The following is a 58,154-nucleotide window of genomic DNA, read 5'->3' on the forward strand; positions in this document are numbered from 1 at the left end:
CCCTCTCTCACCAGTGTGTATTATGAAAATGGGTTTGAATTTGTAAGGAATTGGATTGATATAAAAGTCAATCCAATTCCACCGCCTAACCACTTTATTTATTTTTCTTTTTTTTTCCTTTTATTTTTTTCCTTTTTATTTTTAATTTTTTACGCACGAATTGCCATGTATTGGTCCGAACGCAATGGACTTTTAGAATCTTGAGCAACTTTGAGACAAAGGCATTAGAGCTTATCTCCAACTCCAAGCCTCTTCACTGCTTGAAGGAGTAAAAGGTACCACAGATGATTAGAAAGGAGAAGGTGGCTGATTCATTTGGGGTGAAGGTATTATTTATTTATATTTGCTGGTTCAAATTCCATTTAGAGATAGATTATAATTGATTTAGATGAGATACCATTATGCCATTATACTTAGTATTGAATTGATTAAGCACGATTATCTAGATATTGCCATGGATTTTCCTTGTAAAGTGGTCTTGATTCGTATAATTAAATTGAACTGGATGTCTATCATGGTGAGATTTTAAGAAATGCTTGAGCTCTCATCTAAATTATGTAAAATTACGTTATACTTTTGCACATTGTTTGTTTCGAGGAAATGTACAAATGTGGAATTGGGGTTGACATTATTTCATCAAATTGAAAATGACTCAACTTCTCATTGTGACGCACTAATCATCAAAATAAGATATTTTTTCTAGCAAAGTGCAAACCCCTCGTTCCATTGTGGTAGCCAACGACACTCATAAGTGCTAAAAACTATACTATATTGTTTTTCCATAACAAAAATGAATTAATTAATTCAAGTTCACATAAATGAATATTATACAGCTAAACGCAGAATCTATATACATGTACATAGCAGAAAGGCAAAATTAATCTAATTATTACACTACTCCACTTGTCCCATTAAAGAATAAGATGGGGGCTGCATTAGGATGTACTTCCCTGAAAATATAATTGAGAAGCAACCACTGCCAAAAGTACTTTTCCCTTAATTATAAGCAAAAAACTTTCTCCTCTGATCCTTTATTTTCTATTCCCTTTCTCTTCTCCTTGTGGTGCTTTTTCATCACAAAAACTTTGATCAAGAAACACAAAAAACCTGTAAAAAAATTAATCTGATAATGATTTAGAAATTCGGACTAGAATTAAATGGATGAGTATGAGTTGATTGGTTGGGGTTGCGGTGGATATAGTGTGTGTGAACTTGGGTGGCAAGAAATGCAGGCCACAGTTTCTTGGAGTCTCCGTGGCCAAAATATAAATAATTTAACAAGTTAAAATGGGGAACAGAAAATGGGTTTTTTTTCAAGAAATCTTGTTTATCGACTTGAAGATGAATTCTAATATTTAACAGCAACCTAAAAAATTAGTTAAATGTGCATATTTTCTTGGACGTTCAATTGTTCATTCTCAGTTATAGCGTTAATTTGTTATAGGGGTTCCAACGAAAAACTGTAATTAATCATACACGAGCATGTAATTCTGGACAAAATGGAATATAGTAATTTTTTTGTTAGAGCAAGTTTTGTTTTGTCATATTTCACGTTTCTTCAAGAAGTTTTCTCTTTTCTCATTTTCCATTGCTGGTTTCTCTTTTTCGGAGAGTTTTTAGTTCTGATTTTTCTGCATTTTCATAAAAAACTTTTCACTTGGCTATAAATAGCTATGGATACTATCAAAGACCTTGACTATTATCAAACATGAGTTACACTGCAAGATCCAAGTTCAGATTTATTACTAGAATGTCAAAATTAACTTTTGAACTTGCTGAAATCTTTAATTATATAAGAGCATCTCCAATGCAATCTATGAATTGTAAAGTACTTGGCATTCAAAACATTGAATTTGTAGTTTACGGGACATTGATGTCTAATTAATAAATGGTTATATTTAAAATTTATCTTCAATGAGTTCTATCTACAACCAAATATTTCCACTTACGTTTTATTTATCAATAGTAAAATAAAAGGAAGTGGGAGAAAATTTAATATTTTAAACACTAGTTTCCTTTGATTGCTTCACTAATTAATGAGCGAGCATATCTAATAGAGTAACTATTTTAGATGAGCTCTAAATAATATCTATTTTTTGCCACGATATCTTGACATTGTCTCCGTCACATTGCATTGGAGATAATATTTTCTGGACATTTTGTATTTATATTTATGTGACAATATATTTAAGCAACTCACATTAGCATTTGAGATGCTCTAAAGTATTTAATCATATCGATCAAGACCTGAATATGATGCAACTGATAATAAAATCCATGCAAAGAGGCTGCAGCTTTCAGAATTGTTGGGGTTAAAAAAAAAAAAAAAAAAAAAAAAAAAAAGGAAAAGCAAAATCCAAAAAGGAAACCAGACATGATACTGCGATAGCGCATATGAAATAGCATTACTTGGGAAAGAAGCAATGGCAAGAAAATACTTTCTGATATTCTCATATTAGCCTGTATGATGAGACAAATACATAGGTGAAGATTGGAGTTGAAGCAACTTAATAGTGTCTTTCGTATATAGATCGTTACATATTCTGAATACAGAAAAATTATGTGTACGATGAACTTGGCAGTCAGTGGTTCAATCGCCAATCGTAAAGCTGGCATATCACTTTTAATTGAGTATCTGAAAGCAAATCAAGCAAAGCTTGAGACTGTACCGCCTCTATGTAGTTTACTGTTGAAAAAAATGAGAAAATGACTCACTTTTGGCACAATTTTTTATGGGACCCATTGGTCAAATTTGAAAGATTAAAGTTGATCTGTGTTCTCTTTCGTGAGAGCATTAAAATCATATATTTACTTGCCAAAAATGAAACTGGATGAATGAGAAATTGGAATTCAAAGTTGACCATTGAAAGATGTTTATGTGTGAAAATAGGATTTGTCCCATATAGGAAAATGAAGAACGCATGAACCACTTTATATATGGCTACACCTTGGAAGGGTGTAATCATATGTAGCATAGATGCTCTCTCCATGTGCGTGCGCTGAGGTGCCAATCATCGACCGAAATAGCCTTTAGACCTTAAACTTGTGTGTGAACGCGACTTGCGTACACGAATGTCGAACTGAACGGAGCAAAAATTGACATGTTTGGAGTGTCCACGTTTTGCAATTTTTCTTTTGCTTTTTCCAATTGACTTTTGAGTTTCTGAAACTGGTAAAACTCCAACAGAAACTAAAGTGACTCCAATATTTATTATCAGAGTTAATGACAGATTTATCTTATATTAAGTCTCATTTTTCTAGCAATGCACACACACCAAAAAACGCATGAAAATATAGTCTGCATACACGAAAATATACTGCATATTTTTGTTCTGTCTGCATTCGTCTTGATGGTGATATTGTTCGAATACTAACTTAGTTCACCGGAGTAGTTTCTACAGTGCTCAAATTCTACTAGTTTACTGTTGTATTTTGGGAAATAGACGTTTGGATTAAATTTTAAGCACTAACGTTGAGGGGACGAATCTGTTTTAAGGAAACTGTGCTCGTACAAGCCTCGAGTTGAAAGTTCATCCGTTATTTTATATTTCTGAAATTTATTTGTGTACTTCATATGATTTGCAGTTTATTGTGTTGTCGTTCTATTTATGTTTATTAAAAATTAATCTGCATTATTTGGTCAACTAGATTAATTTGATCAAATTAATTTGTTAATTCTATTGCAATTTAAATCTGTTATATTTTATCTTGTTCTCTGCATACACCGTGTATGCAAATACGATATGTTGTTGCATATACGATAAACTGTTGCATATACGGTATGCTGTGCAAATACGATATGTTGTTGCATATATGGTAAATTGTTGCAAATACGGTATGCCGTTACAAATACGATAGATGCATATATGGTAAGCTGTAAATACGATAATATGCATATATGATAATTTGTATATACGGTGTACGTAAATATGTTATGCATAAATTCAATATGTAAATTGCATATACGGTATGAATGAATCCAGTTTCATCCACTACACTAAATTTCTAACATGCCTCGGTAGATTAAACTCATTCTTGCCAAAATCTACGTTGTACCTAAAACTTTATACGTAACAGAAAGATAAACTCAAGTATTAGAGAAAACAAACTGCACTTCAGTATCAGTAAAATGATTAATTATAAGAAGTCCTCCGAGTAGTTTATGCGCTAAAACCCTCACTGACAATACTGTGAACTCCATTAAAACAAAGATGAATTGCTCCTTAAAACTGAGGTCAAACTGCAAACTGCTTTATCGCAAGAAGGGCATTTAGGTAAGTCGTAGATCATGCAGGCTAAGAGTAGCATCATGGGCAAGAGGGAATACATTTAACTGAGAAAGTTCTCATAAAACCTTTATCCCTTTAATCTAAATCACTTCTATACATTATGCCCCCATTTGGTAGGGATTACAATTAAATATTTAGTAGATTTTAATAAAAGTTGATGAAATATATCCTTGAAAAATTAATAAGTCACATGAAATATATAGTTAAAATCAATTATTGATTTTGACTTAAATTAAAATCTATATTTTAATGTATAAGTTGCTCGAGGAGAGGATATACTATGGCTGTATTTTAATACATATCTTGAAATTTAGAAGTTGCTTTCTGTGAAGTTTAGTTAGCCAAGGATGTCGTATATGTGGAATCACGAGTTTACGTCATTGCAAGTAATATTAGACAAGATTGGATGATGTTCAAGCATTTTATTTCCACAAAGAAAATATATTACACCGAAAACTTGATAAGAATATACAAATAGAGTACAGTTTCAAAAGAAACTGGTTTAACCAAAATCAAATAGTTACCATGCATATATATTCTGAGCTATCTTATTTTTTTAGTATGCTGCAGGGTGAATTCTATAGAAACCCCCGAGGAAGCTGCAGCCACCGGAACATGAACCCAAGCCAGAACCGAAAGAGGGTGAAGTAGTCCCATAAACTTCCTTCTTAGCCTCTTTAATTCCCAGGCTTTTCAGCATTTCTGTCTCCTTGTTCAACTTTTTCCACACATACACTTCAGCAATGCCAATATTGGCTGTTGACATTATTGGAAAATGGAACTGACGAGTATAAAATGATGAAATTCAGATGAATAATGAAGTAGGATTTATTTCATGTATAAATAGATACAAGAACAGGCAGTGAGCGGCCAGGGGCCAGGTTTTTAACAGTGATTTGAAGGAAGTCAGAAGTGGAATGTGCTATTTGGGAGACTAAGTTATTTTCAGTTTTTCATGGAATTCCTTGTCATTTACCACTTACAAGTTACGAAGTACATGTATTTTCATGTATTCGTTTGGTTATTTGAGGTCATTGTCCACGTCATCATGAATTTAATGGAAGACGGTAATCATTTTTCGTTTGTCCCGATATTGTCCGTTGTTAAGATAGATAAACTCTGTCGTACCATAAAACATTTAGAGAAAGTTCAAAATATTATCTTTGAGTCCTCTGTGAACTATACAAGCTCTAACATGTTAACTTGAAGTCGCTCGCAAACCTTTCCAGCATGACAAACGAAGAGTCAAATAGTTGCTCTGGTTAACAAGAACTAATACTAAGAGAAAATACATAGCAAATATAGCCTATGTACTCCTAATGTGACACAACATTTTAGATTAATCAATATATGACATTGTCCTTTCGTTAATCTATAACCAAAGACATTGGCCCTTTAATTGCTTCACTTCAATAATTGAACCAAGTTTATGAATTGGTTATAAGTTTGATTTAAAGAATTGTAATTTGTGAAATAATAAGTCGATTCTACTTTTAAATTAGATCGAGAGATAAGAGTCAATGAGATAGGGATGGCGTGGTGGGTGACCGCCCCCACAACATTTTAAAATATTTTTAAAATTATATAAAAAAAATCGATTTTTTAATATGTATTTTGCCTCAACATTTTTCATGCACCCCAACATTAAAAATCCTAACTTCGTCACTAATGGAGCCAACTGTGAATTTCCACCTACCCAGTGCTTTTGACTTCAATGAATGTCCTTTTAGAAAACAAGAGCAACTTTGAGATGAAGGCATTGGACTTTATCCCAAGCCTCTTCAATGACTGGAGGAGTAAAAGGTATACCACATATTATTTTAGAGGAGATAGTGAGTGCTTCCTATAGGTCAAGGGGAATTATTTATTTGTATTTGTTGGTTCAAATCCCATTTAAAGATAGAATATAATTGATTCATTCCCATTAGATTAAAATTTATTTAGATGAGATACAGTTATCCCATTATATTTGATCTTTAATTGATTTGAGCATAATTCAATTAGAAACTGTCGTGGATTTTTCTTGTAATGCGGTCTTGATTGGTTTTAATTAAATTGAATTGAATGTCCACAGTCATGATGAGATTTGAAGGAAATATTGAACACCCCTCGGAATTATTTAAAATTACATTAGAATAGTGTATTTTTTGTGTTTTGAGAAATCAAATACAAGAAATCTTTGTTGAGGAATTATCTAAATCTACCAAGACCTGAATAAGATGCAATTGATACCAAAATTCATCCAAAGAGCCTATAAAAAAAGGATTTTCTGATATTAGCATGTATGATGAGGCAAATTCATAGGTGAAGATTGGAGTTGTAGCAACTTAGTCCGTGTTTGGTTCCTATTTTCTAAAATTCATTTTTCCTTCAACTTATTTCCAATCACACATTTCATAGGACCTACAACTTGTAAGGTGGATCACTTCATCCATATGTCACAAGTTAATAAGTCTAGAGAGATTGAAGGAGATTGTGCTAGTTTAAGAGCATTTTGAACCGTAGATTAAATCCAACCATCAATTTAGTCTTATGGTCAATTCTCCTTTTCTAATCATGTTACATTCACTCTTAATTATATTACAATATTTGAATTTGAATTCAAATGGTTTTTGCTCTATAATTACAAGACTTCTTCACTTAATTTCATTAGGACTTGGCATAACAAGAGAGAGAAAGTATAGAAAGGTAACCAAGTGAGAGAAATTCATATATCCGGCAAAATTCTTGGTGACTTCCGACATACCCTTTTTCTCTTTATATCTATTGTCATTCCTGTGGACAACGGTGTATGATCTAGTATGACTTAAATCTGAGCTCAACATTGTAGAACACTCCATTGGTGATGTTGAAGAAGCTTTGGATCGATTAGTTCGATTTTTTTACACTTCAAGAGTTTATGTTTCCTCATTGTAATTGTAATAATCATTTGTACACTACATTTAAACTCTACACAACTTTTATTAACTTTTCTACCACATCACGTATTTTATCAACTTTTATCATAATCTACTGAAAATCTGATTTTTAGCTAATCCAAACAGGGGCTTAATGCATAGTGACATTGGTATATAGATCGTCCAAACATGGAAAAATTATGTGTATAATTAACTCGGAAGCTCAAACGTACAGTTAGTGGTTCAATCCCCAATCATAGGGCTGGTATATCACTTTCAGATGAGTATTTGGAAGCAAATCAAGCAAAGGTTGAGACTATACCGGCTCCAGGTAGTTTGCACCATGCCTTGTACCTCAACCTCATTCCAAAATCTAAACTATACCTGAAAATTTATGTGTAACAGAAAGATAAAGTTGGGTATCAGAGGAAACAAACTGCACACCTTTATCACTAAAATAATTTTCCATTAATCCATTTAGAACAAGAGTTTCATCGTCCCTTCGAAGATCTTTAGCAGATAGATCTTTAGCAGATACTATCAAAATACTGCTTCAAGAGTATATCAACAAAGTACATTGCGGGAAAGAATTATAACGAAAAAAAACTTCATATTGTAATTTGACAAAAAAAAAATAATGAATTTCATGTAGTAAAGTTAAAAATAATAGCATATTCCCAGACTAGGACACAGTGAATGCCACTAAAATATAAGGGGTGGGGACAGAGATGAATTGAAAACTTACAATCTCAGTATTTTACTAACGTAAGTGACGTTTGCAGTCAACATATAGTTCACCAGTTCTAAGGAAATTACGAGCAACATCAATCAATTCTTCATCAATGTTTTGGGGTGAGTAGTATCGAAGAGATGGCCTAGATCAGGCACCACAGACCAGTGCAAAATGTACAAGAGGATCTGGACAAGGAAGAGCTACCTGAAGTGATTTTTGAAGGGAAGAATAGAAAGAAGAAGCAAGAAAGAGAGGAGAACCGGAGAGAATAGGGGGGGGAAACCGGAGAAGAAGCAGAAATTCATGGGGGAGAGGAGGAGGGAGAGGAAGGAGAAGCCATAGGCAACAAACCATCAAAATATTCTTCAATTTATCAAAAACTAAAGAAAATTACAAAGCAAATTAGGTTTAAATAGTAAAAATAGAACCCTAACTAGAATGGGCTTGGACCGATACAAGCCAAATTACATAAATAAGAATCTAAAACAAAAATAAAGTCTAACTAGAAATAAATAAAATAGATAATGTCCTCCTCAACTCTCTCGGGGTGGGAGAAAAACTCGACCCTGTCGAGTTGATAAATCACTGTAGGCTGCAATAAATCTGAAACTTCAAATGCTTCAAGTCAAACCACGGGGGACGATATTTCCGACAAATTGAGTACCGAAATTCCATGAATTATAGTACTAAAAACTGTAGCTTATTCCCAAGAACATGATCTGGCCAAGAGGGCGGTCTTTCCTTCTAACCAAACACTGATACAAGACTCCAAATAACCAATACTCGTGCACCTCATCGTCAAAATTTTCACATAATTGTACATAATGAGGAGCATGAGAAGCACGTCGATCTACCCAACAAACAAAGAAACTCTGAATATTGTCATCATTGGTCAATACAACACGTTCATCTAAAATAATATCAATTTTATCTTTGTGTGCTGTGACAGATGGTATTGAAGTAGACATATCAAAAGATTCAGTGTAGAAATTCCCATGTGGAGGTAGAAAATGATTATCGGAGGGGTTAAAATAGCCTTTGTAAGCAACGAAGTCCTTAACAATTAAAATAGAATGATTACCAAAATGTGATAAAAGATCAATGACACAATTATTTGAACCAACATACTTTAAAATTTCACAAGGACCAGCACCATGGACTTGCAATATAACATAATTTCCAATATTAAATTCAAAATGTCGTTCATGCAAATCAGCTTGAAATTTATATAATGCATTACTTGTGTTAAGTTGTTTATTGATCTCAATATGCAAGTCATGAAAGTGACGTGCAAATGCTCCAGCTAACATCAACACACTAGTATGTGGGGACATGGAAATAAGGTTGAACGGTCTCCTAGACTTATAACCGGGAATAATTTCAAAAGGACTCAGACCTATAGACCCATTCACAAAATTGTTATATGCAATTTGAACAGTTGGGAAAATCAAATTCCAATTTCCTAGATTTTCCTTGCAAATGGCATGATTACGCAAATCCTTGGCATATTTGGGTTGGATAAGAGTACGACATACAACACTTAACTGAGAGGTATCGATAACAAGGGGGACAATACCTAGATTCATAGAAAAAGTCCGAATACTATCTAACGAGGTGTCCTTATTATCATCCAAGTCATTAAAATCTTCAAATTTAGGTGCATAGACTAGATCTTTTAACGGCTCACCTATTACATTCTTTCGTTTTTTCCATGGTTAAGGCTTGGTTAGAACATTTGGAAGAGATGTAACCAAAGTCCTTACAACTGACGCACAGCAAATGAGAAGAAGTCCTTGGAATTTCAGAAATTTTTCCCTTATTTTTCGACAGAGGACGAGCATTAAATGGGGAAGGTCCGAGAAGGGACTTGACTGGAGGAGGTAGCGTCGATAAGACGAAAGGATGATTGTCACTACGCCTTCGATACGATGAAGAAGGTCTTGGAATATCATGACCTTTATACTTAGTTTCCCAAATAGAAGGAACATTAGATGAGGAAGGCTCATTGATAGACTTATGACGAGATAATAAGATGGGTGAACGATGGTGACCACGCTTTCCATATGGAGTACTAATAAGTAACTCGTAGTCCCGAGCTAACAAATAAGCGTGATCAAGAGTAGTGACGCCTCGAAAGAAAATTCACGCCTAAGTTCATCTCTTAGACCTTGTATAAACATACTCAAAGTCAGGGCCTCATCGTCAACGATATGACATTTCATTCGAAATTCCTCAAATTGAGCAATGTACTCAGTTACTAGCCAATTTCCTTGTGTAAGGGTGTTCCATTGAGTAAAAATTTCATGGTCTAAGCAACCATCGAACGTAGGAGTATCTAATTTAATGTCTCTAAAGAAACGCTCTTTATGACGAGGAAGAGAATGAGTATCATGATGCTCATAGCCTCATTCTTGTTCAACGACCCTGATCCCTATCCCTATGATCGTGTTGAAAATATTTTTGATCACCTTGTCGAGACGATATTGTCTATTGTGGGACACTTTAGAATTATTAACATTAGTCGAATAAGGAATGTGATTAAAAATGTTCAAATTAGCAAAGAGGGTCTTACTCTCTTCAAGAGTAGCAGTCATCTGAGTTTGAATAGCCGCTATTTGTCGGATGAGTGCATCAAATTGTGAAGGGTCCATGTTTAGGTACTAAACTAGAAGTGACAAGACGACCAGTCGACTACTATGCATGCATGTAGTAACACCTAAATGAAATGTATGAGGAGATCAATGAACAACAATTGCACATAAAGACAATATAGACTTGAGCAGTTATGAATTTCTTTTTGTTTTTTGTTTTTTTTTTGTGGGATTATGTAGTTACTAATAAGACAAGCTAATACTGCTGATCTATGTAAAATAACAAAACACGGGTCAAATACTAGACAACAACATAATGGCGTAAAAGGTTAAAAGTGAAAAGTAAACAAGACAAGAATTTGAATAGGACTAGAGGTCAGTTATGTGAATTTTATGTAAAAGTGAGGAATACCGCAGCAGAAAGAGATTAAACAATGCAATTTTAAAATGAACAGTAATATAAACCAAAGATAAATAAAATAGTAACTTTCCTCGTTCGTGGAGGCGCTGTGTTGATTCGTTGAGATGCCAAGATAGAAAATTCCCGTATTCGTTGAGACACGGTGTTGATCAGTCAAGCTAAAATATACTTGCAAAACAATGTTAGGAAATTCTAGAATTTTTTTTTCTTTTTTTCCTTTTTTTCACCCTTTTTTTATACTTTTCTTTTTTTACTCTAATGTCTTCCTTTTTTCTTTTTTTTTTATTTTTAACTTTTCAACTATTTTTCTGTCTTTTTTTTTTTTTGGGTAATAAAACAAATCAAAACACACCTTTAAACAACACAGGCATAATTGAGGTCCAAATAAACCTGGGGCAGAGACTACTAACTCAGGCCTAAACAAAAAAAAACTTGACTACCGACATCTGTTCTCACGCAAACCCGTTCACGCATCTGACTGCTTTGCGTTGTGGGCCACCGATTATGGGTCCTAATGATGATGACGATGGTGGAGTTATGGGAGTCGGGGCTATGAGGAGTGACCGACAGCGATGGTAGTGTGCGTGTTCAGAGATGGACGGTGGTTACTTGAGCTTCCGACTATTTGTTTGATGTGTCGATTGTGGCAAAACGAAGGGATTGCAGCAGCAGCCAGCAGGTAAACAGGTGGAGTTTCTGGGCTAGGGTAGAGATATTATTGTTTTGGTTATTGTTTGTGAAAATGGGTTGTTATAGTAGTTTTAGATTGTGGGTTACTTGGATGAAGATGTGGGGGTGCAGCTAAGTCGAGTTTTGAGGAAATCTGGTTACTGGAAGCGCTTTTGGTGGTGTGTTGTGGGCTGATTTTTTTATTGTGGCCTGAACCGTGAGTGAAGTTGTAATTGTTAATTTTGTTTGTGGTAGGATTTGTTGGCATTAACGAGTATGATGCTGGGAGAAGAATTGGTCGCTATCTGTAAATTTTCAGTGCGTGAGTTAGGAAGGTGAAGGTCACTGGTGTACTGCATGTCTGTTGAAGAGGTGGAGGCGGTGGTGACTAGGGATGTTGACTGTTGATGCGGTGATGAATTGTCATCCAAGTTTAGCTCTAATACCAAATTTGATGCAGGATGAATTAAAGAATAGAAAGAAGAAGCAAGAAAGAGGGGAGAACCAGAGAAAAAGTAGAAATTCATGGGGGAGAAGAGGAGGGAGAGGAAGGAGAAGTCATGGGCAACAAACCACCTAAGTATTTTTCAATTCATCAAAAACTAAAAAATTACAAGGAAATTAGGTTTAAATAGTAAAAATAAAACTCTAACTAGAATGAGTTTGGGCCGATATAAGCCCAATTACATAAATAAGAATCCAAAACAAAAATAAAGTCCAACTAAAAATAAATAAAATAGATGATGTCCTCATCACAAAACATACCTGACGATGAGAAAATTCAATTGAAATTATACTACTATATAGTGCATTGTCCAGTATATTTCTTGGATTACACCAAAAGCATAAAAATAAATACAAACATGTAAATTCGACACCAACCAAAAAGTTAAAAATATTTATCAAGAGCAGTAGTTAAGAAAAGTAGAAAACAAAAGTTATCAGCACAACGTTTCTATATATATAAATGATTTCCTCACTTCATTTGATGTCTTGTTATTTGCTGCCAGGCCATATTGATTATATGCGTGATAATATAAAGCGCATAATGTCCTCAACTCAAATGATAATGATACGAGTAAAAAATATATAGCTAATCCATAAGAAAAGAGAGAAAACCTGGTAGGGTCGTAGGATCGGTCGTTGAGTGCCCAGCCAATATGAAGGCACAACGACCTTTAAAACCTGGGATGATGAAGGCACTATCTGGGAAGAAACCAGAGGGTACGTCAGATGCCGATTGGGAAGAGCTTGAGGCGCGAGCAGTTGGTACAATTCGGCTTTGTTTGGCGGACGAAATCATGTATCACGTCATGGATGTTGAGTCTCCGGCAGAGGTTTGGGAGAAATTGGAGAGTCGTTATATGTCAAAGTCTCTCACGAACAAGCTGCATCTAAAGCAGCGGCTGTATGGGCTGAAGATGTTGGAGGGTACGGATCTGATTCAACACACCAATGTGTTCAATCAGATCATCAGCGATCTGTTGCGACTTGAAATCAAGTTTGATGATGAAGACAAGGCAATGATTTTTTTGTGCTCACTGCCTCCTTCGTATAACCATCTGGTGACCACGTTGATGTGGGGTAAAAAAAACTCTCGAATTGGAGAAAGTCACATCAGCCCTGTTAGCCTACAACCAACGGAAACTGCGTACTGGTGAAATTTCACAGGGTGAAGGGTTGATCGTAAAGAGCTACCAGGATTGTGGGAGAAGGAAGGACAGGGGTGTTTCTTTTAGAAGGAACACAAGATCAAAATCTAGAAATCAAAATAAGAAAAACGTGAAGTGCTACAAATGCCATCAGATGGGCCACTTTAAGAGAGACTGTCCGAATAAGAAGCATAGTGATGAAAGGAAAGGTGATGGGTCCTCAAACTCAGCAAGTGTTGCAGAAGGAGACTCGGATTCTGGAGATAGAGACATGTTATCAGTCTCTGCAGGTAATTCTGTAAAATTAAATGAATGTTGGGTACTTGATTTAGCCTGTTCATATCACATGTGTCCTCACCGAAATTAGTTTCATTCATATCGTTATGGTAATTTTGGATCTGTTCTGATGGGTAATCATGCATCATGTAACGTCATTGGAATGGGGTCCATAAAATTTAAAATGTTCGATGGTGTGATAAAGACTTTGGAAAATGTTAAGCATGTACCTGAGTTGAAAAAGAATCTAATTTCTTTAGACACTTTAGACACAAATGGTTACTCTTATAAGTCAAAGTGTGGGGCTCTAACAGTGAAGAAAGGGGCTATGATTGTGATGAAGGGTCAGAAATTGGTAGGGAATATCTACAAACTACTCGAGGATACAGTTGTAGGTGGAGTTGCTACAGCAGAATCTGAGTCAGATGACACTCTTCTATGGCATATGCGACTGGGGCATATAGGAGAACGTAGCATGATTGAGCTTCACAAGAGGAATTTGTTGAAGGGGGTAAAATCATGCAAGTTGAATTTCTGCAAGTTCTGTGTACTTGGAAAACAGTCTAGAGTACACTTCAAGATGGGAAAGCACAAGACAGAGGGCATTCTTGATTACGTGCACTCAGACGTTTGGGGACCAGTGAGGGAGTTGTCCAAAGGTGGATCTCAGTATTTTATTACTTTCATTGATGACTTTTCTAGAAAAGTTTAGGTATATTTCATGAAGCACAAGTCTAAAGCCTTTGCCAAGTTCAAATTATGGAAAGCAGAAGTAGAGAACCAGATGGGCAGAAAAATTAAGTATCTGAGGACAGACAACGGTACAGAGTATACAAATTCACAGTTTCTGAGATTTTGTGAGGAGCATGGTATTCAGCGGCACTATACAGTTCGCAAGACACCGCAATAGAATGGTGTTGTGAAAAGGATGAATAGAACAATTGCAGAACGGGCAAGATGTTTGAAACTGAACGCAGGGCTCTCGAAGAGTTTTTGGGTAGAAGCAATGAACATGGCATGTTATGTCATAAATAGATCACCACGAGCAGCACTAGATGGGAAAGTTGTAGAGGAAGTTTGGACAGGTAATGAAGTTGATTATTCTGAATTGAGAGTATTTGGTTGTCGGTGTATGTGCATGTATCTAGTAATCAGCGATCCAAACTTGATCCGAAATCAAGAAAATGCATTTTTCTGGGCTATGTTAAAGGTGTAAAGGGATACAAGTTTTGGGATCCAGAGGCAAGGAAGATGGTGATAAGTAGGGATGCAGTATTTGATGAAGCATTCATGCTTAAAACTTCTACAGATAAAGAGAAGCTCAATTCAGACGAGGGCACAGGTAAGAGCCAAGTGGTGCAAGTAGAGCTAAACAATGTTAACACAGAAATTAATGCTCAGGGAGCAGATAGTTTTCGGTCAGAGGTGGAATAGTATCATAGTGTTGCCTTAGATAGACCACGTCGCACTACCAAACCACCAGCAAAGTATGGATTTGAGAATTCGATTTCTTATGCACTCATTACCAGCAATAGCGATCCTATAACTTTTCAGGATGCCATTGGTAGTCAGGAAAAAGGTAAATGGATAGAGGCTATGACGGAGGAAATTGAGTCACTGCATAAAAATGATACTTGGGATTTGGTGGAGCTTCCAGAGGGGAAGAAACAGATAGGGTGTAAGTGGGTGTATAGAAAGAAAGAAGCAATGTCAGAAAAGGAAGGAGAAACATATAAGGCTTGATTAGTAACAAAGGGATACTCACAGAGGAAGGGAGTAGATTATGATGAAATTTTCTCTCCAATCGTCAGACACACTTCCATCGGGATTGTTTTGGCAATGGTGGCTAATTTTGATTTGGAGTTAGAGCAGCTAGATGTGAAGACTGCTTTCCTTCATGGTGATTTGGAGGAACAGATTTTCATGGAGCAGCCAGAAGGGTTTTTGGAACCAGGAACAGAGAATCTTATGTGTAAACTGAAGAAGTCTTTATACGGGCTTAAGCAGTCTCCACGACAATGGTACAAGAAGTTCGACTCTCATATGATTCAGATTGGCTACAGTCATTGTGAGTATGATTGTTGCGTATACTACAGAGTTCTTGAAGATAACTCATATATTTTCTTGATATTATATGTGGATGACATGTTAATTGCTGCCAAGAATATAGATGAGGTAGACAAATTGAAATCTTTGTTGAGCAGTAAGTTTTATATGAAAGACTTGGGACCGACTAAGAAAATTCTTGACATGGAGATCAACAGAGATAGGAAAGCCAAAAAATTATGGGTGTATCAGAAAAATTATTTGAAGAAAGTGTTAGAGAGGTTTAGCATGTCAGATGCAAAATCAGTTGCCACACCACTTGCAAATCACTTCAGATTGTCTAATAATCAGTGCCCAAAGAGTGAAGAAGATGTTGCAGAGATGTCAAAGGTACCTTATGCCAGTGCGGTTGGATGTTTGATGTATGCAATGGTGTGTACCAGATTTAGCACATGCAGTCAGTGTGGTTAGTAAGTATATGGCTAATCCTGGTAGAGAGCATTGGAGAGCTGTAAAGTGGATTTTCAAGTACTTGAAAGGCACAATGGAGTGCGGGATCATGTTTGAGAGACAACATGGTGATATTTCAATTCAAGGATATGTAGATGCAAATTATGCAGGGGACTTAGATGACAGAAGGTCCCATACAGGTTATGTTTTCACACTCGCAGGTGGGCCCATATGTTGGAGGTCAATGGTGCAATCACTTGTGGCATTATCTACAATTGAAGCAGAGCATATGGCGGCAACTGAGGCAGTCAAGGAATTATTGTGGTTGAAAGGGCTTGTCAGGGAACTTGGAATCAAGCAAGATGGAATGAAGTTGTACTGTGATAGTCAGAGTGCCATCTTCCTAGCTAAGAATCAGATTTATCATGCAAGAACCAAGCACATTGATGTGAGATTTCATAAGATAAGAGAGTTGGTTACTTCAGGAGAGCTGCTGTTAGAGAAGGTGCATACCTGAGAAAATGCAGCAGACATGATGACAAAGCCAATCACAATGGATAAGTTCAAGCATTGTTTGAACTTGATCAATATCTCTAGGTGTTAGAGAAGATGTGTCCCAACCCATTGGTCCTAGATGGTGTGATTTTTTTCAGGTTATGTTTTTTCTCCTAAGGGGTGAATATTCGACAAGGTGGAGATTGTTGTGCATGTGGCTCGTATAAAGTGGAACACAAGCTCTGAATCAAATGGGCCGATGCCGGCGCAGAGCGGAGTGGAGTGAGAGGAGCGCATCGAACGGAACGGAGTGACGGCATCGGCCTTATGCGGGTTCAATTCACTGTCTGGTTGTTAGGGACGCTGAATGGGTTGGGGGTGCCGGGGCAAGGCCCCCGCGGTACGATACAGGGGTATTTTCTATACGGACCTTAAAGTTTTATATGGGCCCAAGCAAGGGTTAGTATAAATAATATGTTGTAACCCTATTTTTCACAATTGAATAAAGAAATCTCCGCTTCGCTCTCGTGGACGTAGGCACATCGCCGAACCACGTAAAATTCTTGTGTTGATTTCCGTTTTCATCTCTTTAATATTGCGCATAAAATCCAACAAAATTCAAACAGCAATGCCGCATCATGTTCATCTCAAAAAACAAATGCAGAAATATCACATCATGAAGAAGAACACGGGCTGCAAATACTTAAAATATCAAAAGAAATAAAGAAAAAAATTAGGGAACTTACTCGAGAACATGTTGGAGAACAGTTTGCTTGCAAGCTTTTGACCAAATTCAACCTATTTCACAAGATATTAAGACACAGAGAGAATTTAGCTACCTAATGCAACTACTGCCAAGAAATGGTGAACAACCAATAATATATGCTTCCTTTTGTTCTCAGCCATGCTAAATATCCTCTTACACTTAGTGGCCTTCATCATTTTACTATATTCTCAGAACAAGAAAATACCTCCAGAAACACTTTATAGTCTAAACCCATGTAAATGAAAATATTAAGAGAAAATGTGCATAACTGAACCTTAACCCCCAAATTTTGATATTTAAAACAACATATTCTCCATCATTTCAATTATCTATAACATAAGACAAGTTTCCAGAGGATTTTATGACATTGTAAGAACTAAAATAGAGAAAAAAATTTATTTTTCTTCAGTTTTCATGTCAAAACCATGTATAGGACTAAGATCAAGACTAATCAGTCAATCATCTAAATGAAACATTCCTAGAGAAAAATAATAAAGTGCGGATTGCAAAAGAGCTAATGTAGAAGCAGACTCTCCCCACCTATATGCTCATAGACATAGTCCACCCATCATGCGACAGGTTAATGTGTCCGGACTCTACTTGGTAGACATCGAAAAGAATGATTTTGATCTAGAGCCTACGTTACACTTAAAATCCAAAACTTCCTTTGCTTCAGGAAGTGTTTACACATTTATGCTACAAATAACTTTCAATTGGTTCTATATGTCTAGTTTTATAGTTCTTAAAATTATTGAAATTGCCTTAAACATTAGAAACGAGGTCCTAACCTAAAAATGGAAACCAAGATCTCCAACAAGATTTAGTTTTGTTAGAATGAGAAGGCCAGGCCTTATGCCCGAGTTGTTCCGCCTAGTTTATTGAGAGAGAGAGAGAGAGAGAAGGCCAGGCCTTCAAGACCACCTAATCGCTGAAACTCGTGAGTGAACTGATATGTTGTACTCATAAGGAAGCATGTTGTGCATGTGCATGTGCATGTGCATGTGGCTCATATAGAGTGGAACATAGGTCTTAAATCAAATGGGCCGATGTCGAAGTGGAGTGGAGTGACGACATCGGCCTTGTGCGGGTTTAATTCACTGTCTGGTTGTTAAAGACGTTGAATGGGTTGGGGCGGTACGATACAGGGTATTTCTTATACGAGCCTTAAAGTCTTATATGAGCCCAAACTAGAGTTAGTATAAATAATATGTTGTAACCCTATTTTTGAGTACTAAATAAAATTATCTCCGCTTTACTCTCGTGGATGTAGGCACACCGCCGAACCACGTAAAATTCGTGTGCTGATTTATCTTTTTCATCTCTTTATTATTGTGCATAAAATCCAACAACCGGTACAGAGCAAGGTTCAGATGGCGAGTTCTTCGATTGCAAAATTCGATGTGTTGAAATTTGACGGATCTAGGAATTTCGGATTATGGCAATGACGAGTGAAGGATTTGTTGGCGCAGCAAGGTATGGTGAAGGCACTATTTGGGAAGAAGCCGGAGGGTACGTCAGATGCCAATTGGGAAGAACTCGAGGTGCGAGCAGTTGGTACAATTCGGCTTTGTTTATCGGATGAGATCATTATCACGTCATGGACATTGAGTTTCCGGCAAAGGTTTGGGAGAAATTGGAGAGTCGTTATATGTCAAAGTCTCTCACGAACAAGTTGCATCTGAAGCAGCAGCTGTACGAGTTGAAGATGTTAGAGGGTACGGATTTGATTCAACACACCAATGTGTTCAATCAAATTATCTGCGATCTATTGCGACTTGAAATCGAGTTTGATGATGAAGGCAAGGCAATGATTTTGTTGTGCTAGCTTCCTCTTTCTTACGACCATCTAGTGACCACGTTGACATGGGATAAAGATACTCTCAAATTGGAGGAAGTCACATCAGTCCTGTTAGCCTACGACCAGCAGAAACTGTGTACTGGTGAAACTTCACAGGGTGAAGGGTTGATCATAAAGGACTACTAGGATCGTGGGAGAAGGAAAGACAGGGGTGGTTCTTATAGAGGGAACACAAGATCAAAATTTAGGAATCAAAATAAGAAAAACATCAAGTGCTACAAATGTCATCGGCTGGATCACTTTAAGAGAGACTGTCCCAATAAGAAGCAGAGTAACAAAAGAAAAGGTGATGGGTCCTCAAACTCAGCTAGTGTTGCAAAAGGAGACTCGAATTCTGGAGATGGAGACATGCTATCAGTCTTTGCAGGTAATTTTGAAAAATTAAATGACTGTTGGGTACTTGATTCAGCCTGTTCATATCACATGTCCTCACCGGGATTGATTTCATTCATATCGTTCTGTTAATTTTGGATTTGTTGTGATGGGTAATGATGCATCATGTAAGGTCATTGGAATGGGGTCTATAAAATTTAAAATGTTCAATGGTGTGGTAAGGACATTAGAAAATGTTAGGCATGTACCTGAGTTGAGAAAGAATCAAATTTCTTTAGACACTTTAGACATAAATGGTTACTCTTATAAGTCAGAGTGTGGGACTCTAACAGTGAAGAGATGAGCTATGATTGTGATGAATGGTCAGAAATTAGCAGGGAATATTTACAAACTACTCGGGGATACAGTTGTAGGTGGAGTTGCTACAGCAAAATTTGAGTCAGATGACACTCTTTTATGGCATATGCGACTGGGGCATATAGGAGAACGTGACATGGTTGAGTTTCATAAGAGGAATTTGTTGAACGGGGTAAAATCATGCAAGCTGGATTTCTGCAAGTTCTGTGTACTTGGAAAACAGTCCAGAGTATAGTTCAAGATGGGAAAGCACAAGACAGAGGGCATTCTTGATTACGTGCACTCAAATGTTTGGAGACCAGTGAGGGAGTTGTCCAAAGGTGGATCTCAGTATTTCATTACTTTCATTGATGACTTCTCTATAAAAGTTTGGGTATACTTCATAAAACACAAGTCTGAAGCCTTTGCCAAGTTCAAATTGTGGAAAGCAGAAGTAGAGAACCAGACAAACAGAAAAATTAAGTATCTGAGGATAGACAACGGTACAGAGTACACAGATTCACAGTTTCTAAAATTTTATGAGGAGCATGGTATTTAACGGCACTATACAGTTCGCAAGACATCGCAGCAGAATGGTTTAGCGAAAAGGATGAACAGAACAATTGCAGAATGGGCAAGATGTTTGATGCTCAATGCAAGGCTCTCGAAGAGTTTTTAGGCTGAGGCAGTGAACATGGCATGTTATGTCATAAACAGATCACCACGAGCAGCAGTAGATGGGAAAGTTGCAGAGGAAGTTTGGACAGGTAATGAAGTTGACTATTCTGAATTGAGAGTATTTGAGTGTCCGGCTTATGTGCATGTATCTAGTGATCAGCGATCCAAACTTGATCCGAAATCAAGAAAATGTATTTTTCTGGGCTACATGAAAGGTGTAAAGGGTTACAAGTTTTAGGATCCAGAAACAAGGAAGATGGTGATAAGTAGGGATGCAGTCTTTGATGAAACACTCATGCTTAAAGCTTCTCCAGATAAAGAGAAGCTCAATTCAGACGAGGGCAACAACAAGAGCCAAGTGGTGCAAGTAGAGCTAGACAATGTTAACATAGAAATTAATGTTCAGGGAGCGGATAGTTCTGGGCCAAAGGTGGAACAATATCATAGTGTTGCCTTAGATAGACCACGTCGCACTATCATGCCACCAACAAAGTATGGATTCGAGGATTCGATTTCTTATACACTCATTACTAGTAATAGCAATCCTCTAACTTTTTAAGATGCCATTGATAGTCAAGAGAAAGGTAAATAGATAGAGGCTATAACGGAGGAAATTAAATCACTGCATAAAAATGATACTTAGGATTTGGTGGAGCTTCCAGAGGGGAAGAAACAGATAGGGTGTAGGTGGTTGTACAGAATGAAAGAAGCAATGTCAGAAAAGAAAGGAGAAAGATACAAGGCTCGATTAGTAGTAAAGGGATACTTACAGAGGAAGGGAGTAGATTATGATGAAATTTTCTCCCCGATCGTAAGACACACCTCCATCAGGATTATTTTGGCAATGGTGACTAATTTTGATTTGGAGTTATAGCAGCTGGATGTGAAGACTGCTTTCCTTCATGGTGATTTGGAGGAACAAATTTTCATGAAGCAGCCAGAAGGGTTTTTGAAACCAGGAACAAAGAATCTTGTGTGTAAACTGAAGAAGTCTTTATACGGGCTTCTCCACGGCAATGGTACAAGAAGTTCGACTTTCATATGATTCATATTGGCTACAATCGTTGTGAGTATGATTGTTGTGTTTACTACAAAGTTCTTGAGGATAACCCATATATTTTCTTGATTTTATATGTGGACGACATGCTATTGCTGCTAAGAACATGGACGAGGTAGACAGATTGGAATCTTTGTTGAGAAGTAAGTTTGATATGAAAGACTTGGGACCGGCTAATAAAATTCTTGGCATGGAGATCAACAGAGATAGGAAAGTCAGAAAATTATAGGCGTCTCAAAAAATTTATTTGAAGAACGTGTTAGAGAAGTTTAGCATGTCAGATGAAAAATCAGTTGCTACACCATTGGCAAATCATTTCAGATTGTCTAATAATCAATGCCCAAAGAATGAAGAAGAAGTTGCGGAGATGTCGAAGGTACCTTATTCCAGTGCAATTGGATGTTTGATGTATATAATGATGTGTACCAGACCAAATCTAGCACATGCAGTTAGTGTGGTTAGTAAGTATATGGCTAATCTTGGTAGAGAGCTGTAAAGTGGATATTCGGGTACTTGAAAGGTACAATGGAGTGCGGGATCATGTTTGAGAGACAACATGGAGACATTTCAGTACAAGGATACGTAGATGCAGATTATCCGGGGGACTTGGATGACAAAAGGTCCCATACAGGTTATGTTTTCACACTCACAGGTGGGCCCATATGTTGGAGGTCAATGGTGCAATCACTTGTGGCATTATCTACAACTGAAGCAGAGTACATGACGGCAACTGAGACAGTCAAGGAATTATTGTGGTTGAAAGGGCTTGTCAGGGAACTTAGGATCAAGCAAGATGGAATAAAGTTGTACCACGATAGTCAGAGCGTCATCTTCCTAGCGAAAAATCAGATTGATCATGCAAGAACCGAGCACATTGATGTGAGATTTCATAAGATAAGAGAGTTGGTTACTTCAGGAGAGCTATTATTAGAGAAGGTGCATACCTCAAAGAATGCAGCAGACATGATGACAAAGCCAATCACAATGGGTAGGTTCAAACATTGTTTGAACTTGATTAATATCTCTAGGTTTTAGAGAGGATATGTCACAACCCATTAGTCTTGGATGGTGTGATTTTCTAGGCAGGGGCGGAGCCAGGAATTCTTGGTACGGGGGGCAAAAATTTTTAAAAATTTAATGTACGAACTACAAATAAAATTTATATATAATAAGAAAAATTCATAATATAAGTTACCTATCGTAGTTGTACCCGACGATATTTTAAAGCATAAAATTCATCTACAATAGAATCTAGATCTAAATTCATACTAAATTCTCGCTCAATATTTAGTGTTAAACAATCAGCAAGAAAGCCATCATCCATTTTGTTATGAATTTCCGTCTTCACATGTTTCATTGCTGAAAATGCTCGCTCCACAGTCGCCGTTGAAACAGGTAGTGTGAGTACTAAACAAATCAATTTAGTCAAAACGACGTAACTCTCCGACCTTCTACTTGCAACCAATTTCGACATAAATCAAAAAGTGTAGGTACTTGAAATCGAGGTTCGGAAATCACATCATTCTGATAATGTTGCAACTCAACTTTCAAACAATAAATATCTTGCTGTAAAAAATCTTCAAGATAAAACTTCTTTGCAAGCTTGCAAATATTATCAATGTTAAATGATTCAAAAGAATCTTTTGGATCCAAAGTTGCACTGAGAAAAAGGAATTCTAATGATATCTCATTAAATCTTGTATCTAACTCCATCATCAGAAAATCAATGGCTGCATTGAAAATATCAAAGTGATAGTGATGTTCAACGGTAGGATACTCACGACCACGAGAACGACCAACCATATACGAAGCATCAAAGTCAGGTACATGTATATCATTTTTTGAGCAAAAACATTTCACCTCTTCAAGAAATTCTTCCCAGCCATCTTCTCTCAATGTTTGAAGGATAGTTTTTGTAGTACGGACAAATCTCATAGCAGTCAAGATGTCTTGAGTTTTCTTTTGAAGGGTCTGACAAAGCACATTCGCAATTGCTAATATTTTACGCATTAAATGTAAAATAAATACAAATTCAAATGTTGTCATGGTTTTACACCACCAACTTCAGACCGAGATCTTACATTTGGAGAATGATCACTAAGATACTCAAGCACCTTGCAAGTTGCAGCATACATATCAATCAAACTCTTTACAGAGCTGTAATGAGAAGACCAACGAGTACCTCCGGCTCGTTGCAAATTACCAATCTGATTAGCACCACTTCCGGACTCTCGTTCTCCAATTTCCAACAAATGCTCAATTTCTTTTCTTTGGGCACTTTTCAACTCATTGATGCGCTTAGGAGATGATGTAATCATATTAATAACACTATCCAAATGAGAAAAAAATGAATTAATATCTGAGACATCCCTAGTTGCAGAAATCAATGTGAGTTGTAAACGGTGGGCAAAACAATGGACATAGTATGCATATGGACAATCTTTAAGAAATAATTCATGTAGTCCATTCCAAGAACCACGCATATTATTAGCACCATCGTACCCTTGGCCTCTCATATTTTGCACTTGAAGGTCGAAACGGACAAGAACATCAGAAATTTGATTCTTAAGATTTAATGAGGTAGTGCCACTAACACTTTTAATTGCAAAAAAATGCTCTGTCAAAATTCCATTACTTCTGACGAACCTCAGGATAATGGCCATTTGTTCTTGTGAAAATTCATCTCGTGCTTCATCAACAAGAATACTAAATATTGCATTCCCAATTTCGCCACGAATTCTTTGTCGGACTTTGTTGGCCATAATGTTCAAAATTTCTTTTTGAATGTCTGGAGATGTGTATGTAGCATTTTTGGGAGCATTACCCAATACAACTTTTCCTACTTCAACATTCATTTTTCCAAATGCATCCACCAGTTCAATGAAATTCCCACGATTTAGTGAAGATGGAGATTCATCATGGTCTCTAAAGGAACAACTTTGAAGTGCTAACCACTTAACACTCATAATGGTGGTCTTTAGACGCAAACGGTTTTTCTGAATTTCCTCATTTGATAAAGAATGCATTACCTTGTCAATATGTTGAGTTTGTTTCATTAGATCTTCAACACTTCTCTTACAGCCATTATGAAACGACGAAGATGTTGTACCAACATGAATAAGAAATGCACATTTACTTCCTTGGTTAACCCTCTTCCAACTATCAAACCCAATAGTAACCAACGATGAAATATTATGTGGAGTACTCTCATTGAGAAAGAGGAAACAATAAAAATAATATGCCTTATGTGTTGAAGGCGAATATTCCAACCAAGGAAACTGATTGTACCAACGTTCCTGAAATCGACGTTTCTGCTTTCCACATTCTTTGCTCTGATACTCCCAAAGTTTTGGTTGATAAGGTCCAACATTTAGATAAGCTCGCCTAATCTGATCGCGTTCGTTACGTGGATGTTCACATATTTGTTTTCTTTTTCCAGGGTCCCGTTCAATAGAATCAGATGGTTCTACATTAAGATTGGAAGATGAAGGCCGTACAACTTCTGGGGATGAAATTGGAGGAATGGGCGCCGTAGGAATTGGAGAATCTTGAGATTTATTACTTTTTAAAAAAAAAAAAGATAACAAGGTTCTTCCTTTCTTGTTAGAAGGTCGATCTTCTTCCATATTAAATCTAAAAGCATAAAAAACAAGATACTTCAATATCACATAAAGGCATAAACTTAAATTGATAAAACCATAACCATATAAAACCAATTTACTATTTGCTATAACCTATGAAATGAGATTTTTCATTCGAAGTCAGAGATTGAGAAATGAGAACCAACCTTGAAAAGTTGAACCTCCTTAACCCTTTTAGCCTTTGGACCCTTTTCTTAGCAAATAGCACAATACTTCAAAAAATCAAAAGCATCACCTACAATTAAACAAAAAATCCAAAAAAAAACTATGAAAATAGTATCATAATGCCTATGAAAATGCTCCAGTGCTTCACCCAGTATTATACAAAAATTAACAATAGTTTTACTTTTAAGAATGTCATATAAATCAAAAATAAGTAATTTTTCTTAAAGCAAGCATCAGCAATCAGCATGAAAATTGGCTAAATATTAGAGACTAAACAAACGTATTCGGTAATTTCCAATTTCATCCAATCTGGACCAATCAGTTTCCACTTTCCACAGAAATCCAAGATTCCGATTTCCGTTCCAAATGTCAATTTTAATCACCACAAGACTCCACACCAGATCACCCTATGCATCAGTGAAAATTTGAGGGAAATTTATCGAACACATTAAAGGCATCCTATTTCACCCAAATTTTGAAAGAATTGGGTTCTAATTCAAAACCAAAATTCTCTCATTTCAAACTCACTGTTCACAATCAAAATCCATCAAGTAACAAAACCCATTTTCATCAATTGTTCAAATTTTTCCAATTACAACAAAATGACAAATTATCTCTTTCATAGAAAGGAGGTCATAGAGAAATAGATTATCTATTTCATTAGTGTGAACTGCGAAATGCAAATAAATAAATAATTAATGGTTAACTAACTGTAATGAAGATTAAAAATGAAGATTCAATTTCAGAATGGAACCTCCAAACCCCGACTTAGTCGGCTGAAGCAAGAATGTGGGAATTGCCGAACTGGGAAGATAGGATGCGGTTGTGGCCTGCGGGGTCAAGCCAGCGAGTCGGCGGCACAGTGGCACTCGATGAGGGGCCGACGGGCGACGGCGGTCCAGGTCGGCGGGACGGCGGCTACGGGCAGGGCCGGGAAAGGGGAAGAGATGTAGGGTTTTTTATTTTTGGGAATGATTTCATTTTCAATTGATTTTGCAAAACTTATAGTTCACGTGGTAAGGAATGGAAAGAAATGAGATAAATGGATTTTATCAATTGATACATTTAAGTGGGTTTGGGTTAAATTAGTGGGCTAAAGATTAAAACAAAAAAAAAATTTTAGGTGGACTAGCCCACTGAATTAAATTGTTGGTGGGCTAATGTGGTTACATATGGGCTATTGGACTACAATTCACACAATTTTTTTTTTTTTTTAACTATCTAGGCCTGGTCAACAGTGGGCTGCAGCCAAGTGCAGCCCACCTCTAAATCCGCCCATGTTTCCAGGTTATGTTTTTTTCTTAAGGGGTGAATATTCGCCAAGGTGGAGATTGTTATGCATCTAGGTCATATAGAGTGGAACACATGTCCTAAATCAAATGGGCCAATGTCGGAGCGGAGTGGAGTGGAGTGGAGTGAGGAGCGCCGCTCTCGTGGACGTAGGCACACCGCCGAACCACATAAAATTCATGTGTTGATTTATCTTTTTTATCCCTTTATTATTGCGCATAAAATCCAACAAAGCCCCAAATGCATTAGGTATTTAGCCGTTGCTTGACTTTTAACCACATATTCATACAATAAAATATTTTACACGTAAATCCAAAACTTTTCCATGCTTTTCAACCACATTCTCTTAAAAAACACTATTCAAACATTTTTTCACCAAAAAATGGCTATCAAACAAGTGGCTTAGGAAGCTAAGAAGTTAGCAACACCATGAAAGGAAATGAAGCTTCACAATAACTGAAACAAAGGCAAAACTACCTCTTCTCTCTCTTAGTATTGATTGTCTGACTGAAAATCCAAAGCTTCTGAACCCAGAAAACAGTTGGTGAACCTGCACATTCTGTGAAACCTATCCTTTAACAGAAACAGTTTCTTTCATTTTTCAAAAAATAAGAGCTAGCTCATCAATAGCTCTGCTACTTGACAGGTCAGCTTCACCAGATAGTGGTGGGAGAGGAGCTTCAAATGATGGTGCTTCCGCGACAACATGCTCAATCTTCTGTCCAAGCTTACCAGACTCCTCCAAGCTTTTCAGCTCAGCCAACCCATCTACAAGTACTTCATTAAAAAAAACTCTAGGAACAGCATGAGATCCAGCAATCTCCTCTAGCTCTAGCTTCCTGCTAGGATACACATCAATATTGATCTCAACATACCGGAGTCTTTTCCTATGCAGAAATCTTCGTATCTCTTTGCAATCCTGTCACTACACAAGATAATATGAGTATCTGACCATTCATGGCAATCAGTTGTATTAACTCCTTTATAGAATGATTCTGTACTGACTTGTTTTCACCCAAGCATAACGAGAAATCCTAATACGGCTAAGAGGGTTCCATCCAGAGATCTCTGCAGATTTCTTGGAGACTTCTTGTGCTTCACTTTCTGATGAGAAATCTTCGTTCCCATTACTATCATTGTCCTTGTTGTGATTTTTATCTTCATCATGAACATTCTGTTCACTATCACTTATTCCAGAAAGGCAGGGCTTAAAAGTAGAGACTGCTGCCACTGCACTCTTTGCCCGTATTAGATTTGTATGACCAACTGCTTTTTCGGGCCAAGCAGGTCTCTGCCCCTCCACTTCATGATCAATGGACCTCACAGACAAACTTCAATTAGCTTCCATTTCAGGAATTTCAGTTCCATAGAAGACAGGTTCCTCTTCTCCTCCATAAAGAATTTCCTCAAGATTACCCCTTGAATCTGCTTCATCAATCATCATTCTCTCGCTTCTTGGAGTCATATGATCTCTTCTCACTCTCTGTTTCACCAATTTTCTCTCCAATTTCCAAAGATTTCATTTCAATTGGTGACTCAAACTTGTTTTTCTTTCTGAATTTGACTCTTTCCCTCCAGCTTTTCAGCAGGTAGAATATGGCTTTTGTTGTCATGCTTTTCTTTCAAATATCCCGCATACCTACTTCATTTTCGGAGAGTTCAACACTAGTTTCTCAAATGTACTTGTGTTTTCCAGGTCCTCTGTTTGTTTACCAGGTACAAATTTCCTCCCTTACTGTAGTAGCTGAGTTACTGACTGTTTCATTTCCTCATTTTCCTGTTCAAACTTAGATGTATCACAGTTCTTTTGAGATACTGAAGGGTCACAACATTGCTCTTATCATAGCTATCAACCTATGAAATCTAGCAAAAACAATTACATTCATTGGTGAATACACTTCCAAGGTGACAACTGATTTCATAACATCACTGCCTATACAAGAATCACCCAAAGCTCAAATCATACCTCTGCAAACCAAAATACCATTTTCTCATCTAACTTTTTTCATTTTCCCAAGATTAACGGGACTGACATTTCTTTTCTTCCTGAATTTCCTTCTATGACATGTACTTGATGCAAGGGAAGAGACATCATTGAAACAGTGCATTTGGAAAGAATTTTTAAATTTTCTAGTATCAGAGGTAAACGTTTGAACATGCAACAAATTGTGATGATTTTTATGCTTCAAACTCATCATATCAATTTATTTCCATTCTGATTATTTGTGTATCAAACTCATTGCGTCAACTAATGCTCCAAATAATTAAATTATTTTGTTCGCTCCATTGTGGAAGAAAGTAAACAGGACAGGACAAAGTGCTCTCTTGACCATATCTATGTGGAATTCCAGATCTAATGGCTAACTAGTAGTAATTTCTTACACATACAAAAAACCATAAATAAGTGTCTTCAATAAATGATATGGTTATCTCAATTCGAGGGCCTTTATATGATTTATTGATTAAGCTACTAGTTAAAAATGCAGAATTCTGCCAAAACTCTTTCCCCCACCCCCACCCCCGAGAGAGAGAGAGAGAAACTCTTTTGCACTTGTACCATTGCACAGAATGAACTCTACATCCAACCTACAGGACTGCTTCATTGAATTGTAATTACTATTGATGAAAAACATCTATAGAACAAACAATTGACAGAATGAATAACAAAAGTCCAATATGTTAACCCCTTCAGACTCAATCAACTTAGATTATAAGACATAATAAAGCAGCCATATTAAATTGGTGAAAAGGCTTCCAAAAATAATATAAAATAGAAATTACCCATCAATGCAACTGCTAAACATTTTATAATAAGAATTGAACACAGTAAAGGATACACTAAAGAAAAAAATCTAGACTTGCCTTACAAACCAGTTCTTAATATCAATTTAGTGATAAAAAAATAATTAATTAAAAATGGGTTTTATCTAAAAGTATATAATTGGTAATTACTGATAATTATCTAAATGTGACGTGAAATGATAAAAGAAAAAAGGACTTACTGACCTGAGGGAGCTTGATTTAGGAGAAATGAATACATTGTTTTATAATGTAAATGAAGAAATCTTCTGAAAGGGAAACGGATTGTTATTTATTGAATAAATGCATTTAGAGAAAAATGAAGACTTTGAATTGAAACCGTCGTTTCAGATTTTAGGTCTCTACTCTTGACAAAGAGAGGCATTTTTGAGAAAAATCGCACCACCTAGGATGGAGGGGGAAAGTTCTATCAAGGCATTCTTTTTTGCAAATTAGTCCTTAATATTTTTATTTTTTCAATTGATCCATTATTGAGAGAAAATACAGTTACTGGCCCTATTTGGTTTAGCGAAATTTGTTAATTTAGGCTAAATATATTCACGCCACAATTTTTAATAATTACACTACATTTTAATTGTATGAAAGATTCATAACATTTACATATTATTACATTTATGTTTCAAACTCTTTTCATCATATTCTTATTCTCAAATTAACATAAGTTATTTCTAATTATGATTTCTCTCCAAAATTTTCTTTAAAATAGAGTAAAAAGACTCTTTGCTCACCATGTATTTTTAAATAAGCAAAATAAATAATAATGCTAAAATGAGATTAATATTTGACCCTCATTTTAAATCACATTAACAATATGTTTGGATGAAATTATGATTAAGGTCAAGATTTTCTTATAAATGAAATGTTAAAAATAAGAATGTGATGAAGATAAAAGTTATGGAAATAATAAGTGTAATAATAAATAAAGGTTAATGACCTTTAATGTAAGTAAAATGTGATGTATTTCAAAAAAAAAAAAATGTGATATGAACATAATCGTTCTTTTTTGAATTGATTGTAGAGAGAGTGACCGTTGAAATTAAGTCGACCTTCAAAAGTATTTGATTATAGAAGTATGTTATAGCAATTAGCTATTGGATAATTTTGTGTTTGAATTAGATTTCGAGTTAAAATGATTCTTAACAAGTTGGTCATAAATGTGTGATATGGTATTTCAAAAAAAAGGAAATATATACTATAAGAAAAATAATGACAAAATCACAATTATAAGTGAAATTCTTAAATTGTTCTTATGAAATTTCGGCCCTTGGGAGGGGCTTCCAACCCCCTTCCAATACCACAACAACCTCATCATGGAGATCGATCTGCATACTGATCTTGAAAAACGACAAGAATTAAATTTTCCAACTTAACAATCTAACATCCCAGTCAAAAATGATTGAATAAATCACATTAGTTCAGGAAGCTGATTATCTCAGAAGAACTAAAATCAAAAGCTAAAGATTAAAACTCTAATTTATACTTACTTTTATGTGATTGTTATTTAGTATTTGGCTGCAAAAACTTTTGGATTAATCGATAAGAAGGATTAAAATGTTCACGAAATTTATAGATTAACTCCATCCGGTTGCTGTTTTAAATGTTTAACAAATGATTTTGACTTGTTGGTATGGATTATTAATATATACAAATCTCATAATCAAGTGGGTTGGTGGGCTCATAATTAATTCATATAAATCAAGCCTAACCCTATTAGAATCTAGAAGCTTAAACCAAACAACAACAACAACACAACCAAAAAAAAAAAAGGGAAAATATGAAATTACAATGTTGTTTTCGAGAATCAGAAGTTTAATTTAGTACACACCTCTATATATAGAGCTATATACCTGAACTTATTCTAGCAATTATTTTTTTGTAGTAAGCTCCTCAAAGCAAAAACAATGGTTCTCACACTGAATAAAATGGTTGCTTCTTTTCATCTCACGGTGCTCCCTGAAATAATCCGGTTCATCGTGTTAGCTATTTTCGTTTCATGGAAGTTTTACAGGCTCGTAAGGTCGAATTACAAGTACATGGCGATGATCAACAAGAGCAGCTCGAAATTTATTTACAGAAGGAACCCGAATTCGGAGTTACAAGAATGTGCCATTTGCAGGTCTGAATTTGTGGCAGGTGAAAAGATTAGAGAGCTGAAATGCAAACATATGTTCCATAGACATTGTGTGGAGAAATGGCTACAAGAATACAAGGCTACGTGCCCGCTTTGTAGAAGTTCGATCGTGTCTGAGGAGATTTTAGCTGAATATCGTCGCGTAAAAAATGAGCGAAATGATAGTATCATTGAGAAGGAGCTAGCTCTTATACTGTTATCTGTTTTGCATGGGGGGAGCTGCCATGGGTTTTGAAAGAAAGGATTGCACTGACTCGACTGTGTGGAGGAGGGAAGAGCCAAATTATACCGTACACTTCCCCGCTCGACTGCAGTTCAGGAGTACAATTTAAATTGATTCACCAGCAAGTTTGTACAGATTGTTTAGGCCTTTCAAGAAAATTAGAATAGAATTCTATAGTTGTTGCAGAAAATGCCAATGAATTTTCAGATTTGAGCTTAATCTTTTCAATTTTGGTAAACAGTATTTCATTTTTTTTTTTTTCTGTTTCTATTTTTTCTTAAAGATGGTCAAAAAGTAGTTGGATTCAGAGAAAATATACACTTAAGTTAGTGAAAAACAACGTAGTTAAAGAATTATACTTGTTGTTTTGTAGTTGGTTCTTGATTGTTCAACGGCTCACGCTACTTTTTTTTCAAACTTTTAGGTACATTGAAGATATTATAACATTTTGGTTGAGAAAGCAAAAACATGATCTAATGGCGTATTTGTTCTTGGGGTATTGAAAGTATCAAAGTATTGGTTGAAATCACTAGTTTCTAACAATTAATCTTTTGAATATATTTGGAATAATATATAGAAGGTGATAAAATAAGGGAATTTATACTTCAATTGGACAGAAATAACTCAAATAAGCAATATAGAGATAATAAAACTTTAGGTTGCAAAATAAAAGAGCGAATATGAAGATTATAACAATTTCAGATTGAAAAGATAGATTTTTGTTTGATTTTTTTTTTCTTTTTTTTTGCGGGGGGGGGGGGGTAAATTTTTTTTTTGTGGTTTGTGGGGGGGGGGGGGGGGGGGGGGGGGGGTGTGTGTGTGGAATGAAATGGGAGTTTATATAGAAAAATTTGACCATTTTGAAAAAGTAAAAATAAAAAGTAATCGTCTTTAAAAGATTATAATTATGACCATTGGTGGCTTAGGAGCCAAGAGCCCAAGATGAGCTGAGCTTGCTCGGTTCGTGAAAATGCAAAACGGTGCTCAATTCCACCCATTGCTCATATCAAAATGAGTCCAAATTGTTCACGGACTAAACTCACGAGCAACTTGACCCGATTATCAACCCTGGTAAAACCACAACACGAAATTTCATATGCACAGAAGGAAATAGAATTCCAACGAGAATGCCCTTCAGTTCTTTTTACTTTGGGATTTCCTAACAAGAATTAAGGATTTTTTTGGATCCTTGTGCTCTCAAGTCAAAAGATAAAATTTATTTTCATGTCCAAGACAAATGTGACTTTACACCGTCTATATATTCATGTATCGATAAAACAATTTTTTGGCAAGGTTGGCTTTTGCACTGAGTGAAATATTTAATTTTAGCTTTCTTTTTTATATTTCTATTCGACTTGAAGCATGCATTTCAGTATTAGCATTTGTTTTCTGGTTTTTATTTGCAGGTTGCCACTGACGTAATAATCTTTTCACTAAAAGCTAAATAAATTTGACACGAAGTATAAAAGAAAAATTTAAACAAAAGTAAAATTAATAATGAAAGTCGTGAAGTGCTCCAAGAGATCTTGCTTAGTCAAATATCCTCAAACTTAGAAATGATAATAAAACATGCAAATGAAAGCAATGAAACATCTAAATAGTTCTCCCTTATGAGCTAGATAGGGTTACAAGGTCAATGACCTAATCGAAGAAGACATTTTACATCATCTACTTCTTCCTCTTCTTAGGAGGCTGGAGCTCCTCTTCTTCTTCATCCTCCTCGTCATCTTCTGGCTCTTCCTCTTCCACAACTTCCTCCTCGTCATCTTCCTCATCGTTATCATTATCTTCATCATCATCATTGTCATTGTCATCATCGTTGTCATCATCCTCGTCATCATCATTGTGGCCGTTAGCGGCATCATCATCATCTTCTGCATCTTCGTTGTTTCCATTCCCTTCTGTGGCTTTGGCACCGCCATTGTTGTTGGGAGTCTTATTTGCATGCCCTCCTCCCTCTTGGGAAAAATCTTCCACCCCATCTCCAAGACCACCATCTTCATCATCGTTGTCATCTTCGTCTTTATCCCCCGCATCAACTACTTCAAACTCATTATCATTGCTATGATCCCCTTTGAACTGAATTGCATTCATCATCATCGGTGTCAAAATTTCCTGAAACTATTTGATTAAGATCCCAATTTCAGAATGGCAAATATCCACACATTTATGAAACAACAATGATCAATACTTGTGAACAATATATTTTTTCACTTTTTACTCATAAAGAAAAAAAAAGAAACAAGAAATACAGTAAAATAAGTGAAAAATGTGACCCAACCCAATATTTACCATTGGACTGGACCATACCTCCATTGGGCTATGTGGACTAGGGGATTTGTTTCATACGTAGGCCGAACCTGAGGAGAGGCCCAAGAGGCCTATGCCTCAGGCCCAGCATATTGATGGGCCCAAGAAAATGGTGTATCCCTATTTTTAAAAACTCAACTTCAACACAATAATTCATTTTCCTCCACAGTCCACGGCAATCGTTAGTGACGGCACTGAGACTCGAAGTGCAACTCCTCAAAACTAACATGTGCACACAGCACACACGACAATTTGCACAAATTTGGTTTAGTTGTATTGTCTATCGCAAAACGTTTGCCTAAATGCAGTTAGGTTATTAAACTTCAATTAACTAGCAACCAGGTCAATTTACTTCAATTTTGTAGAAATTAAGCCACTCTATATGACTATATGTGAAGAAGATTAAGTAAAAAATGTGACATAGGTTGCTTCAATTTGGCCCTATCCTATATATGAATTTGTTATGCATATTTTTGTCTCAAAAACTGCAAGATGACTTGGATTTAAGTGATCTTTTAGAATATTTTCGCATTGGCATTTGATTATAATATATATATTTTAAATATTTCATGTTCTTTGTTTTATTTTTTGATTTTAAGTTAACAGATTTAGTTCCTTAAATCTCTTATAAATGAAACAAATTTATTGCTAGTTATGATTTATGAGCCCAAAATCTGAAGTTTGCCTTGGGCCCCGCAAAACACAGGTCCAGCCTTGCTCATAGGCCATCCTTTATAGACTAGATGATTTGGGCCGTGGTGCATGGGCCGTGCCTCTTGGCTTATGCATCAGCCCATTATGACGCCTCAGCCCAAGGGTACCCATACTGCATACTATTTCTAGGTCTGAAATTCTTTTAAAAATATCCCAAGGGAATATTCGAATATCTTATAGTACCAAAACTAAGAATATATTGGTCTCTAGCTTTTTATAACAATTAACAACTAAACTTGCACTAAAATAATCAAAAAAAACTTTGACTCCAATGAGAAAGACCACATATTTTTACGAAGAACAAGAAAATGTACATCATTTTTGGATATTTAAGAGAAATAAAAAGTTTTTAAGATCCATAGAGTTTTTCAAAAGTCAAAAGTTACTTTTTAACATGCTTAAATAATTTTTTAAAAGTGAAGAACATTAGAGGAAAATAGTTTATTTTAAGGCAGCTTCCTCGAGAAATTGTTCTACAAAAAATAAGAGTAAAAATAGAAGTTCTTCCAAACAGGTCATAGGAAATTTCGACATATTCCAACTAAAATGCAAATGATTTAATTTTAGGTAAATTGGTTCTATTTTCTTTCAAATATAATTTTTTTTGTTAATTTACTACTACTAGCCGTTTGCTGGTTTCATTAAAAAGGTTACAAGCCCAACCAAGTGTGGCAGACTATATAATTCTATTGGGGCCCAGCATCAAACAACCCGGATCTCAAAAAGGCATATAATCCAAATTTATTCTTCTTTGGGTTCCGAGAAGAGCAAACTAGCAGTAGGTGCAAGCTAGCATTTAATATGACAGTTGACACCATACTGTAATTAAACGGAAAAATAAGTCTTGCAATCAAAATTTTTTATTAGCTTAAAAGTAACAAAAAGCTAAAATTGACCTTTAAAAAATATTTTACCATCGATAGAATACGTCTTTCTACAATAGAAATGAAAGCATGCTAAGTCGTGCAGTGAATTAAGGAACGGTTTCATAATGCTTTTTAAAAAATTAAAAATTGCTTTTAAGGTAAAAAAAAAAAAAAAAAAAAATTTGAATTTTTTTGAAACATTTTACCTGTGTAAAAGAGTTTTAGAAGTAATTGATCTAAAGTAAATTCTTGCAAAAAATTACTTTACGAGAAGTATAAGTAAATACACAAGTCCTATCTTACATAAAACGCAAATAAACAATCAATACCCGAATTAGCTTTTATTTTCGAGAATCTGATTACTTTTCATGGTGAAAAGGTCTTTCTCATGGTCAAAAGGAAGGAAAAAAAAAAAAGGCATTAATCCTATCAAAAAATTATTTTGCATCATTAGTCGTTATTAAATACCATAACAATAATCTCACTGTCTCAGAGACAAACAAAAATGGTGATAAACAGCAGTATTCAATTCTTTTTAAAATCCCGAACATGATAATTAAAGATATGAGGCTGTTTGGCATGATATTTGAAAAGTTAAAAAGGGCTTTTAAAATTTTTTTAAATATATTTGATTAATTTTATAAAAGTACTTGTTTTAGTTAAAATAATTTTTTTAGGAAACTGATCCAATGAAATAGGAATTTCAAAATAGAATTTTTTTAAAAAAAATTTAGTTTCCAAAAAAAATAAAATAAAGGTACAAAACTCTATTATTAAAAAAAATAATGCTAAATCGACTTAAGTTTGCTTACTTGAGCCAGGTAGAGGTGGTGAGCTTTGACCAAAAGGAGGAGTGAGCAAAGAGTCTCCCTGGCGCACGTTAGCGGAGCGTGGTTAACAATCACCTCCATATGTACGGCAACTCGACAAAGTTGACCTGCCAAAATCAGAAGTCCGTTAGATCTTCTCCGAATCCGTTGGAAACTTCCATCCTCCATAATCCGTAAAGTAAATCCTAATAATTATCGTAAAAATATTTATTTATTTATTTTTCCTTCTGAAAAATAACAGAAAAAATAAATTAAGAAATATCCAAAAAAAGAAGCAGCTAAATTGCTAAAATCACCTGTTTTAGTGTTATACTTTATTATTGAAAATTTTAACAAAAACAGAATTTATTTATTTTTTTATTATCATTTCACAAAATCCTGGAAAGTCGAAACAGTAAAAAGTTAAGAAAAAAATGATATATTAATTTGAGAAAACAAGAAATACAATAATACTGTCGTTGAAATCAGAAATATTCATAGAAGAAATTAGAGGCAGAAAAGTAGAAAATTTGAAGCGATAAACAGCCAAAAATAAGCGAAATTTTTACTTGAAAAAGTAAATTTTGTGAGAAAATGAAGAGGAAAATTATACCAGAAACTGAGAAAAAGTTTAGTTAAACAGAGATAGATCTGAAGAACTGTCGAGCTTCAAAATTTCCTCAAAACAACCATGAATGACTTTAACCTAATGCAGAGTGCGTGTGCGTGAGAGAGAGAGAGAGAGAGAGAGAGAGAGCTGACCAGAGGTTTTCTTGGTGAAGTCTACGAGGGCAACACGGGCAGCAGGTATTTCGACTTTGTAAAGAAGAATGGAAGTGTGTGTGTGTGCGTGAAAGAGAAGAGAATAGAGGGCACAGAGTGGTTGAGACTTTTATTTTTATTTTTTGTGAGTTTGATTTATGGAAAAGAAAAAGAAAGAATAGAATCAAATGCTTTGTTTTAGGATGGATGATGAGTTTGGCTGACTCCTCCTTTTAACCATGGTTAGAGTACCAAACTACACTTCGGTTTATTCAATTTTCATTAAAGACAGGGCATCAAGTGAAAGTTTTCGTGCCAAATTCGTTTTCAAGTTGTCACGTGCATATCAGGTGATTGAATATGTAAGGCCTACAGTTATATGAAGGATTTGTTTGGCAAAGGTTATAATTATTATATATTTATCCATCTATAAATCTATACATCAAATGCCATAAGCACACCTGAAACATCACTAGGATTGATCTCTCTTGCTGCACTTATGAAACCACTTGATCGGTAGACGTCTTGGAAGAAATCCTGGGTGACGGGACCCTTTAATGGGATGGATGATGAGTTTGGATGACTCCTCCTTTTAACCATGGTTAGAGTACCAAACTACACTTCGGTTTATTCAATTTTCATTAAAGACAGGGCATCAAGTGAAAGTTTTCGTGCCAAATTCGTTTTCAAGTTGTCACGTGCATATCAGGTGATTGAATATGTAAGGCCTACAGTTATATGAAGGATTTGTTTGGCAAAGGTTATAATTATTATATATTTATCCATCTATAAATCTATACATCAAATGCCATAAGCACACCTGAAACATCACTAGGATTGATCTCTCTTGCTGCACTTATGAAACCACTTGATCGGTAGACGTCTTGGAAGAAATCCTGGGTGACGGGACCCTTTAATTTAAAGAAAAGCGGATTCAAGCTCACTTGTTTTAACGACTTCAACAAGGTGGAAATTCTCAGTATTCTGTATATACATGTTCCTGCGAGTAGTGCGCTTTGGGATGCGTAGGAGCAATTATCGTCAAAAGCATCCTATAAGCGTCTTTCCTTCTGAGAGAAGTAGTAGCCAGTCTTTACTTAACTTGGCCCAAGCAATGACCAAAGAAGAAGTCTCGTTAAAGCTGTCGAATAGGCGATCCCCTGCCTCTCATTAAACTTTTTATAAATTCTTCCCCCAATGGAGCAAATATAATCAAATTTGAGAAATTTTATAAGTTGGATCTAGACAATGATTTTGAATGTATTTTATTTGAATCGGTGGTATTTTCTTCATCACAATTCTTGTCAAGAAACATATCAATCTCTACTCTTGGGCATTTTGTTTGTGAAAATAACTTATTGATGTTTAGATAGTGTTCTATCAAGTTTAGATAAACAAAATAAGAAGAAATAATAAAAGGGGAAAAAAAGAAATATAAATGATTTAACAAAGGAAAAATACAAAATGAAAAGGGTTTATTTGGTTTGTGTTTCGATTTTCAATTTTGAGTTCATTTTCAGTTTTATATTTTGAAAGTTTGTTTTAATATTACAAAAAAAAGCATTTGATTTTTAATCTGAAAAATTATTTTTCAAAACTGAAAATTAGAAAACATGTTAGCTCGGAATTTTCAAAAATTGTTTTATGATATTTTATTCCTTAAAATTTTGATTATTCTAGAGTATAGAACAATTTTAACTTAATAGATTATCAAGCGATTTATTTTTATTTTTTTTGTTATAGAAGTAAACAAATACAGATAATAGATTGAGTAGGTGAAACATAAAAATTTAAAATTAATGACGTGGATTATTCTTATTTTTTATTTTTCATAATTTTTATTTTCTAATAAATTTTTTAGATTTTTATTTTGTAATTTTAGATATTTTTTATTTTTAAATTTTATCTTTATTTTATAAAATTTTAATGAAACACTTATTTCCCATGAAAACACTCAAAACTTTAAAAACGCATTTTGAGTTTTGTGCATAGTAAATTTAAAATTGTACACGTGGGTCATTTTTCACCACTGTATAAGAGGAGTGATTAATTTATATTACAAATAAAAGAAGAGGGATAACTATTAAAATATGCTTATAATTTTTTATTTACCTCATTTTAATGTTCCATATATTTCATAGAATCGCAACCTTAAATACATAGAACCCATTTGACAAGATTTCTACTCTTTATATAAGAGTTTTATTAGAAAATTTCATCAAATCAACTTTTTTTAAAAGCTCTTTTAGCCGAAAAAAATACTCCCAAAAAACTTATAAAATACAAGTAATTTTGTATTCTTTGAAAAAACATTTAACATGAACTCATAACATGGGCAGTAAAGTAAAGGTAGAAAAAAAATATTATTATCTAGTGGTGCTACCAATTCAAATTGCTGTACTTGATAAGTTTTATCAAATAAATTATGCGATTGCAATTCAATGAATATATTATTTAATAAAACGTAATTTTCCCATAGATTGATCAAGAGGCTATTTGGGAGTGATTTTGAGAATTGATTTTTTGACTGTTAGAAGAAAAGTGGGATCCACCTATGAGAGAAGAAGTCAAATATGACGACTGAAATAATGAAATAACGGTCAAAAAATCAATTTTTTGGGTGAAAAAATCGGGCCCAAACAGCCCTCAATAGTTTTAAATACGTTAATCAAAAATGAAAAGGCGTTTTATTGGCCTAAGAATTTGTTCTGGGGAGCAATTAATGCATTATATGATTCCCTAGCCCTGCTAGCATAGGCCAGCATCAATCCACATTCTTGACTTGGTTTTATTTATCTGCCCACAGTTTTGCAATAGTAACAGACTTAATAATAGATTTTTGAGTTGTGCTACTTATACAGACTCATTTGCACAGAGTATGTACAGGGACACAAACATAGGGGTGAACCCCATACACGGAGCATTTTTCTAGATTTTTATATACAAATATATTAGACAAATTTTTTATTGATATTTAAAAAAAGTTTAACAAAAAACTATCAATCACAAACTGCTAAATCGATCTATCAAAAAGTGGCTTGTCATTGAGTCTGTTCATGTAGCATTATTCATCTGCCAAACCTCTGAAACTAAGACGAACCTTAGTTGGGCTAATAACAACTGGATCTAAAGCATTGACCACACCAAAGTTGGTGCAATTTAGCCCTATTTGACAATTATTATTTGAAAATTCATTTTTTTACATGCTTATTTTTAACTACACATTTGGACGATAAAACATTTTACATGTAAACACATTTTTTTTATTAATTTTAACCACGCATTATTTAAAAATTCACTTTTCAAAACTCCATTTTACTCAAATAATGGTGGTCAAGCAAGGGCTTAGTGGATCTTTTTCAATGATTTTATTAACTTTTGCAAATAAAATTTGGTATAGACCATTGGAGATTGTTTTATATCAAATTCTACACTTAATTTTGAAGATAAATTTTTTAATTAAATATTATATTGAATGAATTAAAATTATATTTAAGAAATTAAAATATTGCATAATTTAATAAAAAAAAAACAGAATACCATGATTACAAAATTACATTGAACTCACAAAAAGTTACATATAATGAAATTAATAACTCCTTTTATCACTTATTTATCGGAATCAGTATATTCATTCCATACATGATCAATTAATGCATCTCGTAGTGCAAAGTACGCATCTATATCCTTGATTTGTCTATGCCGAGTAAGAAATTCTTGAAATCGAATATTTTCATCTAAAATCATCTCCAACTTTCAAAGTTATCGCTTCCATCGAATTTTTAATTCATGCATTAACATCATGTTCATCCTTAATTATTATATTGTGCACAATAATGTAAGCGGTCATTATATCATGTAATACACATTTATTATATTGTCTCACGTGCATAATAAGAAGGTGAATGATCTCAAAATACCACCGATTCTTTTCATGAATATTTTGACGATCTTGGAGTAACTGGAAAAGATATTTTGGAGTACTAAATCATTGTACTTTATTTTAATTTATATTTTTAAGGTATTTATGTTGTTCTCGCACTAATTTATTCTTAACTTTTAATTATCAAATTTATAATTTTTGGCTTTTTAATGAACAATTTTAATTTATAATGTCAACTTTTTCGACTAAAAGTTAATATGTAATAATATTTCGATTATATTTCATCCCTTTAACTTCTTTCCTCATAAAATTGACCTCTAACACTCTCAAATCTTCATCATAAGGTTCCGTACAACTTTTAAATATTTGCACTTTAGTCTCAGAACTTTGAATTTGCTTCATTTCGGTCATTTTCTCTTGTAATCTTATTCCTTCATCGTCCATTTGTATCCAATTAAACCCTTGGCATCTTTGATCTTCATTTCGTCATCCATCTCATCTATGATTTTTTTTTGCAATTTAGTCCCTGAATTTCAAAATTCGCCATTTTTCACTATTTCTGAACTACTTTCTTTAATTACTCATCAAACATCGAGTTTTACCTACAAAATATAATATAACATAAGTTAGCTAGTTTTTTATCTAAAAAACAGTAAAATGTCATCTTTTAGGCACTCGAATAAGTGTAGAAACTACACTTATCACATACTTCAGAAAGGGGCACATAATAAATATATGTTTACATGTCTATACAGATTCTTGGTTGTCTGATTTATTTCGATCAAATAACTATGACTTTATTTCATTTTGATTGTGCACCGTCAAACCACCACCACCTCCTTGGTTTTCATTTTTGTTGCTCAGATTAATGTGAAGTGATGGATTTACACGACCATAGTCAATATATTAATTTTTTGTTTCTGTCATAGTCTTATTTCTATTATCTAAGTTGCATGTGCAGTTGAACATATTGGTGATGAGGATGTATGAGAGAAAAGGTATCTATTAGATTGAATCCGGAGTAATATATTTCCTTTATGATGGTACCAGTAATTGTGCTTCAAGCAAATGACTAATGAGTGGCGGAAAGGGTTTATAATCGACGTTTGTTGCTATTAGTGGGGAATGGTTGGCTCTTAGTTCTTTTTGCGTTCATCAGTCTTAGTTTTTGTGTTTGAGATGAAGCAAGGATAGAGATAAGCATTTGCAGACAATTATAAAGATTTCTTAATAGATTTTAGCATTTGTTGACTTCATTCAAGCAAAAGTTGCACTTAACCACAACTGTTTTAAGGGCAGTACATAAAACCATATTTAGGTCATCTCCAATCTTGCACCAAACTACAAATCATCTCCAAGCATTATATTAAAACTTATACCAAATGAACATTATTTACTCATTTCCTTCTCTTTTTTTATTTATTTATTCCACAAATACATAAATTACTAAGTAAATAATTACGTTAAATTAATGAAAATATTAAATTATTAATAAATATAGAAAACATAGTACAATTAGTAAAAACACTACAAAAATGAAAATATTAAATCATTCCATATTAACTTTAAATAATCGTGTTTGTTATATTATTATTATTATTATTTTGTATTCTTATTTTAATTAATTCGTTAAATATTATTTATTATATTTAAAATTTATTTTAAATGCGAATAATAATAATAATGATGATGATGAAAATAATTGTATTAAAAAATATGTAACACAAATGACCCAAATACCCTTCATCAATCATTTTGGCAAATGGAAAAAAAGGGCAAATATGACTTTGCATCATTTTTGGTACAGAATGGTACAAAGTTTGGTGCCACACTAGAGGAAATTTGAACCAAAATTTTGTGCATTTTGGTGAAATGGTGCATACATTGGAGATGGCCTTAGCCCTTGTTTGAATCCAAATTTTTTCCCCAAATGCATTTTGGAATAGTGTTTTGTTAGAGAATGTATGGTTAAAAAATTTATAATTTTGTTGTGTGCTTTTAGTCTAGATGTTCAGTTAATGTCCTTTGTTTGCGCCAACCCTTCGTTTAATGAAGTCCCACATCATTCCTTTCATGGAACACAACATGATATATGTTAGAATCTGAAGAATTCTTGGCTCTGTGCATCATAGCTAATGGTTTGAAACAAAACATGCTACGTGACAATTTGGTTTGAATTTTGTCATGAGAGGGAAACTTCTGATGACACTGTGGCTGAGTTGTAGTGGATTATTTCTCATTACCAGATCATTAGTTAGTTCATTAAGTAGTTTGTTGAGAAAGTGAAAAAAAGGTGACATTCTGGAATAAATTGAGTGCCAATAAAAGGGCTGGGACGGATCATTCAGTGATTCATTCAGGAAATGGAGAATTGTGAGGGAGAGAGTTGAGCCTCTCGAATGCTCAACAATAACTTGTAAATTCTTTAAATTTGATTTGTAATTCATTGCTGTTCTCGTCAGTACAATACAGAAAAACACAAACATATGTTCAATTCAATTCTGTAAATTGTTTCGTACCAGTACAGCTATATAGATCCAAATTATCACTATCGAATCACTGCCCTTTTGACCTCTCATGGCTGTTTCCAGTGCCATCAACTTGACAGGATTTTGCTTGTCATACCGACGAATAATGCTATCGAACCACATAGTGAATTATAGAAGGGAAAAATGGGAAAGAAGGAGAGAAACGAGGGGAAAGGATGGGAAAAGAGGAAAGAAGATGGAAAGAATAGAGAGAATTTAGGAGATGAAAGATCAGTTTATTTCATTATCAAAGTTGTATCTATTACAATGCAAAAACTCCTTTATTTATATCAGTGGTGCATGAGGTTCAATGTACAAAAGTTCATTCATTTCTCGTTGTGTCGTATGATCATTATTAGAGTCAAAACAAATAAATTCTTTTCAAATGGAAACTAGAATTCTGCCACCGAATATAAGTTATCCATTTCTGTCTCTTCAAACACTTTACTTGAGGAATTTCTCCTTTAACTGGAACATAATTTATGATTCTGAATACATCATTTTAACAATTTTGTTGTCTCAAAACATTTAGCAACATATGCTTAAGTTTAATATAACTAATACTGAACATAAATAAAATTTTTTACATCTATGCTATTACATAGTTAACTACACTATGGCACGTGCGTCTCACTAGTACTTAAAAAAAGTAACCTTCGGAAACATACTATAAGCTTAAATATAAAATTTCTTCAACACCCACTATCACATTTTTCTTCGTTTTGGATCAAGTATTTATGAAAGAGTTTTGTTACAAAAACAAGAAATGGGGATAGGGATTAAATCAGATGCCAGGTGTCAACATTTGATTGGTCAGTTTTTTTTAAAAAAAAAAAAAAAAAAAAAAAACAAACCCAAAGGAAAAAAGGAGAGAAACGAGGGGAAAGGATGGGAAAAGAGGAAAGAAGATGGAAAGAATAGAGAGAATTTAGGAGATGAAAGATCAGTTTATTTCATTATCAAAGTTGTATCTATTACAATGCAAAAACTCCTTTATTTATATCAGTGGTGCATGAGGTTCAATGTACAAAAGTTCATTCATTTCTCGTTGTGTCGTATGATCATTATTAGAGTCAAAACAAATAAATTCTTTTCAAATGGAAACTAGAATTCTGCCACCGAATATAAGTTATCCATTTCTGTCTCTTCAAACACTTTACTTGAGGGATTTCTCCTTTAACTGGAACATAATTTATGATTCTGAATACATCATTTTTGCAATGTTGTTGTCTCAAAACATTTAGCAACATATGCTTAAGTTTAATATAACTAATACTGAACATAAATAAAATTTTTTACATCTATGCTATTACATAGTTAACTACACTATGGCACGTGCGTCTCACTAGTACTTAAAAAAAGTAACCTTCGGAAACATACTATAAGCTTAAATATAAAATTTCTTCAACACCCACTATCACATTTTTCTTCGTTTTGGATCAAGTATTTATGAAAGAGTTTTGTTACAAAAACAAGAAATGGGGATAGGGATTAAATCAGATGCCAGGTGTCAACATTTGATTGGTCAGTTTTTTTATTAAAAAAAAAAAAGTACCCAGTTACGTGCTGCGTGGCAGCAGCTGGATTTAAACCCTATGTCCATTCATAGCTTTATACTTTATGAAAACAAGGCTCTCTCAAATTGGTTCATTTGAACCAGAGATCTAGACCTGACACAACTCTGGTTAAAAAATAGTTGATTTTTTTTAATAATCTGAAGAACTTAAAACTGAAAATTTACGTATTATTCCACCAAACTTTTGATAAAAGTATGGAGAGGAGAAAAAGTGAAGCGAAAGCATTTCACAACAACTTTGAATCTGCCAATTATCTTCCTTCATCTTATCATCTTGTCCCTATAAGAATCGGAAACCTCTTACTTTTAGTGTTTCTTGAAACTGGATTTTATGAAAAATCTATCCGAATTAATGAAATATTTGGTTAGACAATGCCTTGAAAAATTAGAAAAATCAGAACTTAGATTATTCAGAACTTATAGAATATACCTTTGGCCTTTTCAGCCAATTATTTTGTGGTCTGCAGTTGCAACACCTGATGCTGCAATTGACAGGTGTAAGCCTGCACTATCAGTATGAAAAAGGGATTCAAATTCTAGAGCTTTCATCTCGTCTAAGAGCTTAAACTCCAAAAGACTTATTTTTATTCGACATGCCCTTTGTCGAACCTTGACACGTGCTGATTTTCACAAATGAGTGGTAGTGATGCTTGAACTCACAAAATTTTTGTTTTCATTTATTATATTGAACCACCTCATCTAGATGTTTAATCTTTTGGACGAGGTAGTTTAACATAATGATTTCCAATAATTAACCTGTTTCCTAGTGCTCGACCGGCCGCAGACTCCTGGTTATTGATCATTCTTTTTTTATGCCTTTTCTCAATAGGTATTGCCATCGGCTCATCTATTAATTGGAGCTTCTTTTGGCTTCCACCACCAGGTGATCTTGCCTGCTGGTCGCCCTCTGTTCTGTTCAGAACAGGTGCCAAACTGTTCGTGACTTGTCCCATTTTTTGGTCCATGTACACCCCAGTTTTGATTATGTGACTTACAATTCAAAAGGTTGTAACTCTTGGGGAGAATTGAGAACAAATATATTTATAAATTTAAAGGTTCTTTGATTTAAAATGATGGGGAAAATGGCTTCCACCACCAGGTGATCTTGCCTGCTGGTCGCCCTCTGTTCTGTTCAGAACAGGTGCCGAACTGTTCGTGACTTGTCCCATTTTTTGGTCCATGTACACCCCAGTTTTGATTATGTGACTTACAATCCAAAAGGTTGTAACTCTTGGGGAGAATTGAGAACAAATATATTTATAAATTTAAAGGTTCTTTGATTTAAAATGATGGGGAAAAAAAAAATAGAGAGAGAGATTGAAACTTCAATTTCTCCTTCTCCTCAATTTTTTACAAACTTCTTGCGTCAAACCCACTTTGTACATTCATTTTTCCTTAAATATTGTTTATAATTCATCAAACTAGAAACAAAAAACAAACTTTGAGTATAGACTTTGCTAAGACGTGCCTTTCGACTAATCACATTCTGCTATTTCATCCGCTCTTTCGACTACTCACATTCTCAAGTCGACGATGGAGGATTTCCACCAGCAGTTTTTATAGATTTGGCTTATTAACTTACATGGCCTTCAACTTCATCAAGGTTAAGATTGTATAAACATTCCAAATATAAAGCTAATACCAAAAGAATAAATTTCTAACCATATCTTCAATAAACTGAGTCCCTTACACAAATTTATAATTACTAACCTCAATACTGTGAGAATATGACGTTGCTGGTACGTGAAATTTCAAGAATGTACTATTTCCATAACATTTCTATTAGGGAAAATCTGAAGATGAATCTGGGCATTAGGAGACGATAAGTTTTAACTTGACCAAGTGACGACATTAGAACTTTTCTAATTGTAGTTTATACTTACGATATTCAAACTTAAGAAGCCGTGTCCATAGAACAATAATCAGTGACTTCTAAGCAAAATTATGATTACATATTACATTTACAACTCTAGCATAACCTAAGGTAGGTTGTATCTTATGCGAATTTCCGAGGACTAGCAGCCCAGAGTGAGCCAAGAGCTCGCAGATTTTGTAAATGCTCCCCAAAAGCGAGCAAACACTTTGCAGCTTGGCGTGGTGTTAGAATGCAGGACATTCTTCGCAGACTTTGCTCCCGAAGATGATCTGCCTGTGGAGAAATCAATCAATAGGAAGCAGTAGGATAACATATTGACAAAATGGGCAGAGCCATCCAAAAATGAAGCATCCTAAAATGTTAGAAAACATTGTTTTTAAGTTCTACGGCCTACTATGAAATTCAATGTAAGGGATCAAAGGGTTAACGGTTCTTCGTAAACCATCTTTTCACTAAATGAACTGCCAGTTATTACACAGCCGAACTCCAAATCGAGTTCTTTGTTAACACACACCTGTCCTATGACAAAGATGCATCTGGTAGGTTGTATATGATTATACACATCGAATAATAAATAGCCACATTGTCTTGCTTTCTGATAAAAATTTTGGAAATTTTAACAATCGTTCTGATTTCAAGAAATGGAATAGGTATAAACTTTCCAACTCAACATCTTATAGGAAATGAAATAGTACCTGTTGTACAAAGCTTTCCAGTGATTCCAAATTCTCCCTAGTAGAGACCACCTGAGAACTGTAACTTGTCGCTTCACCGGCCAGAGTTGTTATGCTCTGTGCTAGAGTCTGCCGAAGCTTATCCATTCCCTGTTTGAGAGCATCCTCGGCTTGTTGACAAGAATGTTGCAGGTTACGGACTTTTACTAATTGCTGATCTGTCAAGTCCTCAAGTTGAGGCATCACAACCTATTATGTAAAAGCAGTTCCACAATGAACGAATTGATTATAGGATTCCATTTAAGTGAAAAGTTTTTTATTGAGTACGAGGTCTAAAGTATGGTGAAGAGCTAGTTTAATATATAGCAACGCTTACGTTAATGAGCTCTGATGGTTGGAATCCTCCAATCCAGAGGAAAAATTGCTCGACCGGCGTTCTCCACATGCCAAACACTAAGTAGAAGGCATCAGCTCTGGCGGCATCTCTTTTCATGCGAAAGAGATTGCCATAGTGTTCTACTACATCCTCTACGAGTAAACGGACCTCCACATCACCGTTTGGAGACTGCAAAACATTTCTAAGCTCATAAATTTTCCTTTGTTGCACTTCAATCCAATGCCCATATTCCATCTCAAATGCAGCAATTCCTGCACATGTATCCCAGATATCTTGGTGGCACTTATAAGTTAATATGAGGATTACATCGTTTTGTGCCATGCCAAACAAATTGAACGTACCAGGATTTACGCTTCCACATAATCCCATATTAGCAGTTGCACCCCCAATGAGCAAACCCTGCAATTAATCATTGGCTGACATTTCAGATTTTAAACAAATCGCAATGAACGCGAAGCAGATACAGAGCAAACTGGGAAAGATAATCTATATCTAACCTGATGCCTAGCTCTTTCAAGTTCTAGCTCAAGTTGTGCCAGTTTCAAACGGCTTGTTTCCAGTTGCTGAACATAAGCCTGTAAAAAAGAGGTTGGCAAGAAATAAAACTGAAAAATTCTAGACACGCTGCAATAAGCAAAAATTATCATAGGGTGGAGATCGTCTATACCTTCTTGCGTAAACGGCTTTTCCTAGCAGCTTCACGGTTTTGTGCCAGACGTCTTTGTACCTATCATTAGATAGCCAATTGATGATTCAGTATATATCTTTATTAGTCAAGAACTTCAGGTTTTCAGCATCCAGACTGATTCCACCTTATTTCTATTAATGTTTGCAGTTTGGTCATCTCCAGCGGGTTCCAGAGATCTATCAGAAGCATATTCATACTGTAATCAAATATGAGAAAATCCTGTCAGAGAAAACACCAATCTGAAATTATACTATCCAAAGGATTGAATTTGAAGATACTTTACCTTTTCATCTAGCTTTGCATCTGCCTGTGCGATTATACACGCATCTGTATTGGGACTAATGGTTCCTCCAAATGCATCATCCCACATGCTAATTTGGTGGATTGGTTCAAACACGCCCATTGTGCTTGAGGAGGTGAATTGAGTTGTTGGAGTAATCATATCAATGACCTGGTGAAGAAAAAGAAATTTTATTCGCAGAATTGTACAATGCATAAATGGAGTCAAATGAAAACTACAGATCATAGCTAAATATCTAGCTAGAAAGGCAATATATGTACAAGAAAATGGTTTTCAGAAATTTTTTTTTTTAAAAAGACTAAGAATGACAACAGACTCACAGACACAAACCCCTAATACTAGATAAAGATGTTTACATAAAGGTATGGACAGTTTTTGGTCAACAATGAATGAAAATAATTTATAACCCACCCTCAAAAAGAGTAGAACAAGTTTTCAATTATCTTTGGAATATTAGTACGCAACTGAACAAAAGATAAGTTGGCAGATAACTTTAGTGGATTAAGCTTCGGGTCGAAACCGGAAATTCCCTTTGTTCCAAGTACTAATAATGTTCAAACGTGTAAATTTTCGGTATTTCCCCACACACACACATATAGACACATAGGTTATATCATTCTATGAAGAATCAACAAATATTACAAGTAAATACTGAAAATTATGACCGGGATAAGTTAAAACAATGGAAATAAGGGTGAAGAGACCATACGGTTTGCATAAGTTGAACTTTGTTTCTCAGTTAGAAAGCAAGCTCTGAATAGAAAATAATGAAGTTCTCAAAATTCTCAATCAGAACCACTCGTTAGAATCTTGATTAGATCCCAAAAAAGTAGGTATCTTTGATCTCAAACAAGCACTGCATGAATGCAAGCTAACCCAATAACCTAAAGTATGAGACCTAACAACTGATAATTCTGAATATAAAATGGTAAAGAAAGTGACTGCTTTTGGTAAGCTACACTCATAGAAAATGTCTTCACTTTTATAAAAAAATCCCACTTATAATATTTTACCAAAATCTATACTTCTGGACTCTTACATATCTGAAATAAACAATGTTGAATAAATTTACTGTCACGCAGTAATTTTGTCGAACAGTTTCATAACAATGTTGATAGAATTTACTAAACTCAAGTTGTCACTAGCCAACCAAACTGCTGCTGTCTGACAAAACTCCCATATATTCAAGAATCCCAATTTTTATTTTTATTTTTTATTTTTTTGGAATAAAGATTCTTGTACCTAATTTTTTATACAAAAGGGTATCCACCCTCTCACATGTATTCGAGTGGGCCCCAAGCCATGTGAAATGGTCGACACCCCTATGTACCAAAAATTATGGACCCCTAGCATTTCTCTTTTTTTTACTTGGGTGAAAGTACAAAATATGCAAAATGATGTATTACTCTCAAGGTACATTGAAGCCAACCTTCAGTTAATACTTAATATCTAGTGCTTTGATATTTGTAGCTGAAATATAAAATGAAAATTGTTTAATTTTTACTGTTAACAAAATCCTCATAGAACTATAACCAGTTTACGATGAACAATCATTGTTTCTTTTTACTTTTATGCATGCCTAACATGGAAAATAATCCTTAAAAGATATGTTTCTCCATTATTGTGGTAAATTTGTCAATGGATACTTCATCTTACTCTATCATTATAGCTCTTCTAAATCAAGAAAGACACGGAATTAAGGCCCCTCACCTTTTACAAATTATCCAATCTTTTGGAAAAGCAGACGAAGAAAGCAATTGCCACTTGTTGCCCATACAGTATATATCAAAAAATAACCACAAACAATATAGTAACTCTCTGACAATGAAAGCCATTACAACAGTGCAAATGCACATAATATTTTAGGGACCCGTTTCGAAAGATTAATTTATTAAGAACTTGCTTGTTTGAATTCTACGGAATTTGGATTCGATTTTAAAAAGTCAACCTTGTTAACATAGTGGCCCAATTTATTTTAGCGTCATTCAGTGTGGGATCTACCTTAACAAAGTTCCTCTTTGTTCCTCGTCATCTCACTACCTCAAGTTGTGAATCTTTCTCAAATCACGAAGATTCTCATTTCTCATCAAGACTCAACTCTTTCTACATAAGAAACCACTGCCTTAAGAGCCAACTACAGATTTTTTCAGCTATTGCAATTTCTTAGGCCATACTACTTAAATTTGATGTTTCAAAATGCATTCAAAGATTCATCTTGTGCCTCTATGCAGCTGAATCTAAGACATGCTAGGCTGAATCTTAATGAAGAGGGAAAAAAAAACTATTTATAATTCAACTTTTGAATTGTTTGTTGTGATCTACCACTATGATGATGCATCGCCACTGGGAACTGCGATAAAAAGAATTCTGTATCAGATTACCACAATATATTTAAAAAGAAAGGGAGGAAAACAAACATAAAGAAGAAGAACTAGTTGTCATTTCCAAAACCTTTTGATGCAATTTACAGTTGATAATACAATAATGCATGCCTTTTTGTTACACTATCTCCAGTGAAATTGCTGCCAATAATCTTGAGGATCACAATAAATTAATTGATAAATGGCTTTTAAACCGAATATCTTCGCGCAAATTGATATGTTAATGAACAAAAAAGTTGCCATATAATTAAATATACGACATTGTTGCTTAATATATATACTTTTGGTAAGAAATTGAGATAAAAGATTTTCAAGAAAGAAAGAAGCCTCTGTGGCATGTGTTACCTTTTGACTTTAATGCTCCACTTCTTCAATTATTACAACAATATATTGATTTTATTGATCATTGAGATCTATATATTTATATATTAATTAAAAAAATAGAAAAAATCATAAATATTTAAAGAAATAAAACAAAAAGCTAAAGATGAGAGTTTGTTGGAATGTATAAAAAATTTTATTTTCGAAATTTAGAAATAATCTTTATTACGTACAGAATATTTTTTAAATCTAAAGAGTCATTTGAAAGCGTCGCTAGTTTCTCAAGCTAGCAACCTCAAATAACAGCAGACAAGAAGATAACATTTATTATAGCTAAGAGAATATAGTACATAAAAAGATTGAAAAGGTAACAAATCTTTTGGTGGGGAACTTCTGATAAATTCTTCATTAGCGGAACGAAATCTACTTTTTTATTTTTTTCTTTTCTTTTTTGAGTATTTTGAAAGCTAAATAGTAAATAGTACCATAGTAGATATAGAGTGATCGTACCAAATAATTAAGAAATAATGGCATCAAGCTTTTTCCATTAACAATTTGAAGAAATATCCATTTAAATTCTTATCCAAAAACTAATGGATTATAGACCAAAACAAGGGGGATTTCCCCTGCTTTCATGGTCGATGGTTGTGCTAAGTAAGGGGAAAATCCCCTTAGTGATGAGGAATAAACCCGGGGGGATTTGGCGGCGTTGGTCGTTGTAAACCCCGTGGTTTCGGTTGGGTCTCTTTTGCTTATTTTTTCTGTTTATTTTAGCTCTTCTTATTTTTTGTTTTACTTTTGTTTACTTACCTTAATTGGCAAGATCATCATTTTGTACAAATATATCGTATTTTTGTATGGAAACCATCTGTAGGGACAAAGTCTGCTATTTTCTCAACGATTGGAGACAAAAACCAAATGAATAGAGGTTGAGGACAAGATTGTTACTTTGGGCAAAGGTTAGGGACAAGAATTGAAACTTAATCTTTAATTTATGTATTATTTATCTTTCTTTCTTTCTTTCTTTTTCTATCATTCTGATGCAATTATATCTCACTTTATTTTCCATTGTGTGACACTTTGACATATTATCATCTGTTTCGATGGCGTCGATTGGCCACCTGGATGGCTGAAACAGCCTGAGCCTTTTAATTATTTGTGTAGTGGCATCTAAAAATTTCCAAAAGTGTAGCCTAAAGTCACAAAGGCATTTTCAGGGTCCCAAATGATGAGCAACTTGTTAACTCACCTTATTTAAAAGTTAGAAAATTAGAGAGAAAATAAAATTATTACATGTGTATTTTCAATACGTTTATTACTGTTTAGTAATCGGGATGTTAACATCATAAAAATTGATTTTTTGTGATAATAAACTTTTGGTAACCATGAATTTGATTACTTTTGTGTATGAACTAGAAAGAAATGATTTTGTTAAAAAGGTGAACAAATAGGTGTTCACAGAATACGTTTATAGCGTGCTTTAGTGTGCTCTTCATCTTGGTTCAATTTTCAACTCTCGGGTACTCTCTGACGTTCTTTGAGAATTATTGGAATTTTAGAGTTCAAGGTGTAAAGAACCTACTTCATGTATTCCATTTTGCTGGAAGTTTTATGGCAATGCTCTCGTTACTAGTGAATTCCACGTATAAAATAGATTTGGCCTCTCTTGGAATTCCACATAGCAAATATTACCATTATTTTGTTTATGTATGAAGCTTGAGAGAGAGCATCCCGAAAGTTTAAATTCCTAGAACATAATTGGTAACTCTCATGTCTTTCATGTCAAAATGTTGCACCAACCAATTTTTACTAATGCCAATTCTCCCACACATTTCCAATCAAAAAGATGTCATCAATATACAACATGAAAAAAATTATCATGTTGTCTTCAATGCGCTTACAGACACAAGGTTCTCTAGGATTCTAATCAAAATAAAAAATAATGGATATACTCAAAAGTTTATATGGGTAGATAAAAACACAAAAATTAACATATACATACATAAAAATATTATTGTTGTCCTATTTTTCTTGCTTCCTAATTCGACGTCAAGTTATCAATTGTGTGATCCTGAGATTATTTGACTATTAAAAATATAATACTGGTGCCGTTTTATATTAGCATCTTGGAGAACTACAAGGTATGAGTAGCAAATCTTGAATCAATTAACATATTGAATGCTATCGATTTTGTTTATGTTGCTTAAAACATCGATATGAAGACAAGAACTATTGCAAACTATCTTTGGCAGTTCTATAATGCTTCTTAACTAGAGTTGGCGGAGATAAACATAGATTATGACTGTTTCGCGCGAGTAGTCGCTAACAATTAAAAAGGGATCAGACGATTGTATAAGGAACAAACCTCTTGAGACAAAATTTCAAAAAGGGGTGTTTTATTAGCGATGACTTTACGATTGGAACTTAAACAGAATGCCTCCAAGGGGCGCAAGCACACAAGTACTGAAAGAAATGTTTAAGTCTAAACTAAGAAATTGAAATTACATATTCTCTGTTTGAGAGTGTTTGATTCGGGGTCTTTCTGCTCTATGTCTTTTCTTCCTTTTATATTCCCTTGATGCTCTCTTTGTGATCAACCGCTTAGAAACTGCTTAATTGCTTTATAACTGCCCACTTTCTTCATGGTGACCAACTTATCGTGGAATTGCTGTCTCTAACTGCTGCCACTACTCTTTGTCGCTCAACCGTTTTCAACTGAACTCCTTGAATCGTGAAACATGATAAGATTACTCAATAAGTGCTTCGATAACTGCACTTTTGGATAACCATAATATCTTATGTTTGCTAAAATCTTGGGCGATTCGAAGGTTTGGGCGAGAACATGGTCATAACTCTAGGCGACTGCAAGGCACTTCATTCGCTCAGATCTTGGACGTCTTGCAAGTTTGGGTGATGGTGTTACCGCGTTCGTGGGCTTCCACTGCATTCATTAATAACTCTATTTGGACCTTTATCCTGAATTGCCCAGTTGGATTTCATTCTTTGGGTTATTCGATTTAGGCTGCACTTTTAGCGTGTCAACAATGACTCAGACAATTGTTGTGTTTTACTAACCGTTTTTTAAAAAGAGGCTTTTAATTGATGCTTACCTTAAATAATTGATTTCTTAAAAAAAAAAAAAAAACGCGGAAATGTGGTGTATACGGTAGAAGAAAATTAGGAATGATGCTAGAACAAAGAAAAAGTAAATGACTTTAGAAGTTAAGTAATATGTGTTGTGAACTTTTATGTGTTTAGTTTTTATTAATTTATATATCCATCGTGCTCTAAAGGATTTTAAAATTTTTATTAGGGATGATTGCTTTTACGATTTCAAATCTTTCAAATATTTGTTGCTTTCATCCTAATATTTTATTTGTTGTATTTGCAATTCTAAACCTTTCATTCTATTATTGACAGAAGTACATGGGGATGATAATAATCCATTTTTTCGTTAGTTAACTAAAAATTGACCACATTTTTAACAATTTTAAAGAGGGCAGAGTAGTAACTTTATAATTTTTCACATAAAATAAATTAAAAAACAAAAAAATAAATAAAAGAAAATTAAAAATTAGCTTCTTTCCCGTGTCAATAGGGATGTCAATTGGGTTGAGCCGGCTCGGCTCATCAAAGCTCGGCTCGTGGGCTGTTCGGGCTGGTCAAATGACGAGCCCGAGCTCGAGCCGAGCGAGGGGTCCCGTCCAACGAACCCACAAGCTGGCTCGTCCAAAAATGTGGAAAAAAATAAAATTTTATCAATAAAATTTGAAAAATTTGCAACAAAAAAAAAATAATAAATAAAAATTCACGAGCTCGTGAGCTGAGCCGAGCTCGCCCACGAGCAACGAGCCGAGCCCGAGCTCGTGGGTTAACGAGCTGAGCCGGCTCGACTCGACCTACTGTCATCCCTACGTGTCAACTAACCAAAAAATGGATGGTTTCCATCCATATGCCCTTCTGTCGCAATCGAATAAAATATTTGGTGATCGTGAATGTAATAAATGAAAGATTAGGATAAAAATTATAAAAATTTGAAAGGTATGAAATCGTGACTCTAATTATTCCTTTTAATTTAAAAGTGTATTTGATTGACTTTATTTTATGAAAAATATTATTTTTTCATTCAAATTTTTACATTTGGGGTGTTTGATTGACAATTTTTTTATGAAAAATATTTTTTCAAATTTTAGTCATGTGACTATATTTTCTTCAAAAACGTGAAAATATTTTTTTAGGGAGAGACGCATTTTATTTTTTAGGTAATTCACTTACTCATCTATCTAATTTTTCTCACCTACCCATCAATAAAAAATAAACAAGTGTAATATTGTTTAGTTCGAAAACTAAATTAATCAATTATATTTAATTAATAATTTTCATAATAAGTTTTAAACAATTAAATTATCCAAAATTTATTTTCCTTTTTACTATGCTCGCAATCAACCGAGCCTAAATGGTAAATTCATCAATATACATTTATCCAAGTTAACGTGCCAGAGGATGTTCAATGGTACTTCCAATTTCCACCAACTCTCATCCTGAGTCTCAATTTGGGATTGTTACAGAAGACATTTTCCTCTCCCCATTCAACATAGACTCTTCTTAAACTAATCAAGATCTGACATTAATCGCTTGGTTGGGAGGTTTGGTCTGATAGCTGAATCTAATTGTTAACCTCCTCTTTATTATTGTATTCCTATCCAAACGTAGCTGGCAATCAATCAATTTCGTTAACTAATTGTGCAGCTACCTAACTTTCTCGAGGTAAATTGAAATCCTTTATTGGTAGATTTCATATTGATAGACACTACTTGTTTGGAAAACATGAGTTAACTCTAATTCTTGTTCTCTTGGATTTATTTACCCTCAAATCGTGTTTGTAATACATATATTATGTCTGCATGTGTGGAAGATTTGAGGATAGATATCCACCTATGAAAAACCCAATTAAAACCCATTACCCATCTACACAGTAAAGAGTTCACCATTTATCTGCTAAATATTGAGGATTTAAGCATTTCTGGAAAGACCCATTTGTTCTTGAAATATAGAGAAGAGTTTTGCTTTAAAAGGTACGATTTTTATTTGAATATCAAGTTAGTGTATTTTTTAATTTGAATTCTCAGTTGGTGTCTGAATCTCAAAACATTGAAATTCTAAGTTTAATAGGAATCTGTACCTTTCACTTTGACGCCTTTTTTTTTTTTTCACAATATTAGGAACTTCAAATGTGTGCTTGGCAGCCAAGAATTAAGATGAATTGCATATTACTGTTGTTATAAAAACAATTAATATTCAATAAGTTAATCATCTTTAATAATTAATATTCCATGTGTAGTTTTATCCTTTCAGGTTTTGGTTAAAATTTCCTCTACATTTCAATTTTCACAGGAGTCTTAATTATTTAGTTAATGCTTACTGGATGATGAAATTCTTATTGTAGTTAGTTTAGCTTGGTTACAAAGATTAGTCATTTTGGTATTGGAAAGTTAGTTGGATGTGAAATTGAGATGGAGACTTCAAATTGATTTTATAGTTTACGGTTTATTTAATTGCTGTTTAACTGTGAAGCAGCGTTGCTCTTTCATTAGTTTGTGCTTTCAAGTTTCAGTATGCAATGGAGCTTGATGATTAGGCTTTCTCATTTCATCCCTCATCACCGTTCTCGATATTCTTCAGTTTTTTTTTACTCTAAAAAGTTTGGCATCCTCCGAATTTGTTTGTACTTTGACAGACTGGTCATCGCTTCATTTGTTCAGTAACTTCTGCTTTTAACACTTAAGAATCAGAGAAGAAAGCTTATGTGTTTATTTATTAATGATATAGCCTTTAGTTTTTCTTTTCTTTTCTTTTCTTTTTTTTTCCCTCTTGAAATTGCTTTTAAGTTTCTTGTTGGTTAATATATCATTTAATTGTCTCAAAAAAAGGTCAACTATTCACAAGTTACTTGTTTAGTTGTTCATAAATATTTTTAAAATTACATTGTTTGCCATTTTATTGTTGGATTTTGACTTTTGAGTTGATACATTTAGTTCCATAAAATCCTTACGAAAAAAATTTGAATGCTCACTAAGATCTGAGGGCCCAGTTTTTTAAATTCGACTCTGGTTTGAAAATCTATGGTCCGGCTCTGGTTATGATATACAATTGAAATGGATTAGTTTTGTGGTTAAAAAACATTCATGGACTGGAATGTTATTGTTCTCCATGTCCCATTTGCTTTTCTTTTTTGGGGGGAGGTGGGGGGG

General features: G+C 34.5%; 5 protein-coding genes across 13 annotated transcripts in view; 2 read left to right on the forward strand and 3 right to left on the reverse strand.

The window, feature by feature from the left end:
• Positions 1-23,589: 23,589 nt before the first annotated feature.
• Positions 23,590-29,635, reverse strand: LOC111409427 (zinc finger MYM-type protein 1-like). The gene is made up of 3 exons (XM_023039479.1): positions 27,121-29,635; positions 25,335-25,423; positions 23,590-25,180 (listed from the first exon to the last, which is right to left on the reverse strand). Exon 3 carries the CDS (start codon positions 25,171-25,173, stop codon positions 23,590-23,592), a length of 1,584 nt encoding a protein of 527 aa, XP_022895247.1. The 5' UTR covers positions 25,174-25,180; positions 25,335-25,423; positions 27,121-29,635.
• A 1,729-nt stretch (positions 29,636-31,364) lies between these two features.
• On the forward strand, positions 31,365-31,829 carry LOC111409428 (E3 ubiquitin-protein ligase RHA2B-like). Its single transcript, XM_023039480.1, has one exon. The coding sequence runs from the start codon at positions 31,365-31,367 to the stop codon at positions 31,827-31,829; it is 465 nt and encodes a 154-aa protein (XP_022895248.1).
• Positions 31,830-33,291: 1,462 nt separating this feature from the next.
• Positions 33,292-37,436, reverse strand: LOC111408902 (prostatic spermine-binding protein-like). 4 transcript variants are annotated; one of them, XM_023038741.1, is made up of 3 exons: positions 37,279-37,431; positions 36,520-36,644; positions 33,292-33,938 (listed from the first exon to the last, which is right to left on the reverse strand). In XM_023038741.1, exons 2-3 carry the CDS (start codon positions 36,616-36,618, stop codon positions 33,486-33,488), a joined length of 552 nt encoding a protein of 183 aa, XP_022894509.1. In that variant the 5' UTR covers positions 36,619-36,644; positions 37,279-37,431; the 3' UTR covers positions 33,292-33,485. The 4 variants fall into 4 exon arrangements, with proteins under 4 accessions (XP_022894509.1, XP_022894511.1, XP_022894510.1 ...); XM_023038743.1 differs by having other exon boundaries at positions 33,311-33,932; positions 37,279-37,436; XM_023038742.1 differs by having other exon boundaries at positions 33,311-33,938; positions 37,130-37,431.
• A 9,740-nt stretch (positions 37,437-47,176) lies between these two features.
• Positions 47,177-50,104, reverse strand: LOC111408903 (transcription factor TGA7-like). Of its 5 annotated transcripts, none has more exons than XM_023038747.1 (8): positions 49,911-50,104; positions 49,184-49,351; positions 49,025-49,096; positions 48,880-48,939; positions 48,710-48,787; positions 48,192-48,611; positions 47,837-48,064; positions 47,177-47,414 (listed from the first exon to the last, which is right to left on the reverse strand). In XM_023038747.1, the coding sequence occupies exons 1-8, from the start codon at positions 49,917-49,919 to the stop codon at positions 47,262-47,264; spliced, it is 1,188 nt and encodes a 395-aa protein (XP_022894515.1). In that variant the 5' UTR covers positions 49,920-50,104; the 3' UTR covers positions 47,177-47,261. The 5 variants fall into 5 exon arrangements, with proteins under 5 accessions (XP_022894515.1, XP_022894517.1, XP_022894516.1 ...); XM_023038749.1 differs by lacking the exon at positions 49,911-50,104 and adding an exon at positions 49,522-49,541; XM_023038748.1 differs by lacking the exon at positions 49,911-50,104 and having other exon boundaries at positions 48,192-48,484; positions 48,554-48,611; positions 49,184-49,512.
• A 6,290-nt stretch (positions 50,105-56,394) lies between these two features.
• LOC111408904 (phosphopantothenate--cysteine ligase 2-like) overlaps positions 56,395-58,154 on the forward strand; it is a 6,429-nt gene continuing 4,669 nt past the window's right edge. The window contains exon 1 of one of the 2 annotated variants that reach the window (XM_023038751.1): positions 56,395-56,670. The gene's annotated coding sequence lies outside the window, so the exon portion shown is untranslated. The other variant, XM_023038752.1, reaches the window with a different exon arrangement.

The sequence above is a fragment of the Olea europaea genome, chromosome 14 (genome assembly GCF_002742605.1).
Source record: "Olea europaea var. sylvestris chromosome 14, O_europaea_v1, whole genome shotgun sequence".
Taxonomy (NCBI): domain Eukaryota; kingdom Viridiplantae; phylum Streptophyta; class Magnoliopsida; order Lamiales; family Oleaceae; genus Olea; species Olea europaea.

What these genes read in the sequence shown, in the direction of transcription:
- LOC111409427 (XM_023039479.1), bottom strand. Translation starts at nt 25,173, where the DNA reads ATGGAAGAAGATCGACCTTCTAACAAGAAAGGAAGAACCTTGTTATCT.
- LOC111409428 (XM_023039480.1), top strand. Translation starts at nt 31,365, where the DNA reads ATGGTTCTCACACTGAATAAAATGGTTGCTTCTTTTCATCTCACGGTG.
- LOC111408903 (XM_023038746.1), bottom strand. Translation starts at nt 49,426, where the DNA reads ATGATCTGTAGTTTTCATTTGACTCCATTTATGCATTGTACAATTCTG. An exon ending in ATGCAAAGCTAGATGAAAAG is followed by an intron (nt 49,097 to 49,183) that starts GTAAAGTATCTT and finishes ATTTGATTACAG; the next exon opens with TATGAATATGCTTCTGATAG. An exon ending in TGGAAAGCTTTGTACAACAG is followed by an intron (nt 47,415 to 47,836) that starts GTACTATTTCAT and finishes ATTTCTCCACAG; the next exon opens with GCAGATCATCTTCGGGAGCA.
- LOC111408902 (XM_023038741.1), bottom strand. Translation starts at nt 36,618, where the DNA reads ATGGAGGTGATTGTTAACCACGCTCCGCTAACGTGCGCCAGGGAGACT. An exon ending in ACCACCTCTACCTGGCTCAA is followed by an intron (nt 33,939 to 36,519) that starts GTAAGCAAACTT and finishes TTAATCAAATAG; the next exon opens with TTTCAGGAAATTTTGACACC.